At 32.9% G+C, this 60231-nt stretch overlaps 4 protein-coding genes and 2 long non-coding RNA genes across 6 annotated transcripts; 3 read left to right on the top strand and 3 right to left on the bottom strand.

Moving 5' to 3' along the window:
- The first annotated feature begins 2204 nt into the window (after positions 1–2204).
- On the top strand, positions 2205–13162 carry LOC140048084 (uncharacterized). Its single transcript, XM_072093090.1, has 3 exons — positions 2205–2240; positions 9810–10019; positions 12175–13162. Exons 2-3 carry the CDS (start codon positions 9840–9842, stop codon positions 12313–12315), a joined length of 321 nt encoding a protein of 106 aa, XP_071949191.1. The 5' UTR covers positions 2205–2240; positions 9810–9839; the 3' UTR covers positions 12316–13162.
- A 768-nt stretch (positions 13163–13930) lies between these two features.
- Positions 13931–32264, top strand: LOC140046834 (UV-stimulated scaffold protein A-like). Its single transcript, XM_072091556.1, has 14 exons — positions 13931–13983; positions 14495–14610; positions 15029–15359; positions 15903–16023; positions 17071–17379; positions 17893–18005; positions 19127–19352; positions 19694–19835; positions 20268–20483; positions 20984–21044; positions 21137–21259; positions 21654–21747; positions 30618–30822; positions 31532–32264. Exons 1-14 carry the CDS (start codon positions 13978–13980, stop codon positions 31626–31628), a joined length of 2160 nt encoding a protein of 719 aa, XP_071947657.1. The 5' UTR covers positions 13931–13977; the 3' UTR covers positions 31629–32264.
- Positions 32265–33463: 1199 nt separating this feature from the next.
- LOC140047683 (uncharacterized) lies at positions 33464–39294 on the bottom strand. Its single transcript, XM_072092721.1, has 7 exons — positions 39282–39294; positions 39021–39074; positions 38777–38824; positions 38431–38475; positions 38279–38323; positions 37890–37934; positions 33464–37327 (listed from the first exon to the last, which is right to left on the bottom strand). Exons 1-7 carry the CDS (start codon positions 39292–39294, stop codon positions 34200–34202), a joined length of 3378 nt encoding a protein of 1125 aa, XP_071948822.1. The 3' UTR covers positions 33464–34199.
- Positions 39295–39816: 522 nt separating this feature from the next.
- On the bottom strand, positions 39817–41148 carry LOC140047874 (uncharacterized). The gene is made up of 3 exons (XR_011844983.1): positions 41064–41148; positions 40185–40259; positions 39817–39898 (listed from the first exon to the last, which is right to left on the bottom strand). It is a non-coding gene; the product is annotated as an uncharacterized lncRNA (long non-coding RNA).
- Positions 41149–42087: 939 nt separating this feature from the next.
- LOC140046550 (uncharacterized) lies at positions 42088–43423 on the top strand. Its single transcript, XR_011844806.1, has 3 exons — positions 42088–42223; positions 42854–42951; positions 43288–43423. It is a non-coding gene; the product is annotated as an uncharacterized lncRNA (long non-coding RNA).
- Positions 43424–44908: 1485 nt separating this feature from the next.
- On the bottom strand, positions 44909–49815 carry LOC140047682 (NLR family CARD domain-containing protein 4-like). Its single transcript, XM_072092719.1, has 5 exons — positions 47173–49815; positions 46780–46905; positions 46174–46320; positions 45802–45927; positions 44909–45342 (listed from the first exon to the last, which is right to left on the bottom strand). The coding sequence occupies exons 1-5, from the start codon at positions 49715–49717 to the stop codon at positions 44909–44911; spliced, it is 3378 nt and encodes a 1125-aa protein (XP_071948820.1). The 5' UTR covers positions 49718–49815.
- Between the last annotated feature and the right edge of the window lie 10416 nt (positions 49816–60231).

Below are 60231 nucleotides of genomic sequence, written 5' to 3'. Positions count from 1 at the left end.
CTTGTCACTATTATGTTCAACATGTTTATGTAGGTTCCCACTAGGACGCAACGCAAGGACGTAAGCGCAACGCAAGTAAGTTGACCAATGACAAGCGAATGTTCGAATGATCCATCGCTTGTGATTTGCCAAATCACTTAAGCGTGGTTCCCACTAGCGACGCAACGCAAGGACGTAACGCAACGCAAGTGAATTGACCAATCACAAACGATGGCTTATTCGCTTGTGAATGCTAACTGTCTATAACTTCGCTTGTCATTGGTTAAAACGCTTGCGTTGCGTTTACGTCCTTGCGTTACGTTCTAGTGGGAACCAAGCTTTACGTCGCGTTACGTCCTTGCGTTGCGTCTCCAGTGGGAACCAAGCATTAAGATGAATCGGCAACAACTGTATATTGAGGAATCGAGTAAAAAGGTGCGACCATTATTAACATGTTATTATTAACAGGTATTATCACAAAGTTATTTCACAAAGTGTGACAATGCACTCACAATGATCCGTAACGTTAGATCCACTGAGGTCTAGTCGTCGAAAAAAACTCGCTTTGCCTTGAACCTTGTGAAACACGATTCTGGCTGTTATCATTTTTACAATGCTAAATAGGGCCTAAAGGTAAAAATTATTTTTTAATTTTTTGAGCTTACACGCATTTCTGTAAAGCACTGTCTACACTATCAAACTTTATGTAACTCAAAAATGTGATGTTCCCATATGGACACGATGATGTCATATCAGTACCATACCATGACATAATACTACCATATTTGGGCGGGCGCGGACGTCACACTTTTTGTCAAAGTAGTTTGATAGTTTAGACAGAGATTAGGAGTAGGCTTGTAAATCTGTCAGAAGGGATCAGTGATTGACAACATAAACTATCATCCCCTACACAATATTGAATAACTCATTTATGGTGGTTGCGTGCGTAGACAGATATGCTATAGGGAGAAATCGGTAAATACCTCTTTCATATGAATATTTATTCGTTTACTTAATTATTTGAATATTTTAAAAATATGAAATTCCATAACTTGATAATAAATATAACAATGAATGCACTAAAATGATTTTAATTGCATTAATAATGTAGCCTACATGTACTCACAAATGAAAACGTATTAAACAATAATCAATGTTAATTTATTTACATTAATTATGTTGTTATGAAGGAAAGAAAATAACACTAAACGCACTAAAATAATTGTAGATGCATTGAATAATTTATTTTACCTTATTTCCTAATTAAAACTAGTATATAATAATATGCTAATAATAATCATGCATTGTTAGTTTATATACATTTTTAAATACGTACCGTAGGCCTACATTTATAATCATCACACTAGATGCTGATGCTCTTACCGTATATTACTAATTATTTGTCGGCTTAACGTCCTATCCGAAAGACGACACGTCAGTACGGCAGTATCTTTTCCAAAGCCATCTCTGTATTATTACAAATAATTTGTTAATTTTTATTTATACCTCCGTGATTACAGGGTGCTCTTCCCTGAATAATTACCATGTTAGCACCTTGTTCAAATTCTAATTTTATTAATTTCCATTATTTATTATTGTTATTATTAATGAGCTGCCATGGAATAGGGCCACCCCGAACTTCAATTCCCAGATTTCATTTTACCAGCGCTGTTTTGTCTTCATTCTCTTCTCATATGAAGCCTGCATGCGACTCTACATTCTATGCACTCTGTGTAATACAATCTGTCAATTTGAACCTCGGGATGTGTTGTTAGTTAATTACATCATGTCGTCAACCGTTTTAAAGTTAATAACTTCGATTGATTTTTCTTTCTTTTTTGACACTTACATAAAATCATAGATTTTTGTTTCAATTTTCAAGGCAACGTCTATTCATTGACATTATACACGAATACTGTCGTCGCGACTAACAACCACCAGATTTTGCATTTTGCGCAACATTCCATTGTCCACGCATCAACATTAAGGATAAAATGCGTATTATTATAGATCCTGCGGCGTTATAATTTTAAGTACTTAAAACTGATTTGTCATTATCGATAGGACATACTTACTCCCAGAGTTTATTAACGTGCATATGAAATTATATCGATACTTGATGGAATTGTTAGGTCACGTGTTATCTTTAGTCATTTGTTCATGCTTGCTTAGCGGTGTGGTATAAAAGGACAGGCAGACCTGCAAGTTTCAGTAGTCGAATTAAAGACGAGGAACCACAAGGTTTAATCATATCCACACGGGTAAGTTGATTTTCTTGGTCCGTTACAACTTTTGCGAAATTAATGGGCATCATGGCTAGGCCTAAGTTATTCACTTAATTTTTTCTGTAAATTGATGAGTATTGATAAGATACTTTTTCTGTGCGCTTGTAAAATATAATTAAATATAAATAAGAAATCTACTGTTAATCAGCGTATCAAAGCAACGACAAAAAGAGCGCGTGCATAAACCGTACCCTGATTATCATCATTTGAACGCGCGCGCTTAAAATGTCGTTATGTCTTTAAAAGAGTCGTTAACAATGCATATTATCGTTTCTTATTCGTTTTGTTCCTCTGTAATAATATACCGAGAAAATTTATTTGAAAGGTATAGCCCCATTATATATCGGGAGATCTTAATTTTAAATACTGTATATTATTTCTTTGTCTAGTATTTTATATTTTCACCACATAGTGCGTATAATTAAAATAAAGTTTTTCTGCAGTATAGCATTAAGTATGTTCAACGTGTCTTCAACTTACCTCAATTAATTGACTTTCTCTCGCGAGAGAGCAAATGAATGACGGATTTGAACGCACTGTGTTAATTCAAATTTCTGTTTAATTATCGTTTTTTCTCATAAAATTATTCAGATTTAGCATGAATTGTTTAAAACACGCTTTATTTATTTAAAATAAAAGGTAATAAACAATTATTTGAATCAATCAAACTTTTCACATAATGTAACGTGTCAAGACAAAAATAGCAAACAAATTGGTCTCTGAATAGTTTATTGGCGAAACATTTATTTTGAGTACCCAATTAAATGATCCTTCGAAATTTACAAAAACATCGTTGATGCATTGATGGTATCAATAAAATCTTCTTATCAAACAAATATTATAGTTACCATAGTGACACCACAATTAACGCGCGCGCGTCCGGGTGTGAAATTGATACCATTTTATCAACGTTTTTACGCTCCTGGTGTCACTGATGATTTCCTACTGCGTTCCTTCCCACTATGGAAAACATAAGCTAATTGTATTCAGAAATTATGTATTTAATAGTCGTGGTCAAACAGAGAGACATGTCGTGTAGTTTATCCAGCATCGTCTTTGCTATACTTTAATTACGACCTTGGCTAATTAACTAATTTACCGTCTACGATCACTGAATATTGACATCAGTATTTTTTTGTCTGATATACTGTATCTACTACACCCTGTACAGTTGTCAATAAAACGGCGTTTTAAACGGAAAAAATTGTTTCAATTCAAATTTTGTTATACTGTGTTTAAGACAGGACCACAATGCAAACTAGGTTTTTTTTAACCTGATTGTGTAATCCTGTATAAAGATGTTGTTAAATAAATAAATTGTTTCCGTTATACACGATTATATCATTATTAGAGCTTAAGCAATATAGAAACACGTTTAAGTTACTAAATGAGATCATAAAATCTAAGTTTGCTTTTTATTTAGTCAGTTTTCTTTTTTCAAAACTTGTCCAAGTCGATTGTAGCATTTTATCCGTGCGCTATACAATATATAATACTAATCCCGTGTTTGTATAATTGTGTCAAGTTCTTGAACATATATTGAATGATAAACCATACACTATGTAAACAACATCTTTCTTTGATATGAAATAACTCTCTAATTTCATAGATCATAAAATATACACGTAGTTTACATAGCATGATAATACAATTATTGATTGCACGGTCGCCGGAACTTGAATGTTATTTAAACTTTTTAAAACGTAATTGACTTAAAATGAACGTCTCATGAATTGCGTGCATCAGCTACTTGAATATAAAAGCACTCTGCGGGATTTTGAATCAAGTGCCTACTTGTCTGAATAATTTGAAATTATAAATTTCTCAATAATTCTCTCCTTTTTGTGAATTCTTTGTTTTCTGTAACATTTTATCCATTTATTCCTTTTGTTATTCATTATTTTTATTTATTTTTATTATTCCTTCATTTATCCATTTTGTTTTCATTCAGGTGTTTTTTTTCGTTCATTAATAATTATTCTAAATTTCTTCGTTTTATAGATATATAAATTTAAATCTAAATGGAAATTACTGAACAAATGACAATGATGTGGGTATCAATGGCTGGATCTCAATAGAAATACTAAATAAAATAAGCAAAAAGCTAAATCAAAACGATAAAGTAAAACAGCCAGAACAATTATTTTTCGGGCAACACTAGACCCTTCATCAGTAAATACAGAATGTGTTATGATATGAAGAGTTTACAATTTCCAAAAAGGACACCTTAAAGGCCAATTTAAACAGACGAGCGGTTACGTTAATAAAAATATACAATCTATTCTATTCATGACGTCCTACACAAAACGCGGAGTGGACGTGTCAGCCCCCCCCCCCCCCCCATTCTACCTGGGACAAGCTACACGCCGGTTTTCCGCTTACCGTTACCGCTCGTCTGTGTAAATTGGCCTTAAGACAAAATATGCCTACTACATTTTTCCTTTATTAGAACATTGACAAGAATATTTCTGTTAATTCAACAATTATACTAATAGGTATATATTGTTTGCATGAAGAATTCGAAAGTAAATACGGGTTATTCAGTTTAAATATATTTCTATGCTGTTTTATAAGTACGTAAATATAACTGTGTTTATTGTGTTTTTCAATTCTGTGCAATATTGTGTGTATGTAGGCTAATTATACATCTGAATTGTAGAATCAGACTAATTCTTACACACTTTAAAAATAAATAATTTAAACTCGGCTATGAAACGTCATGACCGCAATTACGCCACAACAGTAGACGGAAATGTTTTAAATGTATCCAGGCATCGTCGGAAGTATACCGATGGCGTAATTAATTCAGAATTGTGTAATGACATTCTTGTATGTAACTATGCACTATTTTGTTCATTCAGTTTCATCGATCCGGTTGGGATAGGCCTAATAGGTAGAGTGGGGATGGGGAAGATTTAAATATATCAGTGGTGGATCCAGAGGCGTGGAGCTCTCCTTGCTTTTACTAATGACTTTTTTAACTTTTAATTTTACTTTGTTATATTTAACAGATTGTGTATATGCCTATGTATCGCTCAAAAACAATCATGGATCCACCTCATTCGCTTACTACATACGTCTTTTTGTTGCAAGTAATTTGACCAATCACGACGCGATGAATCATTTGCGTTGCGCATACGTCGTTGCGTCCTAGTGCGGGACCGAGAACTAAGCTAAGGGTTGGTTCTAAACATTAACCTGTGACGTTAGGCTTAGAATTTAGTTCAGGCGCGGGTTTTAGGCGGGGGATAAACAGGCTTTACTATAGGAGGCCTGTAACTCAAATACATCTGAGAACTCCCACTCCACCTTCTATTTCAAATGTTGGATCCGCCTCTGGTTATTAAACTGTAGGCCTACTATCGGTACAGTTTTGTGCCAAGAAATTAGGTTTGGTTCACTTGTTGGTATTGATTTAGTAATCGCATAACTTCCGAAAGACATTGTTTCTATGGTTCGAAACGTTTGTGGACGAAACTTTAGCCGTGTTTCCAGCCTCCCTGTTTAAACAGTGTATGGTTGTTGTTATAATCAATATTTCACACAATGGTGTTATGATATTATTACAGTTTTCAATTCTAGAAATGTCCTAGTCTTATTTAATATTTATTTAATATGAATGGAATAGAATCATTATTATACCACGAAAAACAAACTCATTATTGTCGTCACATGCGTTTCAATGCATTTCTTTTTTTCTGGCTGTAGACAAAAATCGAGTGTATTTTGCTACCTTAAGACTAACTACACAAAGTACTCTTATAATTTTAAACTTTTCCTGATAGATTATTGGATAATAATTGAGCATACTGGTGAAGAATTGTTAATTAGAGAGTTTGGGAAAATTCACGTATAGGCTAGTCAATCTAGCAAAAAAAACAGCCCAAAGTGAAACAAATTGCAAACAGAGATTTTTCTTTTTTAAATGGTCATATATGATGAGGAGATCAAAATTTGAGTATCACACCTCTGTCACTCATCCCGATGATATGCAAATTAGCTTAAATATGCAAATTAGGGTGAAATTACAGGGTTACCATATCTCAAAAACTACTAGTCCGAGAGAGTTGATTTTTTCACTGATCTATTCAAAATGTATATATTTATATTTACTCTAATGAAACATTTTACGAAAAAATGACCGGAAGTACAACATTTGACCTTCGACCCCATTTCTCAATGTTTGCATATACAATGTGACTAAAATGTCTGTAGAGACTTTATTGTGCCCTCAAATGACCCAGACATAGGTTTCTAATAGCCAGCATAGGATCACTTTGTAATTCGCAAAATCACACCTTTGTCACACACCTCGAAAATATGCAAATTAGTAGTACAATTTAAATAAAATATGCAAATAAGGGGAAAAAATTACAGTTGTCCTATATCTCGAAAACCACTAGTGCTAGAGAGCTGATTTTTTCACAGCCGTATTCAAAATGTACATATTTCTATTTGCTCCAATGAAACATTTTACACAAAATTGACCGGAAGTATGACATTTGACCCTCGACCCCATTTCTCAATATTGCATATATAAATGAAACTAAAATGTCTGTAGAGACTTTGTTTTGCCCTCAAATGACTCCAATACAGGTTTCTAATAGCCAACATAGGACTGTTTAGTAGATCTCAAAATCACACCTGTATCACTCACCTCCAAGGTATGCAAATTATTAGTACAAGTTACATGAAATATGCAAATTAGAGGGTGAAATTAAAGGTTCCTATATATCGAAAACCACTAAGGCTAGAGAGTTGATTTTTTCAATAACTTGTTCAGAATGTACATATTTATGTTTACTTTAATGAAACATTTTACGAAAAAATGACCGGAAATACAACAATTGACCCTCGACCCCATTTATCAATGTTTGCATACATAATGCGACTAAAATGTCTGTAGAGACTTTGTTTTGGACTCAAATAACTCGGATACATGTTTCCTATAGTCAGCATAGGACCGCTTTGTAATTCCCAAAATCACGCCTTCGTTTTGGCATGGTTGGAATTAATTCCCCTTTTTCGTATTAGTTTATGTACAGCGCTTAGAGGTTTCACAACATTAGGCGCTATATAAATCCAGGATATTATTATTATTATTTCTCAATATTTGCATATAATGCAACTAAAATGTATGTACAGACTTTGTTTTGGCCTCAAATGACTCGGATACAGGTTTTATATAGCCAGTATAAGTCAAGCACCTCGAAAGTATGCAAATTAGTAGTACAAGCTATATGAAATATGCAAATTACAGTGAATTGCCTTATGTATCTCGAAAACGCTAATGACCGAGAGAGAGAGATATGGCAACTTTCTTGTACTACTGATTTACATACTTTCAAGCGAAGTAACAGAGGTGGGATTTTGAGAATTACTAAACAGTTCTATGCTGGCTATAGAAAACCTGTATCTAGGTCATTATTGAAAAAAAAATTATCGAAAGTATGACATTTGACCCTCGAACCTATTTCTCAATATTTGAATATAATGCAACTAAAATGTATGTACAGACTTTGTTTTGGCCTCAAATGACTTGGATACAGGTTTTATATAGCCAGTATAGGATCGTTTAGTAATTCCAAAAGTCAAGTAACTCGAAAGTATGCAAATTATTAGTACAAGTTATATGAAATATGCAAATTACAGCCTTATTTATCTCGAAAAACGCTAATGACCGATAGAGATATGGCAACTTTCATATGTCATAATTCAATCAAGACAATTTTTGCGTAAAATGTTTCATTACAGCGAATATAAATATGTACATTCTGAATCAACTCTGAATTCAAATCAACTCTCTGGCATTAATGGTTTTCGAGATATGGGAAGACTGTAATTTCACCCCTAATTCGCATATTTCATGTAACTTGTACTAATAATTTCTACTACTCATACTTTCAAGGTATGTGACAAAGATGTGATTTTGGGAATTACAAAGAGGTCCTATGCTGACGATAGGAAAACTGTATCCGAGTCATTTGAGTCCAACAAAATTATCTACAGACATTTTAGTCGCATTATGTATGCAAACATTGATAAATAGGGTCAAGGGTCAATTGTTGTATTTCCGGTCATATTTTCGTAAAATGTTTCATTAGAGCAAATATAAATATGTACATTCTGAACAAGTTTGTAAAAAAAATCAACTCTCTACCTTAGCGGTTTTCGATACATATAGGAACCTGTAATTTCACCCCCTAATTTGCATATTTCATGTAACTTTTACTAATAATTTGCATACTTTGAAGGTGAGTGATACAGGTGTGATTTTGAGATTTACTAAACATTCCTATGTTGGCTATTAGAAACCTGTATCCGAGTCATTTGAGGGCAAAACAAAGTCTCTACAGACATTTTAGTTTTCATTATATATGCAATATTGAGAAATGGGGTCGAGGGTCAAATGTCATAGTTCAGGGCATTTTTTTGTAAAATGTCTCATTACAGCAAATATAAATATATACATTTTAAATATTTTAGTGAAAAAATCAACACTCTAGCATTAGCGGTTTTCGAGATATGGCAACGCTGTAATTTCACTCCCTAATTTGCATATTTAATATTACTTGTACTACTAATTTGCATACTTTTGAGGTGCGTGACGAAATTGTGATTTTAGGAATTATAATACAGTTCTATGGTGGGTATTGAAAAACAATATCCAAGTCATTGAGTCCAAACTAAAGTCTCTACAGACATTTTAATCACATATTTATGTAAATATTGAGAAATGGGGTCAAGGGTCAAAATTTGGTACTTCCGGACATTTTTATGTAAAATGTCTCATTAGAGCAAATATAAATATATATATATTCTGAACCAGACTGTGCAAAAATGAACTCTCTACGATTAGTAGTTTTTAAGATATGGTAACCCTGTAATTTCACCCTAATTTGCATATTTAAGCTAATTTGCATACCTTCGGGATGAGTGTCAGAGGTGTGATGCTCAAAAAATAATCACCTTATCATATGTATAACCATTAAAAAAAAAAATCTCTGTTTGCAATTTGTTTCACTCAAAATGCTAGATTGACTAGCCTAGTATACGCGCATACGTATCCGTATCACAACATGTACTGTACGGACACGTTTGAATTTATAGCTTTTTTCATTTAGACAAAATTATTTTACGTACCGCTTCGGAGGGCTATTAGAGGTGTTAGGCCTCTCTAGCAATGTGCTAGACCCAACCAACATGTTTCACTCTTTGTCGTGTTCTTGAAACGTAAACTCTGTCTGAATTTTCTTTAATAATTTATGTTTAAGTTTTGCTGGTATAATGTGATCTGTGCCACGTTTACAACTTAATTTCTAACGACAAAATCTTAAATGTGTGAAATGAAATTCGCACGTCGAAACGCATTGAAAATCGGTATCACGTACGATAAAGTATGTCACGCTACAGAATGTATGACGTATAGGTCTCCTACGAGAATTTTACCCATACGTATACGTATACGGAGGTTGCCCAAACTGCCTTTAATCTATTTACACGTGTTCTAACAACGTTTTATTTTCTATAACATTAGACAAACAGAAATCACCAAAGAATATCAGTAACTCAAAGATGACGTATTTTGGAAGGCAGGCTACAATAACGACATTCTGTATATTCTTGTACTTGGTTTCATCAGTGTATAGTTCGTCAACGATAGGGGCAAAGGGTCGATACCGCATGTATGGAGCCGGTGGTAAAAGAGCATTTTTCACAGATTATAACGGAAATGACAAACATACTGATTCACAGGTAAAAATATTGCTTTTCAAGGACCAATGTGTAGAAGGGAAATCATATAGTGGCAGTTAGGGGAAAATATATATAAGCACTGTGGTCATGTTACAAGAGAGTTGTTAAAACAATATAGACTGTCTGATAAAACTCATAGAATATAATATTTCCCCCTGACTGGTGGCCAATATAGATCTCTATGTATTAGAGGTAATGTTTTATGTAGGAAATTTCCATACTGCTCCAAATCAATCAAATGTTTTTTGTTCAGATCATATTGTATTAACATGTGCTGTTCTCCTTTATGGTCTAATCATTTAAAAAAAGATATCAAATGACTTAAAGTTTGTTATAATGATGCTTTCCGGCGGTTGTTGGGACAACCCAGATTTGTTAGTGCGAGGAATTTGTTCGTGGAAAACAATATTCCATCATTTTATGAATATTTGAGGATTTCGACTTACCGATTTCTTACAAGAATAATGAAAAACGAAAACAGAATGTTAATTTGTATGTATAAATATTTGTTGATGGATTCAAACATGTATTACAAAATGGAAAGTGGCATTATATACCAATAGATAAAAGTTTTGGTCCTCTCTCCTTCATCTTTTTTTTGTGTAATGTATTATACCATATGGACAATTGTCTGAAATAAAAGTTCTTCTTTACTTGATACGCATCCAACAACGAGTAACTAGCCAATTACAAGATAGATAAACTTTTAAATAATTTATCGTGCTTATAAACTAAGATTAATTTGAGGGTTAGTTAGTGGAGTTGAAAGAGTCGTGAGTTACAACCCTGGAAGGATTGAACCCTGGACCTTGATATTGGAAAGCAAGCACGTTAACCACCAAGTTACAGCTCCACTAATTCACGGCCTAAAAGTTTTTATAGGAATGTGGGTCACATTTTGATGTTCTATATAGTCAAGTCACTTTGACCATTAACTTTATTAAAATATAAAAATGGCCTATTCAAAATCTGATTTTATTAATCATCATTTTTCATGTTTTTGTGGAACAATACATCTTTAATTCACTATGTTTACACAAACGAAAACAATTTTAAAATGGCAGTTTTTGTTTCTTCTGTGGGATGGTTTTCAAAACCCTTTTCACACTGCATGTTACATGTTGTTGACTCTCAAAGCTTTAATATACATCGTTTTAGATATAAATGTCAATTAAGACTTACATGTATCGTGATTCATTGATTTGCTAACGGCCAAACAATCAAGTAAACAGTGAATCTCTCTTCCAACACAATGCAATTGATCGTTCTTTTATCTCAACTCTCAAACTAGCACTCATTATTTTGTTCTTATATTTTCTTTAAAACTGAATAATATTATTGTTATGATTTGGGCTCAAGTTATAACTAAATTCTCTAAATTATCGCAAATGTCTAAAACTCATTGTTGCAGATAATGTATTAGGTTTGGACAGTAATCTTGTTATTCTTAATATACATTTTATATGCTTTGATAAATTATTTAGTATATTGCTAACGGAAAAGAAAAAATAGTTTAAAAGAATATAGTGAGGTATATCAATCACTGAATGACGTAAACCACCCATAAAGATGACGTAATACCCATATAAAAATGACGCATTATACCCATCAAACTTATGTGAAGCCCCATTCCTTAACTTCAATACAGTATAAAAGCGTCATTCCTACTGTATGACATTTTTACAATTGTAACTTTTTAATCAACTTGCTTCTATCCTTTCTCATTATCACTCGGTTGAGGCTATCATCTTGTTCCTTACTGGTTACTATTATTTTTATTATTCTTTATACTGGGTGTAGCCTCTTCAGTCTAAGACTGTTCTCTTAGAGGGCCCAGTGTGAAAATGTGATGAGTTTGTGACAGTGGCTATGTCTGAACTACCAGGGGTAACCCCCTACTCGTCTCGAAAGATGTACTAGATTTCTTTAAAGTGCACATGAACCTACGGTTTATAGTCCTTATCCAAGAAGACTCTTCTATCCCCAGAACCATAGAGCGAGTGAGCATCGAACACCCTTTCCATGTTATGGCTACATATTACGGTTCCACTGTCTTAACCGCTCGGCCACTCACTCGTTCCAAACCAAACCATTACCAATCCATTTCATTGTTTTTTAAAAACAATAATATGTTTTTTTCCTTTTTTCTTCAAAGATTATCACTGATCTTCGTCTGGTATTGGAAGATGTAAAGGCCTACTCAGAAGTGTTGTTAGCCCGGTTAGCGCAAATCCAAGAAGAAGAAGAAGAGCAACCATCACCAAGAACAGACTTCAAAAAATGGCAACTAAACTAAAAACAAGAAATATTATTATTAGAACCATTTGTAAAAATAAATTATGTTGTAAATAATCGAATATAAAAAAACCATGCAAATGTTTATTTTATAAATAATAAATTTCGTAGTCCGTTCGTGAAACTTTTGTTCTTTAGTCCTATGTAACGCTTTCAAATGAGGTAATTGACGTGATACGCATGTTATTGCGTTAACGTGCATAAATATGCATTTTTAACGTGTCGACGCATTACAATGTTTTAAAGAAAAAGACACATTACAACGTGTCTATAACAAGTTGTAATCAGTCTTATTTGTTTTTTTATCATTATTATGTTCTTTTGCAATTCAATTTATGCTTTCTTAGATTTTAATCAATAATTATATCCTGGATTGGATATTGAAGTTTGATCATCATTTATACATTTTATGTTTAAATCTAAAGAACTTTAGCAAGTTTCAAATAATAAGGAATATTTCTAACTTACAAATAAACTGGAATACGTGACGAAAGAGAGAACTGTGGATCAGTATACGTAATACTTAGACCCCTATTCGTCCGTACAGGTATAGAGTTGAGTTTTGGTTCACACTTATTCACTGTGTACATATAACGTCTCTTAGGCACCAATATCACGAGCTGAGTCACAACCACCAATTACACCTACCTAACTAGTGAAGACTCGACGGTACCAAATAGATGATTCTAGTTCTAAGGCTGCGCCTATACATGATAATTTTTTTCAGATAGTAATTCACCGTATAGGCTTTAATGAATATAAAACCGTTAAATTATGGTGTGATAAGTGGGTGGATATAATTGATTAGAAAAAGCTGTTGAAATCTTGAGCTTAAATAAACTTTGAATATGGAAAATGTTATTTGTCAAAATATTATGTTTAATGTCATTATTTTGTAGTTCCACTGGAAAACGTTAGACGAAAACAGGTAAAAAAATTACCAAATGACGTTGATAATGATGATTGGAGGATAAATTTTAATTGACGATGTCGTTAAGACAAAAACGTAATAAATGTTGATTAAGTAGGCCTAATCTGAACTTCTACTTTATCTGACAAAAGGGCGGCGCTATCATTAAAATGTGTTTCCTATTTATTAAAAAGTGTTTCTCAGTTATATCAGGGAGATGTTATATACTATATAGTACAGAAAACAAATTTAAACATTATACGAATTCAAATTTATTAACATTCACCCTAACATCAAGGTATGATTAAGCAACAACATTTACAAAAATGATCATAGATATAAAAGAAAAAGCAATAATAAAAGCATTCAATGAGCATGTATGTTGCATAAGGTCGCTCAGTATCTGGTGGAGGCCTAGTCGAGCGCTTTTCAAACGCCGAACATACATACTTCATCACTGGCTTGATGATATCGGGATCATTTGCACCCATAATAAATATAAACTTATCATTTTGTGACATATTTTTTAAGTTTAGATTAAAATGTAGATCCGAGAATAATGTCGTTCTGATGTCATCATAAATGGGGCAATATAGCATGAAATAGATCTCATCTTCAATAACACCACCTTTACAAAATCTATTGTTTGCATCTGTTTTGGAAATTATAGAGGGCGCTTTATACGATTGCATAACATCAAAACAATAATTTTGCTGAGGAGTTGGTTTTGTTTATAAATTTCAATATAGCATTATGACGGTAAGTTACTAAACAATAATTGAAATTTAGGATCCAAACTTTATATAATAATCTTCTTACAATTATGCCCTATGATAGAAACCAGAATGTATTGTTATTCACCATTAATTTAGCCTTAGAAGTTAGGCAGAGCATGAGCGAGATGGAGACACAAAAATGAATGAATGATTGGGTTGTATGCCTATTTCTCCCGGTAGAATCCGAGGCCGGTAACGAGTTGCAGTAGCGAGTGTGGTGCCTAGCGGCGGAACATCATGGCTATTGCTTTATACAGTATAGCTAGGCTCCGTCTACAAGTGTGATAATTTACCTTTTTTGTATTTTGTGTTTGTTGTGTATTTATTATTATTAGGTTATTTTTATCGCATTTTTATTATGATGATGAATAATTCATCCTACCGTACCAGCCAATGAATGTTACAATACATACAAGCAAGGCAAGGCTATAATTTTCTTTACTTTCTCTTAAAAAGATTACAAAATTTATCAAAAGATGTGTTTTGTTTTTCAGGCCAAAGTAGATCACGTCCTTTGTGCTCAGCTGGCAGAAGCGGTAGAACATTTGACAACATCTGGTCAAACATCCTTAGATAAAGTAAAATTAAAAGAGATCAAGAATATATGCAGGTACTATATATTAAAAAAGACTGTAATATATAAATTATTTGAATTAAGAATGTGCGAATACCTGTACTTTACAGAGAGATATACTGTAGGTACCAAGAATTTTGTAAGTTCATGAATTACCTAAATTTATATATTAATTTGTTTTTCAAACTATACTGTTCTGAGAGGGTCCCTAATGACCAGCTTTGGTTCAATAGACCACCATCATAATCATTGTTAAAATAAATATAAAATATATATAAAATTCAAAAAAGTACTGTACTGTAAAATGATAATATGCACAATTTGAAACATAGTCAAACATATTGACCAAACCCCTGTTCCCTTCTATCTGATTCCATGCCTTAAATTGCACATACTGTAATAAAGCTATTTAATTAATCTGTTGACCTTTTTAAATCAATATGACCTCTTTCAGATCTTCAGATGCATATGTCAGTCAGTTATTTCATTTAGTGATGACACAACTTCGAAAGGATCATGCAGAAATACGCTTATCAGCATTCCAAATAATTGAAGAAATCTTTTCTAAATCACATCATTTCCGAGAATTACTGGTATCAGAATTCCAAGAATTTTTAGAACTGACATCAGAAATGAGTCTTGATATGCCGTTGCCACCTCCAAAGGCTGCAGCTAATCTTCTGAAAGAACAGACTTTAAAAGCTGTTCAGAATTGGTTTGACAAATTTGGACAGAGCTATAAGAAACTTGTCCTGGGATACAACTATTTGAAACATGTCAAAAAGGTAAAAATAAAAGTACTTTATTAATAAAAATACAGTTTTACACCTCTCAGAGATTACTGTTGTTATGATTGTTGTCATTTTCTATAATGTGAAGATTTATAACGATTTATACAATGCCAGTTTTGCATCTTTATCTTTACTGTATGGCCATGTTTTCCAGTTTTATGGTGAAACGATTAAACAAAAACCAATATCTTTGCTAACAATTATTTCAAGGGTATTAAAATTGTTTCCAAAAGTATTTTTAAGACTTGTTGCACCACCAGAAGTAGGAGCGAGTCAGCCTCGAACCTGTGCCAATATTGTTGGTTGTTTAAGTACAGTAAACGGAGCCCCTTCTTTAACCACTCGGCCATTTTTAAAACAAATCAAATTCCATAAGAAAAATTAAGTGTTAGGCTGCAGTGTTTTTATAAATTAAATCTTTATTGTACAATTACGTTTCAAAATAGAACATAATACAATGCAATTGTTGTTGAGTGTTGAATTATTGATCGTTTAAAAAAAAGAGAAAACAACTTTATTGTTTGATTTTGTTTTTAGATTGATTTTAACAACATACAAGCTGCTACTCTTGCTGAACAGCAGAGAGAAAGTGCAAGGAAACAGAAGATACAAATAGCATTACAAGAAAAAGTCAATACAGTCATTAATGAAATTAATGGTAAGAAAGGCCCACATTCAGTGTTAAAAGTTTTAAATTTGTTTGTTATTCTTCTAGTGATATAGTACAATTATACAAGAGTTCTCTAGTTTTCATTTTTATTCAACGCTAATGTTATGAAGGACTGTCCTCTATGTAAACCGATAAATCCAATAATGGCCAAATCCATTTCCCGAACTGATTGAACTGAGAGAAGTCATGTTAAAAGTTATTTATTGTTCATTTCCACTACATATGTAAATACATTGAATGAAGAAGAACAACAGAATACTCGGCAGTGGTGTAACGCAGAGACCTGAGGCCTTTGGTTTAGGAACCCAAAGTGGCCCTCAAACACTGGCTTTTTTTATTTTGATAGCCGTTACACCACTGATACTTTTTCTGAAAATGTTAATGCCTGTTTTTTCCTCTGGTCCTGCTCAGGGCCCCCATAAGCTCGAGGGCCCCTGGGTTTAGCCAGTGAGGGCTCATAGCCATTACGCCACTGATACTTTTTCGACATATTTTAATGCCTGTTTTTTCCTCTGGTCCTGCTCAGGGCCTCTGGGTTTAGCCAGTGAAGGCTCATAGCCATTACGCCACTGATACTTTTTCGACATATTTTAATGCCTGTTTTTTCCTCTGGTCCTGCTCAGGGCCCCTGGGTTTAGCCAGTGAGGGCTCATAGCCATTACGCCACTGATACTTTTTCGACATATTTTAATGCCTGTTTTTTCCTTTGGTCCTGCTCAGGGCCCCCATAAGCTTGAGGGCCCCTGGGTTTAGCCAGTGAGGGCTCATAGCCATTACGCCACTGATACTTTTTCGACATATTTTAATGCCTGTTTTTTCCTCTGGTCCTGCTCAGGGCCCCTGGGTTTAGCCAGTGAGGGCTCATAGCCATTAGGCCACTGATACTTTTTCGACATATTTTAATGCCTGTTTTTTCCTCTGGTCCAGCTCAGGGGGCTCATAGCCGTTATGCCACTGATACACAGTAGTATGCAGTAAATCTGTTGCAGACACATATATAAAGATGCATACTTATTGAATTTGTTTTGAATATAGATATGTTACCAGATATGTTACGATCACTAACAGAATTAGAAAACAGTCTCCAATTACTACTACCTTCACCAGATTACTTTGATCACAATGAAACCAGTATAAAAGAAAGTTCTTCACTGGAGAATTCCAATTCAAATTCAATTCCTTCATCACAGAATTCTGTAACAAGCAAGGGTGGAGATGGAAGCGAGGGCGCCGTTGGAGGTGAAAGTAGTAATAATTCAAGTCAAGAGCCTAGTACTAGCAATTTACTTCAAGAGCATGGCTTGGCATCTTGGAATTTTAATATTAGTATTGAAGTTAATCAAGGTAAGTTTTAATTCTCAACATACTTTCTAAACAACATTTTATTATTATATATTATTATACTTTTATTTTTTACACCTGCAGTGTAATGAATCTGCTGCAAATCAAATTAGGGCGTGGGGAGCTAAGCCGGGAAAGCATAATCACTGCGCGAGTGTATTCTAAAATGATTCTCGAATACAAATTGTGAACATTTGTTTTTATAATATATTATTTCCATTGTCATTCTCGAAATAGTTAATTAAAAAAAAATATACATTTAAACTAAATATTTTTCTTGTTTTTTTTATATGTTTCTTCACAAAATGGTATCATTATTATTAATCTGTTAAAAAATTGTTGATCAAGCCTGGTGGCCATCTTAAAGAGAACTTCTGTAGAAGATCCTCCTTCACCTAGTACTCCCTCTAGCCTTCAGCTTAATATTATCTCTATGGATAATATACAATTGTCTGATTCCATTGAGAGTTTTACTGTAATTGTTTGATTTATGTATTACCTCTGATTTGATTACAGATTATATTGTTATTGAAGAAAATGACGACAATACAGATATCGTAACAACAATATTTGATATGCAAAGATTACTGAATAAAACCTATATACCACAGATAGCAAAGTGGATGGAGGTAATTCAATTAAAGCTCTGTCTGCAATATCAAACTAGTTTGACAAATAAAAGTGTGGTGTGCCCAAATATGGTGGTGATATGCCCAAAAATGGTAGTGATATGACATCATCATGTCTATATACTGTATAGGCACATCACCATTTTTTGGTCACATAATGTTTGCTAAACTTTTGTAGACAGGACTTAGTACTGTACAGTTTTAAAGTCAACTCTTCCACTTCCAATACAGGACACGCCCCCTTTTTAAACCTCGGCCTGATTCAATTTTAAATTCAAATTCAATTCACATTTATTTACTCATCGTTTATAAATACAGTTTCATAGCATAAATGATGGCAAGGATCCTGCATAGAGAAGTTTACACTTCTGTTTTCGCAGGACCCTTTTACATAAAAAACATAAAACAATAAACACAACATAATAGATACAAAATAAAAATAAAACATTCCTATATACATTTTAGAGTTGTTCATCATCAAAAAGCGATACTGTTTTTTTAACATGATTATTTGTACTATGTGTGTATACTTGCACACACCAACACAAATGCATAATATATGCATCTATATTTTATGAGTGAAGCATTTTAAGTTCTGTAATTCGATAAAATGTCTCTTTTTACATATTTTATATATGTATAAGTGCAGTTTATGAGGACCTAGCAGCTCTATTTTTCAAAAATGTTTTAGCCCCAACCATGGTAGGGCTGGTCTTGGAGACATACTGTATATTTTGTGTCATATTTCAAAGTATAATAAGTCCAATTTCTGGGGACCTAGCAGCTCTATTTTTAAACATTTTCTTAGCTCAATTCCTACCATGGTAGAGCTGAGGTCCTGGCGAGTCTTATATATTTTGTTTCATATTTCATTAAATCATGTAAAGTGCCTTTTCCGGGAGCCTAGCCCTATTTTTCGAAATGTTCTTAACTCAGCCCAAGCATGGTGGGGCCGAGGTATAGTGGAGACTCATATTTGAAATTATAAGTGTCATTTCCAAGGTTCGCATTTACTATTTACTACCAGCCTATGCCTCTGCTACCCTCTAAATAAACTAAACCTAACCAAAATAATCTCTACCACTCAACTAAAATCAATCTTCCCAAACTACTTTTTGCAGATACTCACAAAAAGCGGTACAGAACAAGATAAAGTGAAGAAATGTATTGATATTAAACAGAAGATTCAAGATGCATTAAATCAACTAAATAAGTTGAACGTGAAAAGGAGACCTAGGAAAGTTCCATCACCAATGGATGATGAGGATGAGGATGATGAATTTGAAGATGTCCCAGAAAAGGAAGGATATGAACCACATATACCAGAGCATTTAAGGGAATTATATGGTAACTATAGTATGCTTTCTGGTAATCTTGACTGGAGCAAGCTAATGAAAACCAAATTGATTCTTAATTTTGTTATTTATTTCTTTATTCTGACATAAAATCATAGGATGAAAACACAAAAAATTACCAAGACGACAAACTTATTTCCATTGTGGTCCTATTTTAAATTGGTTCAAAATTGCCTTGTTTCCAAATTTTAGTTAGCTTTTCCTGTACTGGTATCTCATCTCTGCTAACTTCCTATGTACTTTCAAAGATACAGGTAGCCCATCAGTCGCATTTAGAAATATTGTTTACAGGAGTTTTTGTTAATTACTCATAACAATATTCAAATCTGTTAGGACTAGAACCATTACCAGAAACAGAGCAGGCATCCACCTCAGAATGGTACATCACACAAGATAAGAGGGAAGATCTGATAGACCCAACGAGTAGGGCAGCTGCACTTGAGTCAGTAAAGAAGAGATTAGCAGCTGCTTCAAAGTAAGTCAACATGTTCCATATTTTTGCCCAGTAGCATAATAAATATGAGTGCTCACTGGCTAAACCCAAAGGTGCTAGAGATTAAGGTGTTCCAGAGAATAAGCAGTCTAATGCAACTACCCAGCATTTGAGGGCCCGGCCCCTTAGGAGTGCTAAACCAGTGACTTCTTTTTAGGGAGTTCTCACAGGAGCACCGAAACTTTAATGGATGACCTCAACATTCCAGTGTAGTTTAGCGAACAGTTGCGTGAATTTAGCTTGCGCATTTTGGGAAATAGCGTTACAGTTTATGTGCTCATGCGAACACTCCCTAAGTTACTGTAATACATATTAATTTGTGCCTATGTTTACTATGAAATCTAACTTTTTTGACTGAAATCAGCACATAGATACATTTCCTATTTAATGAGGTTTTAATTATTTTCATTAAAGAACTACAAGTTGTCCACAAGAGAATAGCAAAGGAGAATCTAGTAAATGTCTGCCAAAGAAACACATGAGCAGTAAACATAAAACAGTAAAAACAAGTGCATCAAATCCAGCTAGCAGACGAGAGAAAGAGCTTGCCATCGCACCATCTGTGCCCTTTGACATGGATTTATACCACTGGGATAACTTGGACAAACTTGAAGCACCAATAATTCCAAGGTATATGATTAATATTTGTATTTGTTATCTAAGGCGCCTTGAAGCTAAGGTAGTTCCACATTGTGAGGCTCTTCTGTGTAAAATATTGAATAAAAAAAAATGGTAGTGATGGTACCTCTCCCTACAACTGAATGAACATGTTCAGGTTAAAGTTCAAAGTTAAAATTGTTAAGAATATTATTATTTTTGTACATAGATCTTGAATATAGAATAATTGTAGCCTCCTTAATCCTTCAATCTTTAAATAAGAGGTACCTCTACTGTACACAGAATTGAATGTGTTTAAATGTTATTAGAATTGTCATACCCAACTCTAAAGCTCTGTCTACACTCTCAAACTTTATGTGATGTGCCCATATATGGACATGTTTAAGCATATCCCTACCATATTTGGGCACATCACACTTTTTTTGTCAAACTAGTTTGATAGTGTAGACAAAGCTTTGCAGTATATTATTGTTTGCTAAAATATTTAGTGTTTTGAATTATTTCTTTTTTAGAAATGATATTGATCATCGATTTTGGAGGCCAACTGATAATGAAGATTTTATAGTTATTGAGGTATGCTATTAAGAAGTCTTACAATTAGAAATATTCTTCAAATATTATAAGTCTGATTTGATTATGATTAGTTATTTGTTTTATTTTTGCAGAAAAAGAAACCATCTTTAAAATGGCGAAACATCAATTTCAGCGGTACATTTGAACCTGTTAAGTGGGCTTGTAGAAGTCCTTTACCAAATGGTAAATTATGTGAACGTAAAGATCGTTTTAAGGTTAGTTGTGTGCAGACATTTTGTTTATTATTACTGATTTAAATTCTCTTTGGCAATGAAAATATGGATGAGCCAGAACCTTCCAAATGTTTTAACTTTTCTTTACTTTTAAACCTTGTAACTGGACCATTTTGAAAGCAGTACTACGTTACTGAAAATTAAATCCAGTCAAAAGAAAGAATAAATAAATAATATACCAGCAGGAGGCCCTATACCACTAAAAAAGCCTATACACTCTGAAGGCCTATACCAACAGGAGGCCCTATACCAAAAGAAGAGCCTAATACCATCAGCAGGGCCTAATGCTGTACTATAAAAAGGGCCTATACCACTAAAAAGGCCTATACAACCAATGTCAGCATACAAATAATATAATTTGCTTCATATCCCTCAGTGTCCATTTCATGGAAGAATCATTGCAAGAGATGAAAGTGGTAGGCCATCAGGCACAGAAACTTCAGACCAGAAAGAAAAGAGTAACATGCAATGTAAGTATGCCATCAGGCATGAATTTCTAGGCGGGGGGGATAATGTAATATAAGGATATACTTTTATATTTAAGAAATTGACCTTTGTATCGGAATTTAAATAGGTTCACAAACTTGACCCAGAAAGTCCAAAGGAGAGTTTGTCCAGATGTTTTAATGACCATTTAGTTTATAATAGAATCCCTAAAGAAAACACTTAGCTTAATTTTGTGACCTTTCCCATCGTTAAACCAGGAGTGATGGACACTATTTAAGTACAGATTTGACAGTGTCATCCATCACAGAAATACCTTATTATACCGTTAATCACTCCCACTTAAACACCCCTGGATCAACTTAGGACCAATCGTTACCCTCACAGATGATGTAATGACATTATGCAAATGAACTGAGCCAATATACTCCCAAGTTTCAGAAGGGCCCAGACACACCTTACAGCCACCTCACGGAGCACACACCTCACAGCAGACCTGCACACTTCACACCTCACCGACAGCATCATTGACCGTCCGTTCCTTATCTATACTTATAGTTGTATATTGTACTGAAGTATTATACTGAATAAATAATATATGTGTTACGACAGTCAAGCGAGTCAGAGTCTTCATTAGTACCTCAACAACGAAACATTATATTACATGGTGGAAGACCCAATTGTGACGTTTGCTCCCAAACCCTTCCCATTATGAATTGTGTAATGACGTTCCTCGCAAAATCAAGCTATTTGCGATAAACCTTATTAAATCTATATTACATGGTGGAAGACCCAAATTTCATAAGGAACGGAGTGAGAAAACAAGAAATAAACACTTAACAAGACACGAAGACGAAGACAAAAATAACCATATTTGTTTGAAAGGAGAAAACCAGAAATTTACTTTGACTCAAAAGACAAGCTGAAATTATATTTGAATGAGATCGAGACAAGCAGAAATTTGATCAAATTATTACCATTGGATGAAAGACAAAGAAGATAATCGAGGAAGACACAAAAGACAAGCTGAAATTATATTTGAATGAGATCGAGACAAGCAGAAATTTTATCAAATTATAACCATTGGATAAAGACAAAGAAGATAATCTAGGAAGACCCAAGCAGAATCAAAACAGAAGCAAGCGGACAAGAACTATTTCGTTTGAACACTTTCAACTTCACGCCGTTTTTTTTTCGATCGTTTTTTTTAACATTTACTTTTTTGAACATTGATGAACACCTTTCGCATTTTTTTTAATTCGTTGTTTGAACATTTAAACATTTTTGAACACTTTTTGCATTCCTTTAATTCATTTTTAATTGGATCCGAAGCATTTGGGGTAAGTCAAAACCATTTTGATTTTTGATTTGTAACCTTGATTGAAAAGTGAGAGTTTACATATACACTAAATTGTTTTTGATATTTGATTAATAATTAATATTATAAAGTATGGTCGACGTTGTTGATAACGAAGTAATTTTAAATGAGCCCGTCAATCCTCACCCCGTGCCCCACCTAAGACAAACCGATTTCCTTCCCAAAAGATATGACGGTTCCATAACCGATCACGACCAATGTAGTGCACATTACTTATCGTTTACCGACTACCTTGAGGCCCACACGTTAGAAAACCCTGTAAACAATGCCCAATTAATTAATGTAATAAGTATTTTTAAACGTAGCCTTCAGGGCCAAGCTAGACTCTGGATTGAGGGAAAGCAGTTCGATTCACTAGAATCCTTAAAAACCCAATTCATCAACAGGTTTAGTAAAAACAAATCAATCTATGCGCACATAAGAGAATACGATTCAATTACATACACCACTGGCGACAACGCCGAAAAGCACTTAACCAAAATCAAACAAGCCGCAGACAGAATTGGATACGCTGACCAGCAGATAAAGAATAAATTTATTTCGACCCTTCCACCAAAATGTAGAGCAGCTGTAGCCATGTCCACCCCAATCGATGCCACTATTGAAAATATTGTAAATAGCACACAAAATTACCTTGACCTTTCCGTAGATGATGCCACACGGGAAGTTTCATTCAATATCAATAAGGAAACAGATAGGCCTAATATTCTCGAATCGCTCCAACATGAGATAAATTCTCTCAAGTTAGACATGGCCACAACAAAACGATCCCTTAATGATGATACTCGACGCTCACGTTCCCCCACCCGAAATTATATCCCAAGACGAAACCGAAGCCCAAGCCCATACAAACCCCGATTCCAGACCCCACCGACCCCAAGATATAGACAACCTCCCCCAACCTGTTATTACTGCGGGAAACCAGGCCACATAGCAAGGCACTGCCGACAACAAAACCGCTCTTACGGAAACTATCCCCCGCCATACCCATACCAACAGTCAAACAATTACTACCCTAGCCACCAGCAGGATTTTTAAAAAGGGGACTAGATGCCGCCTATAATCTGGCCCCCCATACTAAATACGACAATTTTAAGGCAAAATACTTAGGGAATTCAGATAATATTGATTTGTTACTTAACGACAGAAATTACGTTAAAGGAAATTTACCAGATGGTAGAAATGTTTTAACTTTATTTGACAGTGGTTCAACTAGAACTATAATCTCACAATCGTACGTTAATTCCTCACTTTATTTATCGCGTTTAAAGCCAGTTAAAGTGAACACAACTAAATTTAGATTAGGTAACGGTGACTTCTTATATGCCAACCACTTAGTGCAATTCGAATTATTTATCCAAGGACACAAATTTAAAATTTCAGCATTAATCGTTAAAAATTTGACAGGTATTGACCTGATACTTGGAACCGAAACATTGTCTGAACTCGACGGTACTTTAAATTTTAAGGAAAACACATTTCGCATTAGACCAAAGATTTTTAGCTTTCGTCCAGTACACAAGATTTTTCTTAAACCCGGTGATACTAAAACAGTTAAATTAAAAGGAAGGGTTCCCGCCTTTGTACGCAATTCTGATGTTGTTCTACATGCAACCACCCATATTTCAAAACTTTGTCCATCAGATATGTTAGTAAAATTACATAGAGGAGAAACCAACATTGATATCACTAACAACACAAACAGAAACGTATCTCTAAATACACATCAACCTATCGCGAGCCTTCACTTAACCAACCTTGTAACAGTTACTAACGACCTACCAATTGATAGAATAAAGTTGACCAATGACAACGCAAACAAGTACCCACATTTAGAACGTACAGACCCATTGCTAACTTTAACCGAGGAAGAAATAATTAGAAAACAAGTTGATTTAACAGACAGCGTTTTAACACATAGAGAAAAAGAAGATTTGTATAAAATATTACAACAAAACAGAAACGCATTTTCACTTTATGGTGAACTATCTAGCTGCCCAAACTTCAAAGCTGACATACACCTCTCTAACGATGAACCATTTTTTATTCGACCATACTTCGCGACAGACAAAGACAAACATGTCATTGAGGCCGAATTGAACAAATTAGTCAAATTAGGAATCTTAGCAGTAGGACACCAATTGTATACTTCCCCTGTCCTTCTTGTTTCAAAGAAAAATTCAAAAGATAAAAGAGTTGTCACAGACTTTCGCTATCTAAATTCCAGGATAAAACGTATTAATCACCCATTCCCATTATTAGCCGAAACTCTGAAAACAATAGGTAACGCTAATGCACAGATTCTTAGCGTAATTGATTTGAAATCAGCGTTCCACTGTGTACCATTAGCCGAACATGCCCAACAATACACAGGTATAGCTTCATATCATGGTGGAAAACATTATTATTATAAGAGATTAGCACAAGGATTAAACGTTTCACCAGGTATATTTCAAGCAAAGATTGACGAAATTTTAAATGAAATCCCAAATTCTAGAGAATTCTGTATCGCCCATCACGATGATATTATTTTATTTAGCCAAGACAAATTTGCTCATAAGCAGCACCTCGTTTCCGTTTTACAAGCCCTACAATTAAATGGTTTTAGAATTTGTCCAAAGAAATGTAAGTTATTCAAGAATAAAGTGCAATATATGGGACACACCATCCTGATTAATTCTTCAGGACACGCATGTATCACACCATTAGGCGACAGGTGTGCAGCTATCCGAAATTTGCCAGTCCCACGAACCCATAAAGAAACTAAACGATTTATTGGTGCAGTAAACTATGTATCCCATTTTTTCCCTCAAATACAATCAATTTTACGTCCGTTACACACACTCGCAAGTAAACGCCGAAAATTTTGTTGGTCTACTGAACACCAGAAAGCATTTGACGAAATTAAACAATTAATGGTTAAACCACCAACTCTTCAAATGCCTAGAAAAGAAGGTAGATTTACGCTATATAGCGACACTTCAAGAACCGCAACAGGTTCCTATTTAACACAAACAGTAAACGGTAAAGAACACATAATAGGTTATTATTCCAAAATCTTACCACAAGCCTGTCAACGATATAGCGTCACAGAACTAGAGTTATTTGGACTTTACATTAACGTTTCAGCATTTCGACATTTACTAAAGGGTTGCGAATTTGATGCATTCGTAGACCACTCAGCAATTGTACAAATTTGGAATTCAAAAGATCAGCCATGTACACCCCGTTTACAGAAACTAATATTACGATTGTCCGGATACATTTTCCAAATTGGTTATAAGAAAGGAACTGAATTAGTTTTAGCAGATTTTCTCTCCCGAGCCCCTCGTGATGACGATTCCGAAATTGATCAAGTTGTACCCATTGCATTTAATATTACAGAGACTGAATCTCTTAACCCGATTACAAACACATCTACTAGCAGACCAGTAACAAGGTCATACGCCAAGAAAATGGGAATAAATATACCTGACCTACATAAACCCAAACCAGTACAAACACCTGTCATTAATCAAAACCCAGTGACAACAAACACGCGACCCACACCTCAACCTACTGCTACACCACAAATAATCACGAGACAACAAACAAACGCACATCGATCACCGCCTATCATAACACCGCCTATCATAACGCCACCTATCGTAACGCCACCCCCAATACGTAATGTAAACATTCGACAACCTCCAGAGGAACGACTAGTAGACAAAAGTAAGCAAAACAAAGATACTACACATCGAAATGTACCAGTTGAATTGTATACATCTCCCAAACCACTAGTACCAAACATAACTGAATTTAAGTCAGCACACATCCCAAAACAACAAGACTTAGATAGATTAATGGATGTTATTCAAAGAAAGATAATTAGAGATTATAACCTCCCAGTAGATGTTAAACAATTACGTGTTGAACAAGAAACTTCACCATTTTTTAAGCCAGTTTACGATTATTTAGTTCATGATATCCTTCCAGCTGATAAGAAAGCAGCTCGTGCAGTTCAGAATAAGTCAGAACAGTACATATTGTGCAATGGTTTACTATTCCGTTTATTTTTCCAAGATAAAGGTGGAGAATTTGTATTGCAATTAGCTGTTCCTGAAAACTTAGCAGAGACTGTTATTTCTCAGTATCACGAAAATTTGTTAAGTAGCCACCAAGGTACGATGCGTACTTACCTTACTATTAGGAAATTATTTTTCATGCCCCTTATGTTCGAGAAAGTCAACAATTATACCCAAGCGTGTCTTAGATGTCAACAATTTCGTCCCAAAACCGATAAATTACGTCCTTTACACGATCGAGTACCAGCAACTTACCGTCCCTTTCATACACTCAGTCTAGATTTTAAGAGTATGCCAACATCACCTTCAGGTTTTAAACATATTATGGTAGTATGTGATGAGATAACTAGATTTTTGATTTGTGTACCTTTGAAATCCATTGATGCCGAAACAATTTGTGAAGCACTAATTCAAAAGGTCATCAGTATTTTTGGACCCCCATCTCGTCTTATTTCAGATGCAGCAACCTCCCTTACAGGAAAATTATTAACACTATTATGTAACACCCTTAATATTGATAGGAAAATCATCAGCGTCCACAATCACGGTAGTTTACAAGTTGAACGTCATATCCGCACCGTATCGGACCTGTTAAAGGTCAACCTTAACCAATTCGGAACAGATTGGGTTAGATTTGTATCAACAACATGTTATGCTTATAACTCGTTTTCATCCCCACATCTAGGAAACCACTCCCCTTACGAATTAGTTTTTGGCCGCCAACCTCCAAGTTTGACCTCATTAGCATTTAACCCTATTTCAGGATTGTCTCATTCCTATGAAGAATACTTTGAACATCTCAAGAAGAAATTTCAAAACATTTCACAGACAATGCTACAACTACAGCGAACACAACAAAACGTCCAAAACTCAAAGATTTCCCAACGCTTAGAAAAAAGTCCAATTTACTCAGTAGGACAACTCGTATATTTATACAAGCCAACATCATCATCACTAACGGCAAATTCAAAGAAAATCGCCGCAGAATGGGTCGGACCATTAGTAATTCATGAAGTACTAGACAGAACACACTACATCCTAGCGACGATTAAAGGAGAAATACTTCGCGACGTATTCAATTATAACAGACTGAAACCCTGTTTTATGAGAACACCCAAAGAACGCAAAAATTTTACACATCTCCAAAAACTTAAACAATTGTTGAATGAACCCACCGATGATAATAACGAGAAAATCCAAAACACCATTAATGTAGTAAATGACGAAACCAATGTTGAATTTGTAGACGAACATGATAGGACACCCACCCAATTGCAATCAGATACCCTTACACATCCAACTAAAGTAGCACCCCTTAACTTGCAACCTTACATTGACTGTGTAGAGAATAACATGGGATTAGCAGCCCCATTCCAAATGAAAGAGGAACAAATTAAGGAACAAACTAATTTAATTATGACAGCACCTAATGATTCAAGTATGACCTTAAACCGAGGTAGATTTAAAGCAGGACATTTCCAAGTTTTAGTTTCGTATTCTAAACCGACTTCAGCCAAACGCAACACTGATAAAACAAAACACGAATCTAATGATCGCAAATTTTGGTGGAATATTGACAGATATAACGATACAGATAAATTGATTAAAGAGATCATTAATGATAAACAGATACCGATAAGTGGATCGCCAAAACGATTCATAAAACGTTTGTATAATGCAACGAATTACTGATTTAATTTTTTTTGCAAGATTATTTTTTAATTACGACATTTGCTAAATTAATGATAGCATAGTCTACGTATTTTTGATGAGATTTGTTTAATAATAATGTGATTTCAGTTAAAAGAGAATTGAATTTATGTTTAAGTATTGATTTTGTAACGAGTTTGATAATGATTAATTTTGAATTTTGATGATCGATATATTGAGATATTGAAAAGAACGACAATCATTTTGTAACAAATATTTTGTTGAACCTTTGAGTCGTTAATCTCAAGCATTAATTAATTGATATACAATAACAGGAGATTTTCTTAGTACTTTTAATCGTAATTTTGTTGACATTGAGTACAAAAGTCGAATTTGTCGACCGATTGAAATCGTAATTACCTGTGAATATAAATGCTTAAATCGATAAAGTTGTGACGATAATGATATATTGTGGATAAGTTTGTGTCAACGGGACACACACATTTGTTTCTTTTAAAGTTTTAAGTGATTAAGTTTGATATTTGATTTTAGGCTAATCAGCCACATTTTCTTGAGTTTTATGTTTTAATTTGATGATTTATGTTTGAAGACCATTAGAACGCGATGAGTTGTCGCACGAATTTGATGTATGTTCAATGTAACATACTATTTTGAAGTTTTGTAATTTTATTTTTAACTGATTTATGTTTGATTTACGCGAATTTTATACCAAATTCATTTTGATTTTAATTTTTTTAAGAGAGAGAAGAGAGAGAGTGAAAGTGATAAGGTTACACTTCAGAGTCAATGGTTTTGGCTAACTCAATTTTTGTTTATATGTATAATAATGTTTTTTTTCTTTTATATAACTTTAATTTTGCATGCCACTATTATAACCATTTTTATATGTTAAATAGATTAGAAAAAAAAAAAGGGAAACAGAGGGATGTAATATAAGGATATACTTTTATATTTAAGAAATTGACCTTTGTATCGGAATTTAAATAGGTTCACAAACTTGACCCAGAAAGTCCAAAGGAGAGTTTGTCCAGATGTTTTAATGACCATTTAGTTTATAATAGAATCCCTAAAGAAAACACTTAGCTTAATTTTGTGACCTTTCCCATCGTTAAACCAGGAGTGATGGACACTATTTAAGTACAGATTTGACAGTGTCATCCATCACAGAAATACCTTATTATACCGTTAATCACTCCCACTTAAACACCCCTGGATCAACTTAGGACCAATCGTTACCCTCACAGATGATGTAATGACATTATGCAAATGAACTGAGCCAATATACTCCCAAGTTTCAGAAGGGCCCAGACACACCTTACAGCCACCTCACGGAGCACACACCTCACAGCAGACCTGCACACTTCACACCTCACCGACAGCATCATTGACCGTCCGTTCCTTATCTATACTTATAGTTGTATATTGTACTGAAGTATTATACTGAATAAATAATATATGTGTTACGACAGTCAAGCGAGTCAGAGTCTTCATTAGTACCTCAACAACCCAACATTATATTACAATAAACAGGCTTTAGCCACTCCCCCCCCCCCTCCCCTAAAATTTTACTTTTTAAAATAAAATAATGACTATTTTTTTTTCCTGCAACCTGACAGATCGTTTTTATCATTAATGAAATATTTAGCCCCCTCTAATCTATAATGCTCGATCCGTCCCTGACTATAACAAAGTTATCATCTTCATTGTCTCATCATTCTCATTATTATCTCTATTTAAATCATCATATCATTTTTTCATTCTAAATATTTTTGTTTCCTAGCCACTGGAGGATTTTTTGACCAAGACCTTCAACGTGACATAGAAGCAGCGACTGGCCGTGATATGGGCTCATCTAAAGAGATAACAGGAGAGACGGGAAAAGGAAGAAAGGGAAAGGCAAAGAAAAAAAAATATCCAAACTTAACGGATATTAAGAAAACTAAAAATACAGCTCAGACAAGACTGGAAAAAAAGGTGTTTAATCCGTAAGTACTGTAGTATATTTTTAAAATTTTTTGTTGCTGAATAGCACTGTTGTAAGGGATCATTATTCATTATTTCATCATTATAATAGTGGTAGTAGTAGTACCGTAGTAGTAGTTACAACTGCATTTATGTACTGGAATAATGTAGGATTTTACTTTGTAGGATTATGAGTAAGTCACCGCAATAAACAGTGTGTATGATTACCCAAAAGAAGCTTGCTAAATAAATAGGTTAAAGAATAAACAAATTGTAATATATTATTGAAAGGTTACATGACGAAATCAATATGTTGATATAAAGTTTGCGGTATACAAAATATATATAGTGTAGAAAAGACGTTTCGATCAATGCTCTTCGGTCATCCTCAGGAGTGAGAGAACAAAATGTAGTCACTGAAATAAGAATGTATAAATATCACTCTCAAGGTCATAGCAAGAGGTTAGAAACAGACGAGGCAAAGATGCTTTAAATATAATTATTTATATAATATATGAATTGGCGGGGGGAGTTGAAAATTGAAAATTTCAGACGACCTCATACTGGCTACGGCCCTGACACTAGCATGCTGCCACTAATGGCCTAACTTTTCATGATAGCTCATACTAGCACCACAGTACTGATACATTCAATATTTTATCAATAGGCCTACTCAAACTTGTAAAGCTATATGGAAAACGTTTGATTTTATTTTATAATTTTTTTTTTCAGATCCTCAATGAAGCGTATTGCTAAAGCAATGACAAACCTTGAACAAAGACGACATAATGATAAATTTGCTAACCAGTTCAATTATGCGATTAATTAGAATTTGAACTAGAAATGAAAATTGGAAAGGTGCCAGTTTAAAGCTAGATTCATCTCGGATTAATTGAGTCAATACAAGCACCTTGAGGCAGATGAGGTGTTTAATGGGACCAACTAACCTTCTTGGCATCTTCTCACAATTCTATAATTAAAAGTTGTTTAAATGGACATAAAATAGAAAAACATGTACACCAAAGATTATAAAATACTATGATGAAATCATGTTTTATAAAATGTTTATTTTTGTTTATTGAATGAATACATTATCTGTTATTTCAAGTGTAATAATAATCAATTAAACTGCACTAGACATGTTTAGTGGGTTCCCCCGGTAACTGGTTCGCAAAATAGCCCCTGCATCAGGGATTAACACCAAACTTGTAGGACAGTGATTAATTTTCTATTGGTAAATCCATGGCCACTTCTTCCAAAGAAAAAAATGTTCAAATGTGTAGTACAAGATAGAGTCAATCCAAACCAACCAATTAGTGTGCAGCAGTCAATGCTTTACAATTAATATTATATATAAACATTTAATTATTTTGATATCAGGTTGTCTCAGGTTTAATCAATTTTCATCATTTTTATCCATCTGTACATATGATTTTTATCTCTCTTTATTGCTAAATTAATTGTAATCTGTGCAATTTTGTAAAGAATTATTTGTAATAAATCTTACACAGTAAAAGCAACACATTGTTCACTTTTATTAGTACAGTAGTACCAGTATTTATTGAATTTTTTTTCTGTTTAACAATTTCCATACATTTGAGAATTACAAATTCCTTGGAGCTTATATTCAATGTCGATTGACATTCAATTGTCAAAACTGGGTTTTAACGTCTGCACAATCAAATAAACTTGATTCAACCTGGTGTACGTTTTTACGATGAATGATCCGTAACGGTTATCGGCGAAAAAACACTTTAGATGATGAATGTTATAAACTGTATTACACCAACATCGAAATTCACAATATATGCAAGACATGTGATTTATCTACATTTATCAAAACCAAGCAACAAAATTATGCTGCACATCTGATTAGATTCGATAATAATCGGATGACGAAAAAGCTATTCTTCCAAGATGACAAATGCTCGAAGCGTGTGTTAGAAATATGAACACGTTATTTAAACAAGTTCTCGATAATGTTGGAATGGTCAGACAAGCCTTCATTAAAAACTCGAAGGCCCGCTTATTTTGAATCGGCATTTATTTATTATATGCCATCTAGAACACTCTGTCAGAGTTACAGATTAAATTTTTATATTATATATAGTGGTGTGCATATCCATATTTTTTTAGGGGGAGTCGTTTATTTTTTTTTGTATGTAATATGATAAAATTTATAATCAAATAAATACGTCCCCCTAGATATGAAATAATAAATTTTTAAAAAAGTGTATATGGGAAGGCGGCGGACTATGTAATTACAAATGCTTGTATTCGGAGCTCTCTCTTTCTATTTTTATATGACTTCTACAATGACTTCTACTACAATAATTTTACTTGTTCCTTTAATCACAAATTATCATATTGACATACAGATAATATAACAATTGTATTAATGTACACCATAGTTATTTAAAACACAAACATTAATACCTTACTAAATTGCATACATACATAAATATTGGTACTGTTTAATCCATATAAAATCCATGTTCAGTTTCATCAGGTAAAATATAACTAAAAATGAAATGCACTAATAGATAATAGAATGAACTAAAAATTGAGAATCAAAATGCTTTGTTTACATACTATGATGTTACTGTATATCAACATAATATGATATAAATAAATCACAACAAATATAATGAAGTTTTACTGCAAATTAATAACTAAAGTACACATGAATTCTGATGATTTGAACAATATGCATAATTTGTATTTTTTATTTATTTTTTTTAATTTTATGTCTTTAGGCAATGTGGCCAAGGATTACCAATAGTGAATTGATCACTGTCCTATCAGATAGGTGGTAATCCCCATGATCCAGGGGTTATTTTGTGAACCAATTCACATGGGTAACCCCCTACTCTTTTCGAATAATGAACTGGGTTCTTTAAAGTACACACAGGTTATAACTGTGTACACTGAACCTACGGTTTATAGTCCTTATCCGAGAAGACTTGTTCCACCACCAGAACTAGGAGCGAGTCGGCCTCGAACCCTTGCCGATATTGTTGGCTCTTAGGTACGGTAAACGGCGCCCCTGCCTTAACCGCTCGGCCAATTAATGAAGAAGAGGACATATTGTTGGGGTTCTGCTATATTTGTGTTTACAGTAATTGTCTAGATATAAAATATGCAAATGAACTAGAAGCTAAAATGATTTGGATATCAACTTTGTACAACAAATGATTATTCATATGCAAACCAGTGGGTTTACAATTAAAATGTGCATAGTGCAATATTTGTATTTACCATTTACTACAGTACCTATACATTTTAATGATTTGTCTTTGAGATACATAATTCTTACTTTTCTATTCTTACATTCTTCAGGTATCACTCTCTAAGTTATATACAATTTATCACAAAAAGATATTTGAAAATAGATATTAATTCAGTGTGTCACTATTCCTCTATTTAGATTTTCTATCATGTTTATCACTTCACCCGATAAATTGCAATTTTTCATATTAAAATGAAGCAACAGACGCCTACCTAAACTACATTCTGTCATACAGATTAAAGATGCCAGTAAAGCACCATCAATTTGCCTGAGATTATTATCACTTATATCCAGTTTACATAACCCCAAGGTAGCTTTTCTACTAGAACACTCTGTGAACATATTATTCATCACCTCACCTGATAAATTGCAATTATGCATACCAAGAAGCAAACAATTCCTACCTGATCTATCTTTATTCATACAGATTAAAGATGCCAGTAAAGCACCATCAATTTGACTGAGATTATTATCACTTATATCCAGTTTAGATAACATCAAGGTAACTTTTCTAATAGAACACTCTGTGATCATATTATTCATCACCTCACCTGATAAATTGCAATTATGCATACTAAGTTGAAGCAAACGAATTCTACCTGAACTATCTTTATTCATACAGATTAAAGATGCCAGTAAAGCACCATCAATTTGACTGAGATTATTATCACTTATATCCAGTTCAGATAACATCAAGGTAACTTTTCTAATAGAACACTCTGTGATCATATTATTCATCACCTCACCTGATAAATTGCAATTATGCATACTAAGTTGAAGCAAACGAAATCTACCTGAACTATCTTTATTCATACAGATTAAAGATGCCAGTAAAACACCATCAATTTGACTAAGATTATTATTACTTATATCCAGTTTAGATAATCTCAAGGTAGCTTTTCTACTAGAACACTCTGTGATCATATTATTCATCATCTCACCTGATAAATTGCAATTAGGCATATTAAGTAGAAGAAAACTAAATATACAACCTGTATCTTCTATCATACAGATTAAAGATGCCAGTAAAACACCATCAATTTGACTGAGATTATTATTACCTATATCTAGTTGATGAAACCCCAAGGTAGCTTTTCTACTAGAACACTCTGTGATCATACAATTCATTATCTCACCTGATAAATTGCAATTATGCATATAAAGTTGAGGAAAACCAAACTGAAATGATCTATTTTGAATCAGACAGATTAAAGATGCCAGTAAAGCACCATCAATTTGACTGAGATTATTATCACTTATATAAAGGGTGGTTAATGTTAACATTATTGGTTGCTTATTTGTAGCATTTATTACTTCACCTGAAAGAACTGATTTACTATAACATTGTAGGCCTAACACTACATCATTTAAAACAGTACCTGTAATAGTATTAGGAGATGCATAGATATATGTCAGGTCTGGTGAATTTGTTAAAATGTGAACCAAGTATGCAGAAGTTGTTTTATGATTAATACAATGTTTCGTTATGTCATATTTCATATTGTGTTTTTCACATTCATCTATTACATAATTCACACAATTTCCGTAAATCCAGTTCAAAATCACTGCTTGATTTGACACAGCAATCAAACTGTGTGCATGTGCTTTACCCTTTGCTTCAGGTGGCATATCACTATACAAGTTGCCAGCAATTTCATCTGAAGGTATGTCATAAACTTTTCTCATAAGGTATAATACATTTTCTTTGTGTACATTTGTATTTGGTCTATGATGAATGAGAAAAATTCTTAATGCGTTACATACATCATTAATTTGTATGTCTAACTTTGTTGTTGTTGTTATATATTTCATAAGGTTAGTTTCTACCTCTTCCAAATATTTATAATTAACCACTCCTTTCAAAAGAAAAATCAAAGAACGATATGTTGGAAAACTATTTGTAATCCAATGTTTCAACAACTTTGCAGCATTGACACCAAGAAATCCAATTGCAAATTCACGTGCCATAGTTAAATGTTCACTTTCTCTTATATTCTCCCATTCTTCATCACCTAATGATGAAAGCAGCATATTCTTACTCTCATTCTGCAAACCATCAATTTCACATAGTTTGTATAGGTAAAACCCAACCAAGGATTCTACAATTAACTTGTGAGGAGCTGTAAAGGTTTTTGCCAAATCAGACTTTTTTAAGAGTGTTGTATCTTCATATACAAACCCAAGTTGTAGAGCAAGTTTATCATCTACTTCATCACTGATGGCTAAAGTATTTATTTCATTTTCTTTAAATGAAAGTTGATTATTCTTTAATCTTTGATACATACACTTTCCTAACAGAAGCATTGCTGTTAGATAGTCATTTGGTATTTTTTCAAATTTTAAGATTTTTTTAGCATTTTTTTGTTTGTTAAGCTGATTCAAAATGCATAGGAAAAAAGCTTTAAAAAGATCTGCTTTGTCAGTTGGAAGGTGTTGCTCTTCTTCCCACATGAAACAAATTGAGAGAAGCAGCATTGGATTTTTGCACATTTCATATGCTAGATGTGAATGTATCTTCTTAACAAGAGCATCTCCCAATTTAGACTTCTGAACATGTTCAAAATATTTTCTAATATATTTAGTCACATTTTCCCAATTAAATCCTTTGACTTGCATATGTAAATTACTTGTCTTAATGTAATCATCTATATTTACTGAACGAGAAGTAATTACCACTGAACTATTCTCCAGTCTTTCCCGTTTGAAAAGACGTAGTGGACTTTTGTTTTGAAATCTTAATTCATCTAAACCATCTAACAGTAATACAATTTCATCGTCATGATCCATTAAAAATGTCTTGATCAAGTTTGGATCATCTCCTGATAGACCTGTTGACAAACTAAAATCTTCAAGTTCAATTGGTTTTACAATAGCATCTAAAATGTTGTCACCTTTCTCTAAATCTCTAATGTTGATAAGAAATAGTATTTTACCTTTAAAAATTTCAAATGTATCTTTAGTAGCCCAGTTATATGCAAAATACCTCAGTAAGGTAGTTTTACCAATACCTCCTTCACCACTGATGAGAACTCTGCATTTAGGTGTAATTCTTTCTACAAGACCTTTCAATTCTATAGGTTGATTGCCTTCCTGTTTGTTTGATTTTAGTAGTTCCAGTTCAGTGAACATTTCAGCAATATTTACTTCAAATGCAGAATTCATGATTTGTGGTGTAAACTGGTGGAATGTGCGGTATACTTTTTGTTGATTGCTTAGCAGATAGTGTCTTATTTTCTTATCTAAAATATTAAAATATTGCATTTAAGGTAGATTAATTCGTTTTTTACTTTCCCTTCTAATATTTTCTTGAAATCTGAGGGTTTTATATACGAGTTTCATCAATCTATGTGGAGCACATTAAGCACAATGGGAAAAAAGTTAATTAAATAGGAATTTAAAATATCAAAAATAAATAATAGAATATTAAGTGATTTATTTATAATTTTTACCATTGTTTCCTTATATAGAACTATATAATTATAATTTGTAATACAGTATTATTATATTTTAAAATGTACAGCTAAGCTATTATTTATGGTAAGTATACAGGTAAAAAGCCATCTCTAACTTTAAGTCCCTTTTGTGTATTAAAAAGTGTAAGTCATTCTAATAAGTTATTATAAGGTTTATCATTAACCTCAAAATCAAAACCTACAATCATTGATAATTCTCTATTTTATTACGATTGTTAGGAAAATTTAAATGCTGCTGAATTGACAATGTTACCCTACAATGTATAAACTATACCTGGACTTTTTGGTTCCATTTTTTGTAATAATATAATATATTAATAAAACGTACCCTCTGGACTTGATATTTTCGTCTGTATTGATGCCCAAGGTTCATCTGTAAAATAACAAAATTATATGTTTACAATTTTACACAAATTCATTCAAAATCAATTTAAAAAGCAATATTTTAAGAAAAAGTACAAAGAGAATATTACAAGGAATTCACTAGAAATTTGAGTTAAAATTGAATATTTAGAATACAGTACATAATTATTAACCAAGATACTATTATACAGTAGTCTAATTATTAAGTCTAGTTATTAACACCTTTCAATTCACAGCATATGATTGGTTAATCGCCGGTCTATTGAACTATAGACTGGCTAAACTGCGCATGCTTGTTTCCTCTATCTATTTTCAATACAATCGGATTCACACACATGCGGCAAGTAAATTTACCTGAACTTTTTGAATTTGTTTCTTGCTTTGATGTTCCAGGTTGATCTGTACAAAACAAAATTGCCTGTGTTTAGAACTGTACCATAACAAATAGTTTCATTCTCCTGAAAATTCATAAAATTTCAGACATCACCCTAATGAATAAAACGTACCCTCTGGACTCGATCTCTTTGTCTGTTTTGATGTCCCAGGATCATCTGTAAAATAACAAATATATATTACAATTTTACACTGTCCACTTAAATACATAATAAATTTGATCAAAATCAATAACAATACAAGAAAAAGTACAAGAACACGATTACAATATACAAGAAATGGGAGCTAGGTATAAAAGCAGAAAAGTATGTTAAATATTTATAATAGAGTACATAATTATTAATCAAGGTACCGTATTTATTTAAACCAGGGAAGAGGGAATTCATTTTAACTATTTATTAGTTCTCTGGATCTACAACTACTGTATACAACATCACCATAAATGAATAAAATGTATACCTTGTGGACTTCTTGGTCTCTTAGATTGTTGCGATATTCCAGATTTATCTGGAAAAGAATTATAGTGGGCATTTGAATATGTAGAAAATATTGAAATATCTATTACAATACAAAATATGATATACAGTAATTAATGGCTGTTAATCTCCATATTAACTCAACTTTTTTTTTGTATTTTACACTTTTTGGTAGAAAATAATTTATTTTTTATTATTATTATTGATTATATATTATTGATACCTACTTTGTGGATTTCTTGATAATGTGAACTGTTTTGATGTTCCAAGTTCAGGTTCATCTTTAAAAAAAAATTATTGTTGAAATTATTCATTTTACGTATTTGAAAACTTTGTCCAATTAATGTAAAATATTAAATAAATTATTTTCTTTGCTAGATTGTTAAAAATCAAGTCATCATGCTTGTTTAATTTTGTATCTCCATTGAGAACCAGTTACAGATACCTACAGTATTGTCAGTTTTCAGTATTTTTCATGGATTTTATACATTTGGCAGACATAAGGATGTAAAATATGATAACATATATTTTTTATTGATAAAGTGAAAAATACATACCAATACATAACACTTCATCCTGTGCACGTTGTACAAGCAGACGTTTAAACTTAATCTTGCTTGATTCATCTTTTAAAAGACCGTCTCTCTCTAATTTAAACACAACGTCCCAAAGATTTTTCAAATTAAAATCCTCTAGTCCATAGTAACCAATAACTTCATTCAGATCCTCTGGTCCACATTGGTTTATGGCCTGAAATAGTTGCTTCCGAAATGTAGACAAATTATTGTTTTGCCCAACAATGTAAACATTATTAGTTTTTATATACTGAATTACAAGATTCTTAGCATCTTTAAAATCTGATATTTCAGTAACTTCTAACAAAAGATTAACATTATCAGGTCCAATAAAACCAGATGTTTGGAGTTTATTAAATAAATTATTCCCTGTGAAATTTGGACGGGTTAAATATTCTCCAGGTATGAAATCATAAAGGAGGAATCTCAACCACAGGTAGTTAAGACCCTTATAGTGTTTACTAAGATCACGCTTTAAGTCCCTGAAGTTACTTTCAATGTCATCCATTTTATTGGGAATTTGTTTTTATCTGAAAAAAAAAATGAATAAAATTAAAATGATATGCAAACTTGTTTTAAAAATGTGCATATGACACTGAATGAATGAAATGCATTGAACACTTTTTGTATCAAGCAAATTACTAAAACTATAAACCCCACATATTCAACTAGAGTTCATCATTTGCTTGAAAAAAAAAAATAAACCTAAAATGTTGACACAAAGAGATATATTTCATTCATGTAGCTTTACAGTTTTTTTTCTCTGTTTAATTTCATTTTGTTTATGGAATTACCGTAGGGATGCACATCAAATACCTTTTTTATCCTCCATGCTAGATGGTGTTGTGTTGTTCTTGATGGCATTTTATTTAAACGTCTGCCTTTAAGTTTCTGAAAAAGAAAAATAATTTATCTGCATTGAATTACTCCGAGCACTGAACTATGATACAGGTTGACGTTTTGAGTAGGCCCCAGTAGGTAGTTTAGTTCACATCTACTTGTCTGACCATTCTCACTCTTCCCGGACTGACAGTGTATGACAAGGAAATAAATACCTAACAGTACATTGTCTGATGACCTTACAAAGTTTAGTTTACTGATGTCTGTGAGAAATGGTAGCACTGTTTTAATTTTGTCAGTCATCTTATGTCTGAAAAGATTCAACCAATCAGATCACAGAGATCATGTTACAGACACTAAGAACATGGCAATGGTTCAGATACATTTCAATTGATTATTTGAAGGAAAAAAATGTTTATGGTATTAATAAACTTTGATTTGATTTGATTTCAAGTCTTGAACACATTTACAACTTTTGCATTCACAATAATCACAGGGGAGGGAAGCTGAAAGTTTCAGCACCTTAAGGCCTATAAAAGGTAAATGCGGGGGTAAATGAAAAACGTAATAAATATCAAATAAAAAACATGATTGAACAACATATTATTTCGATAAAAGTTTCATTCTGAACCAGTTAAATCATGTTTATTTATGTTGTGGACCTGATCGTGTTCTCCGAGGTTTATACGAACCCGGAAATAGTCTACCACTCTTTAGTCTAACTAGTGCTTCTGCTACCTGGAGCGCGCTACCACTGCCAGTCAGTAGGTGTACCCTTGCTATGTGAGTATGGATTGTTGTCCTAAAGAAGGTTTTATTGGTTAGTAAGTGAGCCTTGCTATTTAAATAACTTACCCTTTTTTCTATGTTTCTTTAATCATAGAATAACTGATTCTTTCGATTTCTGGATAATTTAGCCGATTTATGGATAACACCCCGTCCGCTTAGTATCCATCTTGGTCTTCCACAATCACGTGATATGATCGATAATCTCTTTTGTTTGATAGGTCACAAGTTCAATTTATTCTCATGAATATTTAAAAGCTTTATAATAGTATAAAATATATTTTATTTTCTCTATAGTATTTTATACTTTTTTTCTTCTGGACGAAAATCATCTAAAAAATCAAATTAGTACATACCTGTCAAATTTATTCGGTAGGATGTCCTTTTTGGTATTTTCCAGTTACATATTTAATTTATAGTATAAATATTTTATTTCTTAATCAGAGTGGTGAAGGGAGGGGGACATCAAACACCATGTAGTCTAGCTGTAGCTTAGTGGTTAATATGCTTGCCTTCCAATCCTAAGATCTAGGGTTCAAACCTTACATTATAGTGCTAAGATGTACATTTCTACTCCGCTCAAATGAGACTTAGTTTATAGTTTATCCATCCTTTAACTGATGAGTTACTTACTAGTTTGATGTGTAAAAAAAATAAACTAAAGAAAAAGAAAATCAAATGGCAAGTTTAGCAGCGCATTGACTTATGCAAATATAATACTCTCATTACAATGTATACTCTTTGCATTAAACATTTTGTTTAAATATTTCGCTCAAAACATTTTTATAACAACTGTAATGATAGGTTGTCATGTACTGTTTATATTTCGATGGAACATAAATTTCAAACTAAAAAAACAGGACGTGACCATATCATCAAACTAAATCACAATAGGTACGTGTAGATGAAGCCTTTAACCTTTGAAAATAGTTTAGCAAAAACATATATTAATATTTTTCATGACAAAATTAGTTGATTAGTTTGTGGACATGTGCATGTGCTCTGCCTTCAAATATATTTAATGCTTATTGTTCCTGCAGGATGCATTTGGCTGTCACAAAAGTTGCTGTCAAGGAGGCTAGGTTAAAAGAGATCAAATCCGAAATTTTAATTTCCAAGAAACTGAAAACGTATTTTGATGACAATCCACGAGAAGTTGTTACGTCATGACAAGGCATTACATTCTGCTAAAGTACATGCAGAGCTCTCTTCTGTACCCGACTAACTAGGTAGGTTAGATTGAATAATTATTGTTAAAGTACATGCTGAGCTCTCTTCTGTACCCGACTAACTAGGTAGGTTAGATTGAATAGTTATTGTTAAAGTACATGCTGAGCTCTCTTCTGTACCCGACTAACTAGGTAGGTTAGATTGAATAATTATTGTTAAAGTACATGCTGAGCTCTCTTCTGTACCCGACTAACTAGGTAGGTTAGATTGAATAGTTATTGTTAAAGTACATGCTGAGCTCTCTTCTGTACCCGACTAACTAGGTAGGTTAGATTGAATAGTTATTGTTAAAGTACATGCTGAGCTCTCTTCTGTACCCGACTAACTAGGTAGGTTAGATTGAATAGTTATTGTTAAAGTACATGCAGAGGTCTCTTCTGTACCCGACTACCCATGTAGGTTAGACTGAATGTTATTGTTACAGCCAAGTCATACAGTAGTCACAAATTAGGATGTTAGTATAGTTATAAATGTTAAGTCATTTCGGCCATTAGATAAATATTACTCAGTTACTCTTTCACTTATTTTGTTGGTGGAGTGCATATAATTCAGATATTGGAAATATAGATGAAGCAATATTTATTTCTTTATTTTTTCTAATTAATATTTTTCTGGTTTATTTTTTCAAGTTCCAAAAGCTTTAAAAGGCAATACATCATTCACAAGGAAACGTGTCAACCCAGATTCAAATAGCACTCAAATAGAATCAATGGCTGTACAAATAAAGGTAATTTGAGGTAGATAAATGTATGTATATGTAGTAACAAGGGTACTGTAACACCTAGTATATGAGAAGCAAAAGAAAGTGTTTCTAGTGTTTTTGTGAATTCCTCTCAAGATATGCACCAGTGAGCAACTGTGTACAGTATATACATATATTTTAGGTATCATCTGTACTACTACTGTATTGAATGATTAAAATACTTTGATTACAAACGCCTATTTTCATAGGCAAAATAAACTAGAAAAACATCACCCCTATAAATCAATATCCTCAAATTAGTACTGATAAGCATTATAAGCAATATGCAATAATATTTACATTAAATTCTTATCATTTCAGAGAAATAAAGAAGAGAATCCATTAAAAGTTTTAAATTTAAACATTCAAGTCAAACATAGAAGTCAATAAAGGTCAAACATAGAGATCAATGTGTCAACACTGTCTAATTTTAATGAGCAAGTGACAATTACTATCTTTCTGTAAAAATAATTTTATTAAAAACATTCTGTAATAAATATATTAATTATAAGTTGTTTTGTGTTTCTTTTTCAAACCATATTTTCATTCAAAATATTTTGGCACAATGGTTATTCACTTGGGAGTGACCAACTTCTTTTACAGTATCGTTTTGCAGCTCACAATTTAAGTCTGGCAACACCCTCTGGGTCCACAAGGCCAGAATCAACGCTCTGTGACGACGCGTCCGATATGAACATACAAATGCTAGATTTTCAGTGTTAATGATTTATGTACTTCTGCTTTTAGCATTTCCAAACCAATTGTGTAGACAACAGTGATTCAATCATGTTTCTTTTTGTTATTTGGTTTACTACATTCAAACATAACACTATACATATTTTACTTGTTTCTTTAATCACAAATTATCATATTGACATACAGATAATAATAATAATTGTATTTATGTAAACCATAGTTATTTAAAACACAAACATAACTTTTAATAAAATGCATATGTATACAAAAATATTGGTACTGTACTATATCCGTATAAAAGTCATGTACCATAAATTATGAACAGTTTCAGAAGACAAAATACTATACAGTATAACTAAAATTGAAATGTACTAATTATGACAGTACCTGTTTTCAAAAATAGAATGAACTAAAAATTGAGAATCAAATTGATTTGTTTACATACTATGATGTTACTGTTATATCAACATAATAAGATATAAATAATTCACAAAAAATATAATGAAGTTTTAATGCAAATTAATAACTAAAGTACACATGAATTCTGATTTGAAAAATATGCATAATTTATATTTTTAACAATTAGTCTTCATTAATAAAACAACATAACATTACGGCTTAATTAAGATAACATTACACAGTAGAATGCCTCTGGGACATCTATGTTAAAGGACCACTTTCTGGTTAAATGAAAGAGTGGCCAACCCAAGGGACACAATAGGCATATATGTTTAACATTACAAACATATCAAGAGGGGCATAGATGTATGTCTATGTTCACCACCAGGTAGGCTTACTTCTATGAATGGATGACGAGTTGGGAGCAGGAACGCTAGTAGACCATACCCAGTACCGTTTTGATTACGGGAAATTACTGTACCTCACAACCCAATTAAGGAGACATTTTGTTGGGGTTCTACTACTATTATGCTTACAGTAATTGTCTAGATGTAAAATATGCAAGTTGAACTAGAAACTAAAATGATTTGGATATCAAATACACATTTTGTTAAATTGATAGACAAGTTGTACAAAAAAATTATTATTATTCATATGCAAACCAGTGGGTTTACATTTAAAATTTGCATAGTGCAATATTTGTATTTACCATTTACTCTTACATTTGAATGATTTGACTTTGAGATACATAATTCTGACTGTCAGTGTCAGTCTATTCTTACATTCTTTAGATACATACAATTTATTACACAAAAAGATTTGAAAATATGGTCAGTAAATATAGATATCACGTTATCACTACTCTTCTATTTAGACTTTCTATCATAATTATCATCTCACCTGATAAATTGCAATTATGCATATTAAGTTGAAGCAAACCAAGCCAACCACCTTCCATCATACAGATTAAAGATGCCAGTAAAGCACCATCAATTTGACTGAGATTATTATCACTCATATCTAGGTTATCTAATCTTAGGGTTTTTATACTAGAAAACTCTTTGATCATATTATTCATCATCTCACCTGATAAATTGCAATTATGCATATTAAGTTGATTCAAACCAGGCTTACCTGAGCTATCTTTATTCATACAGATTAAAGATGCCAGTAAAGCACCATCAATTTGACTGAGATTATTATCACTTATATCCAGTTTAGATAATCTCAAGGTAACTTTTCTACTAGAACACTCTATGATCATATTATTTAATATCTCACCTGATAAATTGCAATTATGCATATTAAGTTCAGGCAAACCAGGCCTACCTGATCTATTTTTATTCATACAGATTAAAGATGCCAGTAAAGCACCATCAATTTGACTGAGATTATTATCACTTATATCCAGTTTAGATAATCTCAAGGTAACTTTTCTACTAGAACACTCTATGATCATATTATTTAATATCTCACCTGATAAATTGCAATTATGCATATTAAGTTCAGGCAAACCAGGCCTACCTGATCTATTTTTATTCATACAGATTAAAGATACCAGTAAAGCACCATCAATTTGACTGAGATTATTATCACTCATATCTAGGTTATCTAACATTAGGGTAATTTTTCTACTAGAAAACTCTTTGATCATATTATTCATCACCTCACCTGATAAATTGCAATTATGCATATTAAGTTGAGACGAACCAAGCCTACCTGATCTATCTTTATTCATACAGATTAAAGATGCCAGTAAAGCACCATCAATTTGACTGAGATTATTATCACTTATATCCAGTTTAGATAATCTGAAGGTAGCTGTTCTACTAGAACACTCTGTGATCATATTATTCATCACCTCACCTGATAAATTGCAATTATGCATATTAAGTTCAGGCAAACCAGGCCTACCTGATCTATCTTTACTATTCATACAGATTAAAGATGCCAGTAAAGCACCATCAATTTGACTGAGATTATTATCACTTATATCTAGTTGATATAACCCCAAGGTAGCTTTTCTACTAGAACACTCTATGATCATATTATTCATCATCTCACCTGATAAATTGCAATTATGCATATTAAGTTGATTCAAACCAGGCTTACCTGAGCTATCTTTATTCATACAGATTAAAGATGCCAGTAAAGCACCATCAATTTGACTGAGATTATTATCACTTATATCCAGTTTAGATAATCTCAAGGTAACTTTTCTACTAGAACACTCTATGATCATATTATTTAATATCTCACCTGATAAATTGCAATTATGCATATTAAGTTCAGGCAAACCAGGCCTACCTGATCTATTTTTATTCATACAGATTAAAGATGCCAGTAAAGCACCATCAATTTGACTGAGATTATTATCACTTATATCCAGTTTAGATAATCTCAAGGTAACTTTTCTACTAGAACACTCTATGATCATATTATTTAATATCTCACCTGATAAATTGCAATTATGCATATTAAGTTCAGGCAAACCAGGCCTACCTGATCTATTTTTATTCATACAGATTAAAGATACCAGTAAAGCACCATCAATTTGACTGAGAATATTATCACTCATATCTAGGTTATCTAACATTAGGGTAATTTTTCTACTAGAAAACTCTTTGATCATATTATTCATCACCTCACCTGATAAATTGCAATTATGCATATTAAGTTGAGACGAACCAAGCCTACCTGATCTATCTTTATTCATACAGATTAAAGATGCCAGTAAAGCACCATCAATTTGACTGAGATTATTATCACTTATATCCAGTTTAGATAATCTGAAGGTAGCTGTTCTACTAGAACACTCTGTGATCATATTATTCATCACCTCACCTGATAAATTGCAATTATGCATATTAAGTTCAGGCAAACCAGGCCTACCTGATCTATCTTTACTATTCATACAGATTAAAGATGCCAGTAAAGCACCATCAATTTGACTGAGATTATTATCACTTATATCTAGTTGATATAACCCCAAGGTAGCTTTTCTACTAGAACACTCTATGATCATATTATTCATCACCTCACCTGATAAATTGCAATTATGCATATTAAGTTGATTCAAACCAGGCCTACCTGATCTATCTTTATTCATACAGATTAAATATGCCAGTAAAGCACCATCAATTTGACTGATATTATTATCACTTATATACAATACATATAACCTTAAGGTAACTCTTCTACTAGAACACACTGTGATCATATTATTCATCACCTCACCTGATAAATTGCAATTATGCATATTAAGTAGAAGAAAACCAAACATACCTGATCTATCTTTATTCATACAGATTAAAGATGCCAGTAAAGCACCATCAATTTGACTGAGATTATTATCACTTATATCCAGTATAGATAATCTCAAGGTAGCTTTTCTACTAGAACACTCTGTGATCATATTATTCATCACCTCACCTGATAAATTGCAATTATGCATATTAAGTTCAGGCAAACCAGGCCTACCTGATCTATCTTTATTCATACAGATTAAAGATGCCAGTAAAGCACCATCAATTTGACTGAGATTATTATCAGTTATATCCAGTTTAGATAATCTCAAGGTAGCTTTTCTACTAGAACACTCTATGATCATATTATTCATTATCTCACCTGATAAATTGCAATTATTCATACAAAGTTGATGCACACCAAACCTAGTACCTGAAATATCTGGAATCATACAGATTAAAGATGCCAGTAAAGCACCATCAATTTGACTGAGATTATTATCACTTATATTAATGGTGTTTAATGTTAACATTATTGGTTGCATATTTGTAGCATGTATTACTTCACCTGAAAGAACTGATTTACTATAACATTGGAGGCCTAACCCTACATCATTAAAAATGATACCTGTAATAGTATTATGAGATGCATAGAACTCTGTCAGGTCTGGTGAATTTGTTAAAATATGAACTAAGTATGCAGCAGTTGTTTTATGACAAATACAAAGTTTGTTTATGTCATATTTCATATTGTATTTTTCACATTCATCTACTACATAATCCATACAATCCCCAGGAATCCAGTTCAAAATCCATTCTTGATCTGACACAGCAATCAAACTGTGTGCATGTACTTTACCCTTTGCTTCAGATGTCATATCACTATAAAATAGGTTGCCAGCAATTTCTTCTGGAGATATGTCATGAACTTTTCTCATAAGGTATAATACATTTTCTGTATGTACATTTTTATTTAGTCTATGATGAATGAGAAAAATTCTTAATGAGTTACATACATCATTAATTTGTATGTCTAACTTTGTTGTTGTTATATATTTCATAAGGTTAGTTTCTACCTCTTTCACATGCTCATCATTAACCACTTCTTTGAAAAGTAAGATCAAAGAACGATATGTTGGAAAACTATTTGTAATCCAATGTTTCAACAACTTTGCAGCATTGACACCAAGAAATCCAATTGCAAATTCACGTGCCATTTTTAAATGTTCACTTTCTCTTATATTCTCCCATTCTTCATCACTTAATGATGAAAGTAGCATATTCTTACTCTCATTCTGCAAACCATCAATTTCACATAGTTTGTATAGGTAAAACCCAACCAAGGATTCTACAATTAACTTGTGAGGAGCTGTAAAGGTTTTTGCCAAATCAGACTTTTTTAAGAGTGTGGTATCTTCATATACAAACCCAAGTTGTAGAGCAAGTTTATCATCTACTTCATCCCTGATAGCTAAAGAATTTATTTCACTTTCCTTAAATGAAAGTTGATTATTCTTTAATCTTTGATACATACACTTTCCTAACAGAAGCATTGGTGTTAGATAATCATTTGGTATTTTTTCAAATTTTAAGATTTTTTTAGCATTTTTTTGTTTGTTAAGCTGATTCAAAATGCATAGGAAAAAAGATTTAAAAAGATCTGCTTCGTCAGTTGGAAGGTGTTGCTCTTCTTCCCACATGAAACAAATTGAGAGAAGCAGCATTGGATTTTTGCACATTTCATATGCTAGATGTGAATGTATCTTTTCAACAAGAGCATCTCCCAATTTAAACTTCTGAACATATTCAAAATATTTTCTAATATATTTAGTCACATTTTCCTTATCAAATCCTTTTACTTCCACATGTAAATTACTTGTCTTAATGTAATCATCTATATTTACTGAACGAGAAGTAACTACCACTGAACTATTCTCTAGTCTTTCCCGTTTGAAAAGACGTAGTGGGCTTTTGTTTTGAAATCTTAATTCATCTAAACCATCTAACAGTAATACAATTTCATCATCATGATCCATTAAAAATTTCTTAATCAAGTTTGGATCATCTCCTGATAGACCTGTTGACAAGCTAAAATCTTCAAGCTCAATTGGTTTTACAATTGCATCTAAAATATTGTCACCTTTCTCTAAATCTCTAATATTGATAAGAAATAGTATTTTACCTTTAAAAATTTCAAATTTATCTTTAGTAGCCCAGTTATATGCAAAATACCTCAGTAAGGTAGTTTTACCAATACCTCCTTCACCACTGATGAGAACTCTGCATTTAGGTGTGATTCTTTCTACAAGACCTTTCAATTCTATAGGTTGATTGCCTTCCTGTGTGTTTGATTGTAGTAGTTCCAGTTCGGCGAAAATGTCAGCAATATCTACTTCAAATGCAGAATTCATGATTTGTGGTGTAAACTGATGGAATGTGCGGTATACTTTTTGTTGATTGCTTAGCAGATAGTGTCTTATTTTCTCATCTGAAATATTAAAATATTACATGTAAGGTTCTAAATATTTATTCATTTAGTCTTTCCCTAGTAATATGTTCTGCCTGTGGCCTTTATATATGAGTGTGATCTATCTATATTTGTGCAGCACATAATGCACAATTGGTAATATAATACTTAATAGGAATTTAAAATAGCAAAAATATATAATAAAATTGTAAGTGATTTATTTATAATTGTTTGTTACAATTTTTTCCTATTTTGTAATATACTATATATAATAATATAGTAATCATTGCCCACAATTTAAAATGTACAGCTAAACCTATCATTTATTAGGTAATAATACAGGTTAAAACTCATCTTATTTATTGTATTTTAATGTCTTGGCACATGTGGCCAAGGATTACTAGTAGTAAAGTAATCACTGTCCTATCAGATACATACTTTGTGAACCATTTCACCAAAGTTATCCTCTACTCATCTCGAATGATGAACTGGGTTCTTTAATGTGAACAAAGGTTACATAAATGTGTACACTGGACCTACAGTTTATAGTCCTAAGGAGCGAGTCAGTCTTGAACTCATGCCAATATTGTTGGCTCTTTAGGTACGGTAAACGGCATCCCAGCCTTAACCGCTTTGCCATTTGACTCGCTCAAGTCTCAAAGAATTAACATTTTTATTATTATTATTATTATTTATTTTATTATAAAGTTATTTACTGCCATTATCATCAACTTGATTGCCATGCTCAAAATCAAAACCTACAATCATTGATACATCATCTCTATATTTTATTATGTTCAGAAAATATAAATGCTGCTTAATTGACAATGTTACCCTATAATGAGTAAACTATACCTTTACTTTTTGACTGCATTTCTTGTTTTGATGTTCCAGGTTGATCTGTACAAAACAAAATAGCCTGTGTTTAGAACTGTACCATGAAATAGTAAATCTTTTAAGATTTTTACATTCTCCTGAAAATTCACTTTTATATATCAAATTTCACACATCACCCAAATGAATAAAACATACTTGATATTTTCGTCTGTTTTGATGTCCCAGGTTCATCTGTAAAATAAAAAAAATACATGTTTACAATTTTACACTGTCCACTTCAAATATTACAATAAATTCATTTACCTATTTGATCAAAATCAAAAAAAGAACAAGAACAAGATTACAAAGAATTTACTAGAAATATGAATTAAAATTGAATATTTATAATACAGTACATAATTATTAACCAAGATATTATATAGTATACAAATGTTTACTTTGTCTCGGGATATAGTATAGTCTCCAGATCACTGAGGGTGAGGGCTATATTTTTTACCATGCCCCGATGGAAGGAAATATTTGTTTTTCATACTGTAAGGCCGAACATGGACTTGGTTGGGGTAGGCCTAGTTAGTGGGACCGTTTAGCTGTGAAAAAGCTAACAAAAAATGTATGCATTTTATAATTCGTCCCTTCCAGATATGTCAGCTCATAAACAAGTTAATAATCATAGGGCTAGCCACGCAATCATTGCGTTGCACGTGTGGATCCGATTGTATGAAAGAAGAAGATAGAGGAAACAGACATGAGCAGTTTAGCCGGTCTATAGTTTGAGGACATGGCAATATAGACCGGCAATTTTTCAATCAGATTCCGCGAATTGAAAGGTGCCAGTAAATAATCTGGCACCTTTCAATTCACAGCATCCGATTGGTTAATCGCCAATCGTTCAACTAATACTAGCTAGCTAGGCGCACCTAGGCTAGCCTAAGACCAAGTCCATGGATTGGTTCACTTCGGCCTAGCCTACAGACGAATTGCGTGGTACGGTATATAAGACAAATATTTACTGGGCTTACATTGGGGCACGTTAAAAAATATAGCCCTCGGGATCTGGAGACTATACCATATTCTTTGACTTTGTCTTGGGATATAGTATGTCTCCAGATCACCTTGGGCTCTATTTTTACCCATGCCCCTCATCCCAGTAAATATTTGTATACTATTATTCAGTTCTCTAGAACTAGAAATTTTGTGTTGTATTTTACACTTTTTGGTAGAAAATGATTTATTTATTATTATATAACACCTATATAAATTCCTGTCATTTGATTGGACGAATGTGGGTCACATGGCGTGCAATAGTACGCACTATTCAACGATCGTTAAATAGTACTTTTTGAAACATTTTTGTGTACGAAAAAAAAACGTCTAGATGTTATATAAAACAAATAATGAATGTTTTGTATTCGTGTAATGGTACAAATAATGGCACTTGGTGAATGATGAAAGGTTATATCAACTCGGCTTTGCCTCGTTGATATAACCTTTCATCATTCACCTCGTGCCATTATTTGTACCATTGCACTCATAAACATTCATTATTTGTATATTATTACCTCCGCCAAGGAGGTTATATGTTCACCCCTGTATGTTTGTGTGTTTGTGTGCGTGTGTGTGTCTGTGAACAGCCTGGAGGCCACAGTTTTTATCCGATTCTCACCAAATTTGGCCACAATGATCTATTCCCCAAAAGCTCGGACGAGTTTGAATTTGAGAGGAAAAGGTCATAGGTCAAGGTCACTAACAAAAAAATATTTTACTGCCTAGAGACCACAATTTTTATCAGATTCTCACCAAACTTAGTCACAATGATCAATGACTCATCATATAATTGGTTATCCGCACTTGGCGGATAACCCCTTGTTATTGTCAGGATCTTTTCTTCTTTTTTTTTTCGATATTTTTCTTTCTTTCCATGAATTTTGTTGCAAGCATATCTCTAATTCTGGCTAACAAATGATTGTATAACTTTGTCAAAAGATTGCCCTGTAGTTGTATATGTGCAAGAAACTTTTTTTTTCAAATTTCGAGTCGCGCAGCGTAAGTTACGCGCGATTTTGTGAATTTCAATGATTGATCATAGAATAAAAACTAAAAGTCCTTTTGTATTGAAACTTGGTGAACATTTAAGTCATATAATGCGCAAACTTTCTATGGATTAAAAATGGCATGTTTCACAAAAAGTTACTTGCGCATGCGCGTTTAAAATTTCAAAATGCGAAAAATCAATATCTAATCAACTTTCTACGCGTTTCATGTCATTTTGAGCATTTCAAAAAAACATTTTTTTGCTTGATTTTTGTTTTTCCTGTCTTTTTTAGAAAATTTACCAACTTTCAAACAATTTCAACTTAAAATCACGTCATACGAGCATGTAGAATTAAACAATTTACGCGCATTTTTGATGAAAAAGTTCAAAAATTTGTCAAAATTATGCCTTTTTTTAAACAGTAATAGATTCTAAAGTACGTGGTGAACTTTTTTATAATTACATATTCTGGTAGTAGATGAGTAGACTTGCCCCAAGTCTGTATTATCTTTTTTTTTTTATTTATTTATTTTTATTTCGACCGCGATTTTTGTCTGAAAATACAGACTTGTGAAACACGTATAGAAATCGATTTGCAGACCGCAAACATCCGATAAGAATGACGTAGGTTATCATACCGTATTTGGCTATATGGGGCGGGCGGTATGTAAATATGGATTTCGAATCAACCAATGATCATTTTCAAAATGAAAAAGATCGAGACGTACGTACAGTGCTGAATGTACGATCGAGACTGTTGAAATACAAAATCGTAATGCCAAGTTGTTTTGTTTATTAATTGTTTAGTCCTTGGCCTAGGCTTCTTTCGTAGGTCCCACTCAACTCGCACGCATGACCTGCCAAATAAAACGCCAATAAAGTAGCCCTACATACCACCACCGGCACACAACAGGACTACACCACCACACAGAACAGGACAGGGTCTGGGTGGGAATTATATCAAAATTATCTCCGCGTAATAAATGATCCATTCAATGTTTGATTTGCGGAGAAGCTATAGCCTATCATATCAAGACGAGTTTTCATGTTCAAAAAATCCCATCAAATGTTTACCAGACTACTAGGCATATAAAATAATTTCTAGCCTTCAGAAACTTTCATAAATGTACCCAAGTACACATTGTCTAAACGTAACATAGCGCATGCGCATCATCTTAGTTGTTGAGTCTTTGAAATTCTGAAATATGAATATTAAAACGGTGTACGAGTGAGTAGCCAATTGCATGCAGCTGAAACTAGTCAACCGGATAATCGTATGCACCAAGAATTCTTGGTGTCAAACCACGTGACTTGTGCGTGTTTCTCCAGACGGAGTATCCAAAATCAAGTAGTATATGTATGAAACGCCATATGTGCCAAAATATTTATCTTTTTACTAATATTAAGACAAAACTCCGTCTGGAACCCAGACTAGTAGATGAGTTGCAGATATCAAATCATGCATCAATATGGCTAACCAGACATTGTGACGTCATCGTATGGCCACTCGAATATAAAATATAGGATTTTTGTCTCTTTCCTCGTAGCTCGTCACATTTAATATAGCGCATCTCCACTTATTTGTATTCCATTTCCCCCCCATTTTTTTAGGTTGTCTAGGTCAATCAATTATCTTTCGCACGATTCACCATTTTAAAAATTGTGATGACGTCATCATGTTCAAAAGCGTCAATAACTTTGGTCACTTATTTTCACCTATTCTGCACTGTATGTAGTACGTATACAGTATATAGTGTACACCGTATATACTCAGACGTGACGAAAAATAGAGAGCACACTGAAATTGTTTCAATGCCTTAATCGTTTTTCTGCGCGCAATATTCTGACGTATGACGTGCACGTGGCCTTTGCGCTGCGGATAACCTAACTCGTCCGTAGTGACGAGTTCAAATCTAGTTGTGGTTAAATTTTGAAGGGTCAGGGGCAAAGCTCAAGGTCCACAAAAAAAAAGAAATGAAATAAAAAAATAATAATAAAAAAAAAAAACCTCAGCGGGACTTGAACCAGCGATCTCAACTGTAAGAAGTTGGATAACCATTACACCAAACTCACATCCACAGCTTTTTAGTGTGCAGTTAGCATATTTACAGTACACTTAGAACTAATAAAAACAAATTCAAATTCAAAAAAATATATATTTTCCGGGGACACTTTATGTAGATCTAGAAACAACTTTGCGCTGGTAACCGGCTGCATTATGGGAGTATGTTTCCATACGTGTTTGATCCCAAAAAATACTGGGGGTAATAATGCTTGTAAAGCGCCTTTGAGCATGATTACTCATGAAAAAGGCGCTATATAAATGTGGTATTATTATATGTAGAGGAATTTTACAGTAGGCAGAGGTTTGTACTCTCGGAGTACCCTCTGGTTGATAATATATTAATGATAAATAATTATACCTACTTTGTGGATTTCTTGATCCAGTGAAGTGTTTTGATGTTCCAGGTTCATCTGAAAAAAAACCCTTATTGTTGAAATGATTCATTTTACATATTTGAAAACTTTGTTTCGATTAATGTAAATCTTGCAAAAAAAATACTTAATGCTACAGCTGTTCCAGAGATTAATAAAAACTCATTGCTTGTTTTATTCGTCTCCATTGAGATCCAGTTACTGATACCCACAGCATTGTCAGTTTTCAGTAATTTTCATGGATTTTATACTTTTGTCAGACATAAGAGGATGTAAAATATGAAAAAAAAATACATACCAATACATAACACTTCATCCTGTGCACGTTGTACAAGCAAACGTTTAAACTTAATCTTGCTTGATTCATCTTTTAAAAGACCGTCTCTCTCTCATTTAAACACAACGTCCCAAAGATTTTTCAAATTAAAATCCTCTAGTCCATAGTAACCAATAACTTCATTCAGATCCTCTGGTCCACATTGGTTTATGGCCTGAAATAGTTGCTTCCGAAATGTAGACAAATTATTGTCTTGCCCAACAATGTAAACATTATTAGTTTTCCTATACTGAATTACAAGATTCTTAGCATCTCTAAAATCTGATATTTCAGTAACTTCTAACAAAAGATTAACATTATCAGGTCCAATATGACCAGATGTTTGGAGTTTATTAAATAAATTATTTCCTGTGAAATCTGGGCGGGTTAAATATTCTCCCGGTATGAAATCATAAAGGAGGAATCTCAACCATAGGTAGTTGAGACCTTTATAGTATTTACTAAGATCACGCTTTAAGTCCCTGAAGTTACTTTCAATGTCATCCATTTTATTGGGAATTTTTTTTTATCTGAAAAAAAAAAATGAATAAAATTAAAATGAAATGCAAATTGTTTAAAAAATGTGCATCTGACACTGAATCGATGAAATGAATTGGACACTCTTTTAATAAATGTATCAAGCAAATTACTAAAACTAAACCTCACATATTCAACTAGAGTTCATCATTTGCTTGAATAAACAAAAAAATAACAATTTCTTTCTCTGTTGAATTTCAACCATCGTTTATGGAATTTACCGTTGGTCTAGGTTTAAAAAAAAGAACAATATGGATGAACATCAAATACCTTTTTTAACCTCTCCATGCTAGATGGTGTTGTGTTGTTCTTGATGGCATTTTATTTAAACGTCTGCCTAAGTTTCTGAAAAAGAAAATAATTTATCTGCGTTGAATTACTCCGAGCACTGAACTATAATACAGGTTGACGTTTTGAGTAGGCCCCAGTAGGTAGTTTAGTTCACATAGGCTTACATGCCCGTAACCAGGGGGGGGGGGGGGGATCGGGGGGATCGTGCGATTCCCCCCTCCCCCGTTGAACAGCAAGTTCCGCTTGGCCTCCCACTTTTTTTTTGCTGGGCATACTAACACAACACGACGATTGTTCACTACAGGCCTAGTCAAGCCTTAATAAATTTAATTAATATATATATATATTAAATATAAAAACCTAACACTAAAATTTACAAGATAAGTTCTATTTGATAACTGCTGAACATCGTGGTTCTAGAGCTAGCGAGCTGTACACAGAGCATAGTTGTTGTTTGGTTGACATAACAGGGTATTTCCCCTACACAGATCTCCGCGTGCGTGTGTGACGTGCCCAGCCAGCTGCTTGATAGAGAAAGCATGCAGCTCACACGGCCGGACGCAAGTGCAAGATGCAATGGTTGAGTGAATTCAGGGATCATCTTAATTCCATGGTTTTTTACCTAAACACCACATGATGGTGAATATGCCTGTTAAAGTCTCAATGATACGATCCCTAATGTACCATGTCGTTGCTAGGAGGCTTGAAAGGAGGAGGGTTCTAGCCTAATTTCGGTCGGCAAGAGAATGCCGTCCTCTGACAATATAAGGTCGGCAATATTAAGGTCGGCAATTGAAATTTGTGGGCTGGAAATTACACCAACAATATAGTTCATAAACAAAGAGAATAGCCGGAAATGCGATTTGCGGCCATAGCCCAGCAAACACATAACGTTATGACAACATTCTCGAACGTTATAGTTTGGTTTTCGATAATAACGTTACAAAAGTACATTGTCACAACGTCATTAAAACGTTACATAATGTGAATAAAATTACGTTAATACAAAAACGTTTTCACAACGTTTTATTTACGTAATTGAGAAACGTTTGATTATTGTTGTATAGTAACGTAACATATTCACGTTTTAATAACGTTTACATGTGACAATTATATTACGTTCAGACCTAACGTTTGAAAAATACGTTATAAAAACGTAAAATACAAACTATAAAATAACGTTAACTTAAGATGTAATAATAATGTTATAAAAACGTATTATAATAACGTAGTTTTTATGTTATTCATTAACGTAACATTTTGACGTCTTGATAACGTACCAATATAACATTTATACAACGTTCAAGAGAAACGTTCAGAAATACGTTATACGAACGTAAAATACAAACTATAAACTAACGTTAATTTAAGATGTAATAATAATGTTATAAAAACGTACTATAATAACGTAGTTTATATGTTATTCATTAACGTAACATTTTTACGTCTTGATAACGTACCAATATAACATTTATACAACGTTCAAGACAAACGTTCAGAAATACGTTATACGAACGTAAAATACAAACTATAAACTAACGTTAACTTAAGATGTAATAATAATGTTATAAAAACGTATTATAATAACGTAGTTTATATGACATTCATTAACGTAACATTTTTACGTCTTGATAACGTACCAATATAACATTTATACAACGTTCAAGACAAACGTTCAGAAATACGTTATACGAACGTAAAATACAAACTATAAACTAACGTTAATTTAAGATGTAATAATAATGTTATAAAAACGTATTATAATAACGTAGTTTATATGTTATTCGTTAACGTAACATTTTTACCTTTTGATAACGTATCAATATAACATTTATACAATGTTCTAGACAAACGTTCAGAAATACGTTATACGAACGTAAAATACAAACTATAAACTAACGTTAATTTAAGATGTAATAATAATGTTATAAAAACGTATTATAATAACGTAGTTTATATGTTATTCATTAACGTAACATTTTTACGTCTTGATAACGTACCAATATAACATTTATACAACGTTCAAGACAAACGTTCAGAAATACGTTATACGAACGTAAAATACAAACTATAAACTAACATTAACTTAAGATGTAATAATAATGTTATAAAAACGTATTATAATAACGTAGTTTATATGTTATTCATTAACGTAACATTTTTACGACTTGATAACGTATCAATGTAACATTTATACAACGTTCAAGACAAACGTTCAGAAATACGTTATACAAACGTAAAAAACAAACTATAAACTAACGTTAATTTAAGATGTAACAATAATGTTATAAAAACGTTTTTTAATAACTTAGTTTTAATGTTATTTATTAACGTAACGTTTTAACGTCTTAATAACGTACAAGTATAACACTTATACAACGTTTAAGACAAACTTTGTGAAATACGTTGTACAAATGTAAAATGCAAACTATAACATAACGTTAATTTAAGATGTAATAATAATGTTATAAAAACGTATTATAATAACGTATATTTTATGTTACTTATTAACATAACATTTTAAAGTCTTGATTAACTCCAAATATAACATTTATACAACGTTCAAAGCAAACGTTCGGCAAACACGTTGTAAAAACGTAAAGTACAAACTATAAAATAACGTTATTTTAAGATGTAATAATAATGTTATAAAAACGTATTATAATAACGTAGTTTTTATGTTATTTATTAACGTATCATTTTAACGTCTTGATAACGTACCAATGTAACATTTATAAAACATTCAAGACAAACGTTCAGATAATTTTAGATGTAATGCAAATGTATAATATTATTATCACGTAGTATTTATGTTATTTAGTAACGTAACATATTGTGTTTTGATTATTATATTAGATTAGTATTTTTTATGTTAAATAATGTTTTTGAACACATTTACGGCCGGCATCTTGTTGGTTCCCCCTCCTGTTGGAATCACTTTTTAGTCTGGAGTACGCCCTCTCTGGATAATTTAACGGGTTTGTCGATCGCGCCCTCAATTTAAGAGTTATTTTGAACAACAATCTTAATAACAATTACTTAAATTATACGCTATTAGAAGCACAAACAAATGACTATTTTTATAAATGTCTCCTTCAATCTGTGCGCGCGTCTTACAAAAAACAAACTTACATTAAATTAGGTTTTTTTACTATATTTAGGCCTATTTATATTTTTATAGAATAATTTGTGTTTATAAACTATGTATTTTATTTCCGAACAAAAATTTATATAAATATAGGCCTAGGCCTACTAATACTACTAGCCTAGTTAGGCCCCAGCCCCCCCCCCCTAAAAATCCCCTTCCCATAAAAGAAAGAAGAATAAAACAGATCTGTCATGCCTACCCTAGTAGGCCTCTTATCATAATTATATGATTGTATTGCAACCACGTCTTTAGAAAAAAACAATTTGTATCCAAATCTAATTTGATACGAAAACATCCTTCCACATTCCAAGAAAAAAACTAGCTCCTACTACTAGCTATTCTATACAGTACAATTTCTACAATACAACATCAATCAAATTTTCCCCCGCAAAAGAGGCCTACACTTTTTGAGACTCGTCAACTTATTGTTTAAGAATGGAGATATTTTTTGCTCCGTCGATAAATATTTTCCCGTCGAAGTAATTCTTAGTTCATTACTAATTTTTCTGAAGGTAGTATAAGTATAGGCTTTGATAAAATCATTTAATACAAATAAAAAAGTAGAACCACCAGAAATTTTTTCCGCTATAGTAGGCCTAAATGGCATGGTCTAACTTAACCTTCTACCTACTAGGAAACGTAGGTTGGCCGAGGCACTCTACTTGACTTGCTAGGCCCCCCACACAAGTCCTAGGCCTACCCGTTAGGCTAATTTCTATCGCGGAGTGGTGATAAGGATACGCAGCTAAAGTGAATTTCCTCCGCTACACTGAACCACGAGCTAAGCCTACATATTTACCGAGACTCGTCAATTTATTTTTTATGGCATCAATGCTACATATTTTGCCCATTGATAATACA

The sequence above is a fragment of the Antedon mediterranea genome, chromosome 4, assembly GCF_964355755.1.
Source record: "Antedon mediterranea chromosome 4, ecAntMedi1.1, whole genome shotgun sequence".
NCBI lineage: Eukaryota > Metazoa > Echinodermata > Crinoidea > Comatulida > Antedonidae > Antedon > Antedon mediterranea.
Note: the sequence above shows the minus strand (reverse complement) of the source record. Positions and strands in the feature narration are given on the sequence as shown.

What these genes read in the sequence shown, in the direction of transcription:
- LOC140048084 (XM_072093090.1), top strand. Translation starts at nt 9,840, where the DNA reads ATGACGTATTTTGGAAGGCAGGCTACAATAACGACATTCTGTATATTC. An exon ending in ACAAACATACTGATTCACAG is followed by an intron (nt 10,020 to 12,174) that starts GTAAAAATATTG and finishes TTTTCTTCAAAG; the next exon opens with ATTATCACTGATCTTCGTCT.
- LOC140046834 (XM_072091556.1), top strand. An exon ending in GAGATCAAGAATATATGCAG is followed by an intron (nt 14,611 to 15,028) that starts GTACTATATATT and finishes GACCTCTTTCAG; the next exon opens with ATCTTCAGATGCATATGTCA. An exon ending in AGTCATTAATGAAATTAATG is followed by an intron (nt 16,024 to 17,070) that starts GTAAGAAAGGCC and finishes TTTTGAATATAG; the next exon opens with ATATGTTACCAGATATGTTA.
- LOC140047682 (XM_072092719.1), bottom strand. Translation starts at nt 49,717, where the DNA reads ATGAATTCTGCATTTGAAGTAGATATTGCTGACATTTTCGCCGAACTG. An exon ending in TTTACTGGCATATTTAATCT is followed by an intron (nt 46,906 to 47,172) that starts GTATGAATAAAG and finishes GCAATTTATCAG; the next exon opens with GTGAGGTGATGAATAATATG. An exon ending in TTTACTGGCATCTTTAATCT is followed by an intron (nt 45,343 to 45,801) that starts GTATGAATAAAG and finishes GCAATTTATCAG; the next exon opens with GTGAGATATTAAATAATATG.
- LOC140047683 (XM_072092721.1), bottom strand. An exon ending in AAAGAGATCGAGTCCAGAGG is followed by an intron (nt 38,324 to 38,430) that starts GTACGTTTTATT and finishes TGTTTTGTACAG; the next exon opens with ATCAACCTGGAACATCAAAG. An exon ending in GAAAATATCAAGTCCAGAGG is followed by an intron (nt 37,328 to 37,889) that starts GTACGTTTTATT and finishes TTAATATTTTAG; the next exon opens with ATAAGAAAATAAGACACTAT.